We start from the raw sequence: 60,948 nt of genomic DNA, 5'->3' as shown, positions 1-60,948 counted from the left end.
CATTCATTGCAATGTACAGCACATACAAGAGCTAGATATTCTATATGTTGTACATTGATTGAGATATAAGATTCCAAGGTTGATTCACCTAGTTAATTTACTAGTGGCACTACATGATTGGGATCATATAAGGATGCATCAGTCTGATATGTGTTAGCTTGCTCTGTAACATTATGTATCAGACAACCTCAATGTGATTGCTCAATAAACCTTTTCTTTTCCAAAGAAACCTTTGGTTTCTCCATTACAATTGTAAATTGTATTTGGTAGGGAAAAAGAAGAGTTCAAGAAGACATTTTGAAACATCTGCCAATTTGGATTTTATATTTCTTCTTTTAACCAGTACCAAACAGATGACAAAATATGTATCTTACATTGCTTAATGCATGGCCGATAGCACAGCTAGCAGCACTGTACTACTGCAAAATCAGAAGTGTCAGCACATATAGTAGTATAGTTCATTGGGAATAAAATGGATAGTACTCAAAACATATCATCTCAATTTCACAAAGTATGCTATTCAATTCCAGCTAAAAGGAATAACGAAATTCAGTGCACCCCAGAAAATAGCATCCAAGCTCCTTACAAAGTTCAAAGAGGGAGATTCCAAAGAAGCAACCTGACTTTTTCCAATGTGGCACTTTGCCAAGGCATTTGCACTCTGATGAAAAACTAAATTTAAACCTATAAACTGAAATCCTGAATTATCTATGTATTGCCCTAAAAAAATCCTCTGCCAAACGGTCAACGCACCCAAAAGCAGGACATTTTCAAGGTGGAAAAAAACATGACAAGAGAGTAGAACTAGACCTCATTTCCCCTGTGTTCTCCTAATCCAATCCAAAACATGAGAACAGTTATCATCCCCACGGAACACCCTGTTCACTGAGCGATAGGTTTTGAGATCCTGGGTTTTGTGTATGCAACTTTCCCTTTTCATTTCAAGTGATTCAGGAACCACCCTTGCATCAGGGTCATGGTAAGCATTACAAATAAATTGAACAACTGGCTCGAAGGGTTGTGAAGCATCGACCCACTGGTAGATCCTCTCATTGCGGAACCAGGTTAGCTGCCTCTTTGCGAAGTTCCTAGATGTACTCTGAAACTTGGCAAGAAACTTGAGGAACTCTTGCGGGGTGCTTTCACCTCCATTCTGCCTACAGTGCAGCAAGTACTCCATGGCTTGCTTGTAACCAATGGCCCGAGTTGCAGAGTTCATATTCGGATGCAGACCGATATCAAGCAGCCATGATGCTTCTGAAAGCAAACCTCCTGTGTCAGCCAGCATTTCTTCACACCTCAAATCAAGTGCCCTGTACAGTTCAATGCGTGGACTCGCAAGGAATATACAAAAGAAGTCATAATCCAGCTTCGTGGCTTCACAGTTTCCGTCAGCGGAGGACTCAGTTAGCTCGGGGTCATGCTGCTCATGAAATGAATTGTATGGCAAGGCGAAGGCAGACGGAGGGGAGCCTGATGACCTGATAATCTCAAGCCTGCGGCTCAACCTTTTCCAGTTATTCACGGACAAGTCCAAAACTTTGGGATCACCAGCCCGGGCCACTAGCTCCACCGCTTCCTCCCACTGTCCGCTCTCCCGGAAACTGACGAGCTCAGAATACACAGCTGAAGTGATGCCCATGGACGATTGCGGGACATCTGGCTTGCCGTACATGTACCACCGCAGGTAGAGCCCAGTCCCTCCAGCAACAACAGGCACCCGGCCTCTGTCAAGAACATCCTGCGTCGCTCTGCGGGCATCCCGGAAGAAGGACCCAGCCGAGTAATCGTCGGTCGTGTCCAGTATGTCGATCAAGTGATGCGGCACCGCGTCCATCTCCGCCGCGGACGGCTTGGCGGAACCGATGTCGAGGCCGCGGTAGACTTGCACGGAGTCGGCGCTGATGATCTCCCCTCCGAGCCTCTTGGCCACCTCCAGCGCGAGCCTGCTCTTCCCGGCGCCGGTCGGGCCTGAGATGACAATGACCGTGTCCTTCTTCTTCGTCTTCTTCTTCTCGGCTGGCGGCAGAGAGGCGGTTGCCATGGAGACCTTCTTTGCGGAGTGGGAAGATGTGGGCAGCTTGTGGTGTGAGCATAGGACGGGCCAGGTTCTCCAGATGGCGCGCCGCGTAGTCCCGAGCTGCGGCCTCATTTCCCAGCACATGGTATATAGAAAAGAGTACCTGCCGAAGATGCAGAGAGGATTTCAGGCCACTGAACAGATAAATCGAATTAGTGGGTGCAGTACTGCATGTGATTGGGTCAAATCCGAATGCAAATAGCTTAGGGCAGGGTTTGGGGTGGTCGGTTTCGCGCAGCGGGAAGTGGAAGGGAAGGGAAGGGATTACCTGGTGGATGCTCGTCGGCGGCGAAGGGCGGCGCCGCTCGCCCAGCCGTCGCCGCCAGGAAGGGGAAGAGAGAGATAAACGCGAGGGTAGATGAATGGTGGGTGGTGGGGAGAGAGGACTGCTATGGGCCGCAGGCAACAGAATCTTTGCACGAAATCAAACAGCCCAAATGGCTGGCCAGCCCACCAACCGAAAGCCCCGAATGCAACACGGCCCATCCCGCTGTGAGCAACAAGGCCTTTTGCACAAGCAACTTTCCTGCTGAATGGCGTTGTTGCTCTTTGTAGTGGAAAATGCAAACACGTTCCGTGATCTGATTGCAAAAGATTTCTTGTAAAAACTAGCTATGCCACCTCGTCAATCCAATGAAAAATTTCTTGAAGCTTATGAAGTTGTGTTCATATTGGATAATCGTGAAAAATTCAGGTTTGTATCATCATATCCCGCTCGCAAAGAAATTTTGTATCTACTGTTGTAGACTTGCAGTTATCTTTGATATTTAGTTGGGATATCTCAACCAATGCACAATACAAAAAGAAAAGTGGCCATTTGCAGCACATTTTTCAAAATCTATTCAAATCATCACGGCAAGGTTGGTATGGCCGGTGTGATTAACCCTACTATTTTTAACAACTCTAATATGTTACTTGAATCCCATAGGTTCATAGATTATTAGGTAAAAAACTGTAATGTTATTCCCTTTTTCGATAATCTTTATCCCTAAGCGGATATGACAATACTATTATGACTGCAATAACTTTTGAATGTCTTGTTATTGGAGTTTTATTCGATGCATGGGATTTGGTTCTCATGTTTGTCACCATTTTATGCAGGTCTCATTCACAAATTGCTGATATCATTCGATCATAGATCCAGGTACCTGTCGAGGTTAGTAGGAATCAGAGTTGTACACAATCTTCATCATCATCCTACTTTATCTCTGCCATAGACATGAAAGTAGGGATATAGTTCTACTAATTAAGGATATCTCATATATGACATTAAACTGTTGTTTGCCACTACGTTGTCCTTCCCCTACATTTATTCATCTACTACATAGTTTGTTTCAAAAACATGCCATTGGAATCCTAGTTTCATCAGTTTCAATGATCTTTGACAATTAACAAAAACTCTGAAAAAAATAGAATTTGATTAAAATGAGAAATGAAAAAGGCAAATGGCATAAAATAAAGAAAAAAATTGTAGAAATAATAAGATGACTTGGTTCAGTTTTTGTCTGTCCCAATTGCTCTCATGCTTCAGCCTACGGCGTTTGTTCCTTGTGTCAATGTGGTAGGTGGCATCAGTGTCTAATGTCGCATCCTGGACAATTTTGCAACTCATTGGATTTTGATTTTGTTATGAATGTTGTATTTTTTTCCTTTTCCAACATAAAAAAGGTTGACGTGTAATGCTTGACTGATCTGTTTGTGTAATGTGCTAGAGAAAGTGTCGTTGATTTCTCAGTTTCAACCTTGTCATCTAGGTTAGAAAGTTACCTGTGGGAGATGATATTTGGATTGCTCGTCATAGGAAGGATCGCAAGAAGTATGTTCTTGCTTTCATTGTTGAAAGTAAAGAGATTTCGGATTTTGATGGCTCAATTGAAGACAATAGATACAGAGATCAGAAATTAAGGCTGAAGGTACCTTCCGAACTTTCCTACCTTCAGCTTGGACTGTTAAGTTTTTCCTTTTTGTTGGTGGCTCATGTTGGGTCTCATCTCTAGCCTACCCAAGTTGCTTGGGATTAAAAGGTGATGTTCTGTTTATCAATGAATTATTGAATTACATATGCTGCAATTATATTGTATGTTTAAATCATGTATGTGTTTGTTGTCATAATGTTGGAGGCAACTGTGGCAGTCATTCAACAACTATATGCATTTGGGCATGTTTGGTTTGAGTTGCTTATGCATAAGCAACTTAAAATAAGCAATTTATTTGCTTATGAAACCAATCATCCTTGCTTATGGGGCTGCTTATTTTTAGCACATAAGCAACACTCTTATGTTGCTTATGGGGACTAAAAGGTGCACTTTACACCTCCTGCCCTCATTTAATGCACTCTACTCCTCTCTCTCTCTCCCCTCCCCCGTCGCCAGATCCGCTTCCTCCGCGCCGGCCCGCCGCTCCCGCCCCGCCGCCGCCGCCGGCCTCCGTCCGCCGCTCCCGCCCCACCGCCGCTCCCGCCCCGGCCCGCCGCTCCCGCCTCACCGCCGCTCCCGCCTCCGTCCGCTGGTTAGGAAATCAGTTGTAACAGGCTATAAATAGCCATCTTTAGAAATTTGTAAACAACACATCAATCAATACAACAATCTACTTTTTCCTCGTACTTTACTTTCAAGTCGGCGACTTCGCCAATACTTCTTTTTCTTTCACGAGTTCGTACGAGTTGGCAGGGCTGCATCGACACGATCTCCGATCGATTCTGTAAGTTCCGTCTATCGAGTAATATCTAAGCTTTAACTTCAGGCGCATTGCTGTCGTTTCATTTAGATTTATTCACCAGTTATCGATATATACTAGAATTATAGGTTTCATCTATTGTTCTAGTTTTATCACCAGTTATCCAGCTTGAGATTTGAACTGTTGGCTTTATTGTCATTATTCTTGTTTATCATTATACAGCCGATTAGATCTATTTCAAGTGTTGCTTCATAGGGTTGTTTAGTCTGCTCTAGTAGTTTTTTTACAATCGCTGCGTGATTATCGGCTATTCTATAGCTGGTCATCTTTATAGCAAATCGACCGATTCGCTGATACGCTTTTCGAGACAGATCAGAATCTTAGCCGATCGAAACCCCTGAAATTTGACACGTTTCTCTCCTTGTCAATCAACAGATCAGATTGACTGGCACGCCACGCGAACCGCACCAGGGCGATCACCCGAACAGGAGCTAAGCAGATTCTCCCAGGTCGTGTGTCTGACGCTGAGGGTCAATCGGCTGACTTTTAGCGCCAACAGTTCTCATATGTGCAAGTTAATGTGTATATTTGCTAATTAATGTCTATGTTTATATGTGTTAGTGGAACTGTTATGTGATCCTCAAATATAAATTGTGTATGTCGTCTTGTTTATATGTGCTAATTAATGTCTATATTTATATGTGCCTTAAGTGGAACCATTAATCATGCTCTTGGTTTATGCTTTATAAATTTGGAATGTTATGGCAGAATTATAAAATGAAATAGGGGGATACCCTATGCTGCAATTACAAAAGCGGAGGTTTATATAGCAGAAGCAATACAATTAGTGGCTTAATTACATGTTGTGCCTAATCCTTAATTACAAAAGTACTCGTGTTATATGCATGAGTAGTGTTTTATACAACATTACCAATACAATTAGTTTCTTAAAGACTCCATCACATTTTCATATAGCTGGCGGTCAACACTAAGACTTTTAGGCAACGTTCCTAGTGCCTGGAGCCCATCTTTGTTCATGTGAGGAATCCTGTATCTGTTTTTGCCACCATCTTTCATCACCTCAACCAAATAGCCTTGTAGTGCTAGGAATACCCTATTCAAAGTAGATGGGTTGTATTAATCAATTTTTTTTTACATTCTCAATTAGCTCATCCATGTTCCTAGAGATTGTACCATAGGCTAATGATTGAAGAGAAGTAAAAAATTCTAGGTCTAGTGCATTCATATCTGGGGAATTTGGAGGTTGGTTGATGATCTGTATGTCCAGCCCTGTCTGTGCTACAGTAGTAGCAAATTGTTCATCATGCACTAGCACGTGAGAAGGGGCATTATCTTGCTGGATCCAAATGGTCTTTCTTGCATCTTCTTGATGCATTACCTTGATATAATTAAAATAACCCATTACCTTCATTTGGTTGTTGTAGCTCAAAAGCATCAACATTGAGATAGCTTCTTCGAGACGATGGACTTCATCTTCATGTCCTTCATCTTCTTGCTCATCTAGTGGTTCTTCATTTAGATCAGGTAAGACACTTGGTGGTTCTTCATTTAGATCAGGTAAGAGATGTCTATCTCCTTTATCTGGTACTGTGTTTAGATCAATGGCCATGGTTGATGATGAAGTGGATTGTAGGACGTGAGGATGGAGTGGATGTCTCTCATTTGGTTGCTGGAGCTTGTGATGTGCTTATATAGTGGGGTACTTCTACCATCACACGACAACTTCAATTTTGGATCTGACGCCACTTTCCATAGTATAACCGTTCTAGATGGTATGATTTTTTTCCCTCCTGGGACATTCCAGATTGTAAACGTGGCCCTTTCCAATTTGTTTTTCAAACTATATACTGCTGCAATGATTACTGCCATCCCTTACCTTGTAGTATTGTCATTTGCCATCAATGCTAGGACTTCAAATTCTAAAAGTACAGTGGGACGGAGGGAGTACTTCCGATAGGGGGCCCATCTGGCTGCGACAGTAAAGGAGCTACAGTAACATGAGGCTCTGAGAGCTCGCCGATTACAGGGACATTAGAACATAGTAGTAGATAAAGGACACTGCACGCACAACATTTGCAATTATTTAGGAGCATTATACTATATATTGATCGTCATACATGCCACAGATATATAGATCATCTAGCACTCCAGCAGCTATCTCCATCGTACGTACTACAATGCCTCTGCCCATCCATGATACGATCGATGAGGAAATCAGCAGGTGGCGGTGCACTTGTCCTTGCAGTCGACGGTGCAGGACCCTCCTCCGCCGCCGGCGCCGTATCCGTTGCCGGAGCGGCTGTAGGACCAGAAGCACCTCTTGGGGCACGCCACCTTCTTGCCGTAGCAGGGTCCCTTCTCCTGGCACACCACCGTCGGCACGTCCACGCCGCCGTGCGCGTACCCGCCGCCGGGGCCGCCGTACCCCGCGCCCCACCCTCCGCCGAACCCTCCACCGCCTGGGTAGCCTCCGTAGCCGCCGCCGTTGCCCGGGCCGCCACGGTAGATCCCGCCTCCGTTGCCCGGGCCTCCGCCGTAGTAGAAGGCTCCGGGCGGGATGCCGCCAGGGATGGCGCCGCCGTAATAAGGTGCAGGCTCGGGCTTGTTTCCGTCGGTCGGCGCCGGGAGCGGGTTGGCGCCGTCGAGGTCGCGCGCGGCGAAGACGGCGGCGGCCAGGAGCAGGAGGAGGACGGGGAGGAGCAGTGCGCGGGCGCTGCGGTGGTGCGCGGCCATGGCTGTCTGCTAGCTCTCTGTGGCGCGTATGCTAAGCTAGTAGTAGGAGTACTAGAACTTGTGATCTGTGGAGTGGCGATGGGTTTCTCCAGCTAAGCTAGCTATATATGCCGACGCGGCATGACGCGATGGCGACACTGTGGTTAGTTACGCAGAGCTGTCAGCTGGGTGTAGAAAGCTATAGCAGCAGCAGTGCAGTGCAAGGGCCATGCATGCCGGCGATGATCGGCAAGGGATGAGGATGAGGTGGCCCTTGCTCATGAGCTACAACGACTTTTCCTCCTTTATTCGTTGATTCCACCGGGCCGGCCCAATTGAATCGACGGGGGAGACTTTTGCAACTTTTGGCAATAGGATATATGCTGGATGAATGGATCGGTGGTCAGAGCTAGCTCCATCAGAGTTCTCACCTGAACGTGCTACTGCAACTGGCATGCACGCATACGGTGGTGGAAGCTCTGCGTTTCTCCATTTTCGACGGATGACAGTTGCTTGTTCTTGAGCAAAGTCAAAGTTACCGACAGCATATGCAGTCGAGTGTGCATGCCACAACGGAGGAATGAACAACAGTAGTAATAGTGTAAAGTAAACCAGGAATTATTGCTGCTGAGTCCTGCTGATGCTGCAAGCCAGCTTGGTTGCCAATTGGCCATCATGCATGCATCATAGTATTGGACGAACCACACAAGCCAACTAATTGGCAGCAATAGATCGACTGACTTGGCCACACACACGTACTAGTACAAACCACAGCATATTAGCCAGACATTGGCAGCCGTTTGATGTGACCTTTACCCGAAAATACCTGTTGCAATTTACACATCGTCGACTTCAAGGTTCATGTATTCATGTAAATGGGTGCTGCAATTGTCAGCTCACCTATCCATCGTATACACACACATTCAATTCAATGGTTTAAAGAAAAAGACATTTCCTTTCCTTTTCTTTTCTTTTCCTTTCTTCCTTTTTCCTTTTTGAGACCTCTCACGTTGGTTTGGGCTCCATCGGCCCAAATCGGACCACACCCATCTATCATCATCTCATCTATCTTCTTCAGAGCGGGGCAGGCCTTTTTTCCGGCTCCGACAGATTAACATGAAGCCCATTGCCCATAGGAGAAGGAGAGAGCGAGAGAGTAGTAGAGCGACAATTGCCCAAGGGCAGGATCGGAAACGACGCAGCGCCAGCAAAGAAAGAAAAAAAGGAATCGCGTCGACATTAATGTGTGCGTCCTCTTTGCCGATTCGTTCCGTTCCCTATCCTCTCTTTTTAAGCAGCAACCAGCAAGTGATCGTCTGATCGACAGCAAACTCCATTGATCGGCCAGTGCGTCCCTTTCGCCTCCTCCTCCTCACCTCCTCACGCAGCAGCAGACAACGATCATGGCAACCCTCACCTCCTCCTCCTCCTCCTCGCCGCGCTGCGTCCCTTTCGCCTTCCGCCGCGGCGGCGAGCGCCGCGCTCGCGGGCTCCCGGCGCCACCGGCAGGCGCCCACGCCACCGGGCCAGCAGCAGCAGCCGGGTGCGGCCGGCCGCTGTGCCGGGCAGCGGAGGTGGTGGGCGGCGGCATCCGGGGCGCCTTCTTCGCGTCCCTGGACCGGTGCTCCTGCGTGGAGGTCCGCACCAAGCACGACGACTCCTTCAGGATGGTCGACGCCGCGGAGGCCGCGCCCCTCATGCGCCACGGCCGCTACAGCGGCGGCGCCGCATCGGGAGACGACGACACGGCCGCCGCCGCCGCCGCCGCCGAGGTGCCGCGCGGCTGGAGGAGGGCGTCGTCGTCGGCCGGGAAAGGCGGCAACAAGCAGCGGCGCGGAGGACTCGGGTGCTGCGACGCCAACAGCACTAGGACTGTCAACTGATCATTAGCTCTTGTGTTCCATTTCTCCGTTGTTGAGATAGACACCGTACCAGTAGCGGCTATTTTGTTCTGTACCATCGTGCATGGATATTGTGTTAATGAGTCAGACATATTTATAGCATATATACATGCAGTTCGTTGCACAGGATCGATCATGCATCGACGTTTTGTACATTTGTTCTTGACCTTGACTCAAACAATACTGAATATTCGTTTCAGCTTATTCAGCTAGCTTATCAGCTACCAAATAGTGTTTTCCTCTCACAATAAATCAGCCGTTTCAGCTTTTCAGTCGACTTATAAGCTGAAACGAACAGGCCTATTCATCCGATCCATCCATCGTGACGTACGTAGGGAACAGAGTATGTACTGCCACCTCCACAGCTAACCCAAATGAAATGGTGGTCGACACAGAAACATCAAATTACAGTTCATTTTATTTTTTAATAAATTATTTTTTTTCTAACTTTGATTAAGTTTTTAGAAAAAGATATATAAGCACCTACTATACCAAATAGTTCACTATCGAGATACATATTAACATTAGTTTTATTTTAAAAAAATAGTTAAAGTTAGAGAAATTTGATTTAGGATAAATAAAAGTGAACAACGATTTAGAACAGAGAATTTATAAGTTGATGGTGTATATGTGCTCACTGATATTCGCCGCATGGTTAGATAAATCCAGACCGGTGGTGATCAGAAATATTCGCCACACGGCGACATTCCCATGTTTTGCTACTTTAATAAGCTTATGCTTTTCTGCATAATGCATGGTTCGATTCTCAGTGCATTAACAGATACGATAGCTTCCTTGGTAATGAATGCTTCGCCGCGACGTACGTATTCCCCGACAACTCCTTTTTTTTTTGTTTTTGTAGCAAATAGAAGGAACCAAAATAAAAGTAAGACTAATTCTTTTTGAGGGGAAAAAGCAAGACTAAATAAAATAGACTACATACCTCACATCTGGGCCGTAAATCCGTAATGCATGACGGCCCAAGCCACATCCAAGTAACTTAGCAAAGGAATAAGGCCACTTTTGTTCATCTCTCAGCGGCAAAAATGAAACGTTTTCTCAACAAGGAAACTAAAACCATGCAACGATTTTGTTGCCACAAGCATCTATATTAGCTACTAGGTACAATCTTTTTCTTTTTCTTTTTGCGAAAAAGGTACAATCTTTTTCTAGGACCAGAAGAAAACAAATAACGGCTAATATGTGGTGAAAATGGTACATGTTGAATTACCAAATGCAGTTTCGTGTCGCACCTAGTAAGGTGCCATACATGCTGGCCACATGCATGCATGATTGCATTATATATAAACATAGGGTTTGGTTCTGATGAAAGTACTCCCTTGCGATCGCTTAGCCCATCATTTAATTTGTACTGATTAATAAGGACTAGCTTAAGCTAGCTCCCTCCATGTGACTTGTGTCGTAGTTAATTTTTCACTGTTTCCTTTGACCCTTGCTTTTCCATCCTTACCATCTTCTTAATTAGCTTTGTGGTTGTGGAGAACCAGTAGGAAGCCGCCTACATGATCCCAATTAATCTCGCCACCAAAGCTCGATCATTGCCACTATGTATAGTCTTTCTGCATGCACTTTCGGACTTATTACAGTCCTAATAATAATATAAAGATGGCAAAAGCTACAGCCTCTGAACCTATATATTCAGGAAAGAATACAGTTACATGCATAGATTCATGCATCCATCCATTATCTCCTTCAATCAAACAGCAGCTACGACTCTATTATTTGTTTCTGTGTTGAAAAAAAAAATACTAAATGCGATGCGAGAGGAGCGAAAGAACAGATATGACAATACATAACAGTGCTCGCAACTGCAAGCTCCTGTCTGGACACCTGGCCCGGCGTCGTCCTCAGTTCATCCTCCCTGCCCAACAGAAGTGGGATTTTCCTTGCTAGATTCCCTGCAGCTGAAAAAAGGCTCCGCTTTATCCCCGATCGAAATCCTGAGGCACATGCACCATGTGGCCGCCCAGCTCGCTGGATCGCTAGATCTCATCTATCTATCACTGATAGATAGATGCGTCGTCGTGCACCCCATGATCCATTGATCCAATGCAGGCTTTGCAGCTAGCAGAGCAAGTAGCAGCCACAAGCCACGCATGCGTGCCATCTGTCCGACAGCCGCACGCTTAACTAACGACATAATACTCATTAATACGTACGTATTAAGCCAATGGCACGTAATACGGAGTATAGCTGATGGCACATGCCATTAATACTTTATTTATTTACACCGTATGATTACATTGAATAATCTGTCTATTGTGGTGTTTATTCCAAGAACACAGCCCATGAATTCGAAAGGCTTCGCTGACGATCGGCTCAGAAATTTAATGTTTACCTTGTCAATTTTCAGGTCAAATTGACTGGCACGCCTTGCACCACTCGCGAGCCGATTTGGAGCTTGCACTGGAGTTAATCAAATCTTCTAAATCCTTCGTTCAATGCAGAAGCCTGAAGTCTAGATTTTACGTAAACATAACAAACTAGCAATACAGGAGGTAGCGCCTGCCTACCGTATTACATCAGATGAAGATCAGGCAGTGCATGCTGGACGGCTAAATAATGCGCGGTTGGAAAAGAGTTTCCCCTCATTTGCACTGCAATCCTTCTTCCCAACATAGCATGCACGCTGTGGGCCGCTCGTCCTTCGTTCGCTCTCGTGACGAGCATGTCGGGTCAAAGCTGAAACCGCGCGCGCCCGCTCAATCCTCGTATCCCTTCGATCTCTTCGCCTAGCCTTCCCGTACGTCTCTGAGGCCAAGCCACACGTGACCGCGACACCCTCCTCGTCCTCGCCTCCCTCCTCTCCGCAACGCCGCGTATCGACGATGCCGAACGACGTGCCGCCGCAGCCCATCCACAGCGCAAAGGACGCCCTGGATGCCCTCGCGGGCATCCTTGGCGGCGCGCTCCCGGGCTCCATCGCCACGGCCGACGACCCCGCCGATGCGCTCCTCAACGACCCCGACGTCGCGAGCGCCGTGACGGGGCGCCTCCGCGGGGCTGGGTCGGGCGCCGGGAACGACACCCTCTGTCGCTGGCTCTACGACGCGTTTCGCGCCAACGTCCCCGAGCTCCAGCTCGCGGTGCTGCGCTTCGTGCCCACGCTGGCGGGGGTGTACATGTGCCGCGCCGTGTCCCGGAAGCCGCTGGCCGGGTTCGAGGCCGTGCTCCTCGCGCTATACGCGCACGCCGCAGCGCAGCGCGGCGGCGCTGGCGAGGCCGAGACCGTGTCGCTCCCGAACCTAGCGAACCCGAGCCCATACCACGACGCCAAGGTGCCGCCCAAGGCCAAGCCCGCCGAGCTTGACGTCGCGGTGCTCTCCCCGCCGCTCGAGCCGCACGGCACCATGCGCGCCACGCGGCGCGCCCGTATCGTCGGCGCCGTCCTCGAGCTTTACCACGGCAAGCTCTCACGCATGCCGCTCTCCTCCAAGATGGACTTCTGCGAGTTCTGCGTCGCCTGGGCGGGGACGCACAGCAAGGCAGACGACGATGACAAGCCGCGCCTCCCGCCGGCCACGGACGCCGTCGCCGGGGTGGAGAAATGGCGGCGCGTGCCGCTGCCATGGGAGCTCTTCCAGCCGGTGGTGCGGATCGTGGCGCACTGCCTGCTGGGCCCATCGCGCTCCGACGAGCTGAAGGCACAGGCCGCCCGCGCGGCGGAGTGCCTGTACTGGAGGGCCATTGAGACGATGGATGCGCCCGCGTTGCTGGCCACCAGGAGCCTTATGAGGCTGTCGCAGATGGTGGAGGAGCCAATCCCGGAGCCATCTTTCTCTGGCACCATCGAGAACATGGCGGAGCTGGAGGCCATGAGGGCCAACATCCTTAACACGAAGAACTAGTAATTGATCACCACAGGTCCTCAGCACGAAGAAGCGAAGAACTGATAGCCGATCGCACGCAGGGACTAGGTTGGATTGGTGATCAGGGATTCAGGTAATGCAACTGCAGTTTCTGGTGATATCGCAATAGATAATTTTCTAATGATTAGATAGGAGAACTTCCTTATGCTTCTTTGTTGTATTGTTCAACTTGGATTGAGTAAATAGAGTGTCCATTTGGAACAACCGTTGTCATCGAAAGATTGTCGTTGTCATCTTCTTATATAGGAACGTTCAGATCAAAACCAGGGAAAAAATTAGCCATTGCACCGTAGATGGAAAGAGAAGAGGTGGGAAGAGAAAAGGTGGAGCATGGTAGATGGAAAAACACCGCTTAAATAGACATGTTGTAACTCAAACAACGGAGACAAAAACGCACTAGAAACGATCGCAGCAGGGAAAAAAGCGCGCCATGCAGCCTCCGCTCCTCAAGACTCACGCCTCGCTGTACTAACCGATTGAGCTGGGGAATTTTCTTGCATGAAATGCGCCCGCAACCATATTTAATAGGGGTAGATGGGGAAAACTCTACCCTAATTAATCACTTCTTGGTATACTAAATGCTGTTCTAAACGACTTTCTTTCCAGGTATGGAGGGAGTATGTTTTAGAGCCAATTAATTCCTGCATCTAACAATAACCGATTAAACTACCGTTAATCATGCAGTATGTGGCTGCAATTATTGAGGAATCCTGGAGCTCTTTCAATTCTGCATGCCGGGTGTCCAGTTTGCCCACCACTTGCTGGAACGTTCAGACAGCGGATCTAGTGTGTAGCGTGTGGTGAACAGTGATTCGCCAGCGTTGCTTTTAGGACATGCATGCATTTGGTAGACTAGATTAGGGCTAGCTACCTTAGCTTGTTTCCAGATGCAGGGCAAGCAAGGCCGTTAGTTTCCTTCTGTCTCAAGGATTTGTTCTGCCTCATGCAAACAGCCGCAGCAGCTAGCTGCTTCACATTCAGAGCTGTTCACATAGTATGAAGTTATTATCTGTGGCCTATAGTTTTTCTCCGATAGATGTCGAGCATCAAATTAATGAATAACTAAATGGAAAGATTACTTACTTGCGATGCTAACTAAGCAACACACAGATGAGCATATTCCATTTCGATCGAGGGATCGAGTATGCATTGTTAATCCTCAGATCATGGATAGTGACTTAATTGATGACATTTGCTATATGCTATATGCTATATGCTCTTCTAGTGGCTGAGCACATTATTCCTGAGGGAGCAGATATTTCTACTGAATGTTAGTTGCGTGTCTAATGCAAGCAGAATATATACCGTCGTGTGTGTCTGCGTCTGCGTCTTTGAATAATATGTAACCTACTACCTGTAGCTTTCAGCGGCCTAATCTATACCTGAAACTAAAGGACTGGTCGATACACGCTAGGCTAGCTGCACTTGGCTTGCGTTGCTTAAATATCTAAAAAGGTTTGCAGCTCGATCTCCGTCACTAATCAATGTGCAAGCTTACTAGCTTTAATTTTTACTATCTTGCCAGGCTACATACTATATATTCCACAAATTAAACTGCATGCTTGCCTGTCTGCCTGTGGAAAAGACTAGAATATAAAACCGGCATATCGATATTAAGTGTGGTGATTAATTTGTATCTAGAATCATCTATACGTTACTTTTTAAGTTTTCTATTAGCAGTTCCTTTTTTTGCAAAAGAAAAACAAGGGAATAATTGGTCTAACCATGGCGAAACTGCATATTTAATAATTTTATAAAAAGAACACAATTTAGCAACTTTTTTTTTCACCATGGAACTATATATCTGTTTTGCTATCTTCAACTAAATCCTAGTTTCCAACAAAAGTTAGCTCCGAACAAAGTGTCAACCTTTTCTTTTAAAAAAATATATGGGCCAAGTAAATTGATGAGAAGTTCTCTTGATCTTCCTTAGTGACTAAGGTTTAGAGAGCCTTCTCCTCTCGATCGGGGTGAGCAAGGTAGCTGCTAGTTCTTCCTTGGGCATGCGAGATGCATCCAACCAACCCATGACATGCACGTCGCTCTCCATCACCACCACCTTGCCCGGCCCTCAAATGTTTTCCAAAGCTTTGCTTTACTTTGCCACCAAATCATTCGTCTCTCTTACGTACCTGTAGAGTACCAACCCAAGCTTTCACCTTCTTCTTCACCAACAAGGTTTGTTTATTTCTCGTCAGCTTTTAATTGTTTCGTAGCAAGATCTTGCTGCACCAAAAGTGAACTTTAATTTGGGGCTGGGGATAACCTCTGTGGAAAAAGCATATAGTGCGACATGCCGCTCTTCCTTTAGAATTCCGAAACCAAACCTCAATTCGAATTTGACCTGCAGGTGACTCAAAAACTTGTGAAATCTCTTCTTTCTTCACCATGAAATCCATCTCGTGCATGTCTTGAGTCTTGACTAGAAGTTTAGTGTTTTGGAAAAAAAAAAGCTAGCTGTTTTGTTTGACCCCAAATTTATTTTTATTCTTAACGAAAAAAGAACCTTAACTTCCCGCGGGTTTTGAGCACACTTATGCCGCAAAGTTATACTATGCCACGACAGTGAACCTGTCAATGCAAAACTTTTACAGGAAAAAAAAAGAAAAGAAAAGAAAAGAAGAAGAAAGCTGCCACGTCAGGACCACTAGGGAGATGGGCCCACCTAGCACTCGGGCACTCCCCCCCTGAATCTGCCTATAAATTGAGGCTTCCTACACTTGTTCCCTCCCTTTTCCCTCTCTCGCCACTCGAGCCCCTCTGATACGCTGCTAATTACCATTCTGTCCCTGCCCAATCAGTAGTCAGCAACAGCACTCTGCTGCCATGACCCCCCAGCTCCCTCCGCTCTCTGATCCCGCCCTCGAGGCCTTCCTCGCCGACATCGGCTTCGGCCTCGTACCCGACGAGCCCCTGGACGTGACGACGACGACGACGACGACGACGACGATGGCAGCCACGCGGCCGGAGGAGGAGACGTCGGCGTCGGCCGCGGCTGCCGGCGACGAGGCGGCCGAGCGCCGGCTCCGGCGCAAGATCTCGAACCGGGAGTCGGCGCGGCGGTCCCGCGCCCGCAAGCAGCGGCACCTGGAGGAGCTCCGCGCGCGCGCCGGCAGGCTCCGGGCCGGCAACAGCGAGCTCGCCGCGCGCCTCCGCGGCGTCCAGGCCCGCGCCGCGCTGGTCCGGCTCACCAACGCCCGGCTGCGCGCCGAGGCCGGCGCCCTGGGACGCCGCCTCGCCGCCGCGCAGCGCGCCATCGCGCTGCGGCAGATCTACGCCGGCGGCGGCTTCGAGCTGCAGGCGCTGGCCTCGCTGATCGTATAGCATGTGATGGATGGAGCATGCATATATGGCTGCACGCACACATATGAAGTGCGGATCTTTTTGACTGGGTGACCTGGAACGAAAGGGAAGCAACTGCTGATGGAGCAGAATATTCTTGTAGATACACCAGACCACTAGCATAAGCAAAGCAACTGCTGATGCAGAAAATGAATGAACGGGAAGCTAGAATGAATGAATTGGAACGCGATTTAAATTATATGCACGACGAACGTCCGATCCAGCTATCCGTTAAAATCAAGAATGGAAATCCGTTTAATTTGATCGAAATTAAGCCGAAATGCATGCATCTGAGACGATTGCAAACATATGAAATCCGTTTCCCTGCTTCAATTCTACGAGATTTACCTACTCTACTCGCATCTGATCTGTGCATGTTCATCACGAATTCAATTCTGTGGTTACTACTGGATTGTTCTTCTGATTCGTCCTTGAACGCTCGACTTGTGGGGGTAATTTGGTACTTGTCACGCTCAACTTGGAAGAATTTTCGCAGCCACTGACGTCGGAATTGTCCGGCGGGCAGGCAGAGACGCACGCTCGCTTGCTCTTGAGAGGAAAATGACATGCCATGGAGCATTCTGCAACGTCCCCAAGCTTGCTTTGGTTTGCTTTCTTAAAATAAACAAGGATTTGCTGATCATGGTGTCGTCGTCAAGCTTAAGGTGGAGCATCGATCGACACCGCCCATGGCGGCTCTTTGTTGTTATTTCCAATCACGTACAGCAGCTAGCTATAGTCAAGCAGTGTGTGGTGGCTGCAGGTGGCTCGTCGCCGTCGCCACGTTGAAAGCAAAGCACAAGCATCGATCAGCTGGTTACGTCTCCTAATTCAATTGCGGCTCTCTCGGTCGCCCTCGCTAATCGATCCATCGATCGCGTAGTACTGCTAGTCGTGTACTGTCTCGACGACGACGTATCACACCGCTGCTGCCGCCTGACGATCGACACCTTGCCAAGGTAGCTTTCTGCAAAGCTACGGCGGTCCTTGGTCGATCGATCGTCCTCCGGCCTTTGGTTGATTCCTTAAACCGCCGGTGAGCCTGACATGGGTGGCCCACGTGCGTGATGCAATATTGAACTGGTACTAGTGTTGGATTTGCAACTGTATTAGCTGACCGGTCGCGCCAGATTGCTAGCGCGCGACCACACGCGACCCGCAGCCTGTAGTTAAGGGGTTGGGCGGACCACACGCAGATCGCGGTATGCATGAGCGTGCGATTGACGCGGCTTACTGTGGCCTAGCATTATGTAACGTGGGCTACTATGGCTCGCAATCTTTTTCTTATTTAGGCTTAAAAAATACGATAACTTCTCTATGAAGCGCCCATTTTCAATTTTGTTTGCATTATTGTGTTCCTTATGTTGAGATCTGCAAAACAAGACTCATGATCGATATATTTTAAAATATTTTTTATATACTAGCAACTTATACTAAGTGTGGAATAGCTACCTATATATTAAGGCCTGGTTTGGTTCCTCTTGCTCTTTTTTAGCACGTGTCACATCGAATGTTTAGATACTAATTAGGAGTATTAAACGTAGACTATTTACAAAACCCATTACATAAGTGGAGGCTAAACGGTGAGACGAATCTATTAAGGGGCTGTTTGGCAATAAGGTGTTAAAATTTAACACCCATCCCATCGAATGTTTGTATGCTAATTAGAAGTATTAAATATAGGTTAATTACAAAACTAATTACATAGATGGAGTGTAATTCGCGAGATGAATCTATTAAGCCTAATAGATTTGATAATGTGGTGCTACAGTAATCATTTGCTAATGATGGATTAATTAGGATTAATAGATTCATCTTGCGAATTAGCACAAGGTTCTGCAATTAGTTTTATAATTAGCTCATGTTTAGTTCTCCTTATTAGCATCCAAACATCCGATGTGACACTGTTAAAGTTTAACACCTCATATCCAAACACCCCCTAAGCCTAATTAGTCCATGATTTGACAATGTGTTGCTACAGTAAACATTTGCTAATGATGGATTAATTAGGCTTAATAGATTTGTCTCGTTGTTTAGCCTCCACTTATGTAATGGGTTTCATAAATAGTCTACGTTTAATACTCCTAATTAGTATCCAAACATTCGATGTGACACGTGCTAAAAATAAGCAAATGGAACCAAACACCCCCTAAGTGTGTACCGAATTATATGCAAACTTCTTATACATAAGTTGCTACACAAATAAATTTTACCTTCATATCATTTACCTAAATTGGTCTCTACATAAGTTACTACCGGACATATTAGATAAGTTATTATACATAAGTTACTACCGGACATATTAGATAAGTTATTATACTGTATGCACACAAGTTGTTACATACACTTACATAGTTGATATAATTTATATGAGCAATGTGCATACTATGTAACGAATTTAGTATATTTCTGCTAATAGCAAGTTATGCGTATTTGGTACTATGTAAAAGGTTTATTATATAGTTTTTACGATCGCAACTTATGTGCATACCAGGTAACATATTTAATATAGTTTTGAGACAGCAACTAATATGCATACCATGTGATAACTTTAGTATATTTCTGTGATAAACATAGTAGCCACTTCTTTGATAACCCTTATCACATCTTTACACATAAGTTGCTACTAATATAAATATTCTCAAAACATATGCAAGTGGGGTCTAGTTTTGTTTGTCTCGCCATGTAGAATACAAAGGTATAAACAAAATTTGAAACAAAAATCTCATTCAAAAGTTACGAGAATTTTAAGATAAATGTAGTCTTTTTTTCCTGTACAGCCATGCATGCAGCTTCCACTGACCACAGTATTGCTGGACACGGGATGTTAGGAGAGCGACGCGCGGTTTTTTATAGCACGACGGGTCGCGGGTTATATGTTTTACCTGCAGAAACTACCGTCATCCATGTTGTAAGATGATGTCTGCGCATATATATTGAGACCACGGTAGATGCATTCATTAATTAACTACATGCTCTTGAGCAATAATGCGATATAATATAATAGCTACCGGTAACAAGCAGTTTCAGGTGGATCCTGAGATGCCATTAATTCTTGTTGCTTTCTTCTTGTAGTCTTCCTCTTGGTGGCTTCATCACAGGTAAAGGTTGCTCTCTCATTAATTAGTCCCACTGTCCCAGTAACATATGTGAAGCAGCTAATTAGTGGAGCTAACACTACGTTGTAACCTAGCAATAATCGTACATTGCTCTTGCATATGTCCGCATCCAAAAAAAAAAGGGAGGAACCATGCATATGGAATCTCCTGCAAATAAAAAAGGATTAGATTGAGATATTAATGGTGAGAAATCCGACGATCTGAACAAGGCTGAAAGCATCAATCAATATATATAGGTAAGCAGTTTGAGGAAACGAATTTCTCTCAGATTCATATGACAACTTCTCACTCAAGTTAGCTTCGTTCCATTCCTGTGTTCCAATGGGGCAGCCAAAAATCAGTACAAAATGTTTCTTTGTTGCAGAGGAAGGAATGAGTGTCGGTTCTTCCAGGCCCATATGGGTCTGCAACCGGTTATGTTATGCATGGGCTGCTAAATATCTTCGTAGCATTTACTTCCTGGGCCACAAGCCCATCTAACAGTAAAGCCTAGGCAGGCCTGGCCCGGATTGATCTCTCTCCTCGCGTGGCCACGCTTAAAATTCAATCAGAAAGGTGCAAAATTGAGCAGGGTCTAGTAGTTCTTGTTCCTGACTTCCTGGTAACTTTTCACAGGTGTCGCCACTTACACCACAAACCTCAATATGGCCCGTTTAGTTCCCTCCAAACTTCCAATTTTGACACTATGCAAAAAGAAGATTCCCCATCACATCAAACTTGCGGTACATGCATGGAGTACTAAATGTAGACGAAATAAAAAACTAATTGTACAGTTTTGTTGTACTTTGCGAGACGAATCTTTTGAGCCTGATTAGTCAATGTTTGGACAATAATTTACAAATACAATGAAATGCTACAGTTGCGCATTTATGGCAAAATGTCAATTTTGCCACTCCTAAATTAGAAAATAAACAAGGCCTATGTACTGGATTATTTTAATAATGCATTAGAACTGCACAGCTATTCTGCTATGGTTCTCCTCCGAGCCTGGCAGCTGGTTGCCAAGGTTGGTGCAGCTGCAAGGAAGGAAAGCTGCTTGCTTTCAGTTTCGTTCAGTGGACAGACAGGCAGACAGAATAGACATGAGAGTGGAGAAAAGATCTTGCACTGCAGCAAACCAGCTACTCGGAGTACAGCAGGATCGTTCAGAACCAGCAGCCCATTCAAATATTTGCTTCATTCTCTTCATTTCTGCAGCCAGGCTGCGAACCGTTCTCGTCATTCGACTAGACAAGTCGGCAGCCAACGTTGCTTGCCTTGCCTGCTTGGGGAAAAGATAGGATGAACGAAGCAAACACTAGCAAGTGCCGAGCAGCAGCAAACATCACCGCGCCTGCACAAGTTTGTGAAGAAAAAATTGAATGTGCACAACTCATTAACCGCAGCAGATTCGTTTATAGAGCTGCAAACTAAACTACTCCCTTCATTCCAAATTGTAAATCATTTTAATTTTTTTTCATAAATATTATTATACACACACTATATCTAAACAGAGCAGTGATAGGCTTGCTTCACTGATGGTAGCTGCAACTGCAAGTGACATGAAGCAAGCATGGTGCAGGCGTGGCCATTGGCCCCGATGGTCTGTGATCTGATCTGAGAAGCAGGCCATCTGTAAAAGCTGTCGTCCCCGCCGGGGTCTGCTCTGCCCCATCTGTCTCAGTAGTACTAGTTGCCTTTTGCTTCCCTTCCCTGATCAGATGCTGCTCGGATAGGCTACAGTCTACAGAGACGATCACTCGCTCGCTCGTAGTAGTACGGATGAATCCAGAATTCTGTTGAATCTCGTCTCCTGAACGCTGACTGTTCGTTGCATAAGCCTGTTTAATCACTTGCATTGTATATACAGCATAGGAGAACACAACACACACAAAAAAAAAGAAACAGAGGTCGCCACTCCACTCAAGGTGCCGGCCGGCTTGCTCTCTGTTGAGCATACACCATCAGCATCAGACCAAAGTTCATGAATCCTTTTGCTTTTCCTTTGCTGCTGCAACTACCACCACCAACCTAGGAGGGGGAACTCAATTCACGCCTCTGTCACGCACACACAGTGGAATATAGTTGCAGAAGCACCAGTCAGCGGAGAGACCCTTTTGCTTTGCTACCAAGCTTTACGTGTTGGTAGGCTGGGAGGAGGAGAAGACAGCAGTCGAGTCGAGTCGCCATCCAGAGGAGACGAGTCCATGCATGGCTCCAATGCTCCATGCACTTTTGTGTTCCCTGTGCCATGCGAGAGAGAGGGAGCAAGCATCATCGTCTCTGTCTCGTCGTGTCCTGCTACCCACTGATACAGGTGCCCCTGCAACAAAGGCAGGCGCGCTTCTCTCTGCTCTCTGCATCGCCTTCCTTCCTTCTCCGGCCCAGGCCAGAGCCAAGCCAATGGCCACAAACTGCTACGGCGCCAGGCGGCTCTCGGACCTGCTCCAGGAGCAGCAAGAGCCGTTCCTCCTCCAGGCGCCGCAGCGCCGCTCGCCCGTCCAGGCCTGCGGGCGCCGCCTGCGCGAGCTGTGCGCCGTCAGGAAGCGGCCAAGCGTCAGCGACGGCGGCGGCGGTGGCTACAAGACCGCGAGGAAGGCTCTGCTGCAGTGGGCGGACCTCGCCGGCTGTTTCAGGTGCGGCGCGCGCCAGAGGTTCCGCCGCCTGCCGCGCGCCGGAGACATTGCCGACCGCTGCGACGTCGTTAGTGAGCCTGGGCTCGACGGCGGCGATGACGCCCTGGAGGACTGCGGGAGGCAGCTCAGCCCGGTCTCCGTGCTGGACCTGCACTCCGACGACGAGGAGTCGCCCGTGCTTAGCCATTGTAAGCGCACTGATTCTTTACCACCAACAAATTTGTCACTGCAACACTGTAATTTTCTTGCCAGTTGCCGCCGTCTCCGGCCTGCTTCGTAACCCCACTTCTGTTTTCTTCCTTAACTGATACAGGGGATGATGACAGCGACGACAATGCGTCGACCTCAGCGAGCTCGCCGCCATCCGACCACGACCTTCCCGGCGCCGCCACCCCGCCGTGCTCCACCTTCTTCGCCACCAGCAACGGCAAGATTCGCGCACTGGAGGTGGAAGTGGAGGGCAACAGCAAGAAGAGGTTGCAGAGGAAGAGCGGCGAGCCCTCCTTGGAGGAGATGGAGCGGGCCACCGTCTCCGGCTGGGAGAGGATCGCGGCCGACATCTCCCGGATCCCGACTCTGGTGGCGCTCGACCTGTCCGCGTCAGCGCGGGAATGTAGACGACACGTCGCCGGCGACGAGGAGGCCCGGCAGGTGGGGCAGAGCATCGAGGCCATGATCTTCGAGGAGGTCAGGTGGGAGGCCGTGCGTGACATGTTGATCTGAGCTGTGGCATGGTTTCCTGCTGTTGTCCCGTGATGACTCATCTTCTCTTGTCTGTAGTAGAGGGAAAAGGTAACATCGTAGCAAGGTTTAGCTGATCACGGGAATTTGCAGCTAGCCTTCTCACTTACACTTGGAATTCGGGCTCATCTGTCCCTGGGGACAGAGGAGGTCGTCGGCAAGGTGTTCCGGCGCGGCCGCCGAGCGTGCCAAGCTCGAGGAGGAGGTGGCGGGCGACGGCGTCGCACGTAATAAGCGCCACCGCAAGCACAAGGGACCCAAGAAGGAGGGGTGGACGAAGAAGCCCAAGGGCGACGAGACGTTAAAGACCAAGGGCGACGAGGCGATGGAGATGCTGGTGGTGGACGCCGGATGGGAAGAGAAAGGCGGGAAAAGGAGGAAGACAAAGCAGGGTAGGGTACGCTGAGCTCCGATTGGATGAGGAGGAGGATCGAGCTCACATATATACGAGCTCGATGGGGAGGCGTAGAATCTATGTTGATTTGCAAGAACAATTCATGAGTGCCCTGTGTCAGCTGCCTAAGTTGTAGCTAGTACGTATATATCTTTGTCTGAACATGAAGCTATCCTAAGTTGTAGACATACATGTACGAGGCTTCTATCTGGACCATGAGTCCTATGCTTGTAATTCTCCTATACAGAGATCTCTTGTAACTCATCTAGGATAGGATCTCTTCCGTCCTGTATAATGAACATGACAGGCACCACATTCAGTGCTTGATGGGCACTTGAGGAAGATTGGGATGTTCTTTTTGTAACCCAGCATGCTATGGGTAACTTAAATTGATATGCCCTGATCGTTGCTCAAGACAGACATGTATTTGACTTTTACTGGTGTCCTGCTGCTTCCATACTAGATGTACCTTACCACTGCTTGCAGTTAGTGATTAATAGTTGCATTTGATGGTGTCTCCATCTTCTTTATTTTCCTGTTTGTTTTATTTTCCTTTTACATACATGGTCCTGCAAAACGGACAAGGCTTCAGAAAGTTCACCAGCGGTACATGGAAAGGGCAGCACCGAGGTAATTAAGGCGTTGACATGCTTTGTGATGCCAGTGACATGCCAGTGACAGTGGTCTCGATCTCTTTTACAGTTTCCATTTTGCTCTTATTTCCATATCATCTCTTAATGCATTAAAACTGAGCTGAAGGGATTCACCGGATTCATCTAGAGCACAGAGGCAGATTGATCCGATTAGGCCGGCTAATGGGGTGGGTTGTAACGCGGGTTATGTTTTAATGGGTGAAAATAGATTTTAGTATCCAATGGATTGGAGCGGGTTGGATATATCACAAATACGGGTTGGAAGTGGTTCTTCTTTTTCCTTTGGGTCTGCATGAGTTTAACTCACATGTTTAAGTTTCAGGGTTCAACTCTTGATGTGGGACCCATATGTAGATTTAGTCACACTACCCTACACAAAAGTAGCGGACTATCAAATTGAGTCATCTCTAACAAATTTCGATAAATTTCTCTCAAATTTTAAGGTGTAAATGCAAGGTTTTAGTTTTAGGTCCGACTCTTGACGCGGAGCCCACATATAAGTCCAACCGTGATACTTTGCACAAAGTAGGTGATCGTCATACTAAGTCATCTCCAACAAATTTTGATCAATTTATTTAAAATTTTAAAGTGTGAACACGAGGTTTTAGTTTTAAGGTTGGACTCTTGACGCGGAGTATAGTAAATCCATGGGTTATATCAATTGGTGCAGCGGGTTGGGTTAGGTTCAGATAATAAATATATGGGGTGGGTGCGGGGTAGGGGAATGAGTCGATTTAAAGCAGGTCGGAGCGGGTTTGAATCCGTTAACAAGGCTACCATCAGAGTGAGTTGTGGCCATCTTCGAGGCAGATGACAAGGCATGCAACGAGAGAGCTTTATTGAAGCGTCCCCATATAAGCAGAGACTAAATGTGATACAAATACCAGTCCCAGGATGCTGATAACACATTTATTCGACAGATGGTTTATAAACCGTACAACTCCCGAGGGAGTGGGCGCGAAAGCCACACCAAAATGATAAGTAAATAAACAATAGCCGCGAGCCAACCTACTGTCAAAAGATAACACTCAGGACTACACAGCAACGGAAGCATTCTGCAAAGGCCAACACCACAGGCAGCGTTGGGTGCGGAAGTGACCTACTGCTCGAAATCCTCAGCGACAAAGTACGAATCTTCCTCGGGAGCAACAAAGGGTTTGTACAAAAGTACTCAACAAGTCCAACTCAATCTACGGAGGGGGATACAATCAAGAATATGCACATGATATATCAATGATAAGGCTAAGGTTTATTTGCAATAAAGCTAGATTTTGAACACATGTAAGGGTTCATTTTCAAAAGAGTTTTCGCAAATCATTTCTCTAGTAACCGAATCATTAAGTGGGGTTGATCCTACATAAAGGATCCAAGTTTTAATGCTACCGGATTCCCCATCCGCGATAGCTCACGGCACAACTGCCGGACACTTTTCAAAATCCAACACACGCCATGAAAACCAACCATCTTCCAAACACTAGTTATGTGTCCAAGTCATAACTCGTCCAATGCTGTGGACACGGCTACCCAGATAGATTTTAACTCTGCAGAGGTGTACACTTTACCCACAAGTAGGGTACCACAGCACGATCACCTTAGTGTTGATGCAGATCCTATCAAAGTCATTACCCACCTTAGCCAAGACTGACTAGCCAACACGGAAGCAACCAAGGGGTTAACGACCTACCAACGAGGTCTTAACCGGGACATAAGTCACACAAATTGAATTCCTTCTCCATGGTCTCCCGTTGCTCACCAGCTCTCTTAATGGCTAAGAGACCAGCTAGTGGGATTTATGCTAAGCCGTTGCCGCATACAACGGTCGAGTGGTTGCACGGTAGTTAGGTTAGGCAAGATGGCACATCAACTCAGTCCTTAACTATGACAAGATGGATATCTCCCAACCTTTCTCAACCACAAAGGTACGAGCCCAACTTATTGGCATTTCACACAAGAAACACCAATCCATCTCATCTAAGCATTTCTTTCCTTTATTTTCAAAATTCCATTTTTCTCATTTGAAAACACTCACACATTTATCCTTTAACAAAGCACATTGTAGTCATGATTGAATTTGGTAACAAGGTCCTAAGCATTCTAACAGTAATTATCATCCAAATAGAGCAAATCATATTTAGAGATAATTATAGGACAATCAAGGAATAATCATAGCAATCAAGGGGTGGCTAACCAACCGTGTTTCAGCAGTAAAACAACATGCAATTTTATAAAAGCAGGCCAATAGGTTGTGTTTAAAAAATTGGGATAAATATGCATCAAAGGGTGAGATTGGACTTGCTGTCCTCAAAGTCAGCCGGAAGTTCTTGCTTGCGGTGCTGGTCTTCGGGCTCCAGCTCACGGTACTGGCCATCAAGCTCCTCTTCGGTCACTACGCGATCTACGGCACACACAATCGGGCACATAAACAAAAATAATGTTTTAGTCGTTGAGCTTGAAAAGATAAAGCGAATTAAAAATAGAAGGAAAGAGTATTTTTCATGGAATTGGTAGATGACTTGGCGAGTATATATTAGAGGATGACGTGGTCGAATTTGGGGTTAATTTGAGGAAGTTTGGCGCATGAAATGACGAGGCAAAGGTGTGTTTAGGGGTTAGTCACGGAATCAGGGGCTTATTTGCGAGGAATTAGGGACCTATTTGTGAGAAAACTTGGGAGTGGGGGGTTCCGGACGCAAAAGAGAATGAGAGAGGTAGGATGGCTTATTTGGAAAATGGGGGAAGGTAGGGGTTAAATCGAAAAGGGTGGTTTTGTCTTCTTCCTCCTTTGTATAGAGATAGAGTGATCGGGAGAAGGGGGAACAGCTGCGGGCTGGTCGTGGCTCGCCAGCGGCGAGGCTTGAGCGGTGGGGGAGGTGGAGGAGGGTGTGGGGACTCTATTTGGGTCCTCACCTTGGGCGAGCGACAGCGGGGAAGGGGGGTGCCGGTGGCGGATTGGAGGCGGCGGCGCACGGCTTGGCGGAGTTCTGGAGAGGGGGCAGCGAGCTGGGGAGATGAGTTGCGAGGGAGGCCGGGGTGTCGCCCCCTTTTATAGCTGGCAGGAGGAGTGGAGGAGCGGCCGGCGGTGGTGGGGACCGGGGCCAGGCGCGACGACGGGTGGCATCCTGGCACGGTGCCGGTGGTGAGGCAGTAGGGGCCAGCGTACGGCAGGGGCTAGTGGCGCGCTAGAAGTCGAGCGGCGCTGGTGTGGGGTTCGGGCGCGGCTAGGGGTGGGGTCAGCGTGGGCGGCGCGGCTCGCGCGGTGCTGCGCGGATGCAGGGGCCAGGGCCGTCGCAGGAGCGGTAGAGGGGCGGCAGGCGAGGCAGATGAGGGGGCCCGGGGCGCGTGTGGTAGGGGGGTGTCAAGCAGGCCACGGAGATGGGCCGGCGGTGCACGCCAGAGAGAGGGAAGGCAGCAGGCGCAGCCAGGAAGATAGAAGGAAGAAGAAAGGAGAAGGAAGAAGAAAGAGAAGAAGGATGAGAAAAGGAAAAAGAAAAGAGAAAAAGGAAGAGGGGGAAAAGGAGAAAAAGAAAATGGAGAGTCGACGGTAATTACGTAAATGGTCGGAGCACGCGCGGCGGTCTTCCGACCAGCACGCGGCGTGACTCGTGGAAAGGAAAAGAGAGAAAAAAAAGGATAGTTGTCGGCTTTGGGTGTCGGGATGGCGAAACACTGGGAAGTGAATTTTGGGAGCTCAAACGATAGAAAGATTTTGAAAATGATTTTTAGCTAGCGATTTAATTTGGTAAATTTTTGGGGATGTTACATGTATAGAGGAAGGAATATTTTAATCATGTATCCATTCATGGATCGACACGTGGAACAAGTTGTTGGGCGACGGTGCGGAGTCTGAACCAATGAGGAGAGCCGTAAATATCGGATCGGCGGTAAAAGTAAATTTCGCTAACGTGGATACTGCGATTACTCGAGTAGCTTTCCCGTTTCATATATCTAAAATCTTTTAACTAAAATTAATTGAGGCCACGTTGGATTGTGAATTACCAGCCCTGTATCCGCATCATCAAAAGGAAAGGGTATTTTGGTCCCTAAACTTTACACGGAGGGTCAACTTGATCCCTCAACTTTCAAATTGACCAATTTAATCCTTCAACTTTCATTTTTGAGTCAAACTCACCCTTGTATTGATGTGGTGCTCTATGTTGATATAAGACTAATGCAAAACATCCATTTTACCCTTGCCTCATCTATGTCAAACATATATGTGCTCATACTCCCTTAATACATACACATAACAATATATTTTTTAAACTAACACAAAATATGGTTTTTAAAAAGTATGGTTTCTAAAAAGTGTATCTACTCATACTATTTAAAGTCATTCATGTGTGCTTATACGAATTTGATAGGCAAAATATATGTACTCAAACAAGTATTTACTCATATTATTTTGGTATATATACAACTCAATGTGTGTAGGTATATTTTAAAATCAACATGTGCTCACATACTCGTGATACGTTTCATACTCCCTTGACGAACATACGTATCCTCATATTTATTTTGGATCATACGTATTATAATTCTAAAGGTTGAAATTGAACAGAGAAAAGAGTTAAAGGCCCCGTTTGGATCCTTCGAATTGAAATTCATTCTAATAATCATAATTTAGACACAAATTAATTAAACTAATATAGTTGTATGTGGAATATATTTGTATATTATTGTTGGTCATATGGGAGAGATATTTATGTGCTGCACTTCTGCGATAGGGAAGCAAGTTGAAGAGCGTGCTATAGGTTGCATATTAGAAACATAGTATGAGGATCTATAGAATCAATTTCCATCTTCCACCCCCATAAATTTAAGATAGGCTTATATCGAAACTTTGGAAATTTGTGGAATGCCACATTCTAAGACAAATAGCCTACTTCATTAAGTAGATTCCAATTCCTCAAAATGAAGGGATCCAAACGGGACCTAAGGGTAAAATGGACCTTTTGTATTAGTTTTATACTAATATGGAGCCACATATCAGTATAAGGATGAGTTTGATGAAAAATGAAAGTTGATCTGAAAGTTGAGGGACGAAGCTTACCCTCAGTGCAAAATTTAGGGATCAGTATGACTATTTTGCTGAAAAGAAATAACCACCACCCGCGCAAGAAGCCCAACGCAAGTGATGAGTTGGGCCTGTGTTAGGTCTGGCCCATTTAGCTACCGCCTCCCTCCCCTTCCTACCCCTCTTTTCCTCGCGATTCCCTGCCGCAACACATCTCTAGGGTTTCGAGAGGGTGAGGTTAGGGTGACGGCGAGATGGAGAGAGTTCAGGCCAAGCTAGTGGAGGAGGTGGCGGGCGACGGCGACAGGCGCGGCGTCGCACATAAGCGCCACCGTAAGCACAAGGGACCCAAGAAGGAGGAGAGGACGAAGAAGCACAAGGGACCCAAGGAGGAGGAGAGGACGAAGAAGCCCAAGGGACACAAGAAGGAGGAGAGGACGAAGCAGCACAAGGGCGACGAGGCGATGAAGCTCAAGGGCGACGAGGTGATGGCGAAAGGTGGGAAGAGGAGGAAGACGAAGCTGGTGACGTTGAGGTCACCCCTTCCCTTGGAGGATGTTCTGATCGATGAGCTCATCGAGTACATGGTATGTGAACCCCTAAAAGCGCACACGGAAGGCGACTTCAGTGATGTGGTCTTCGACGAGTACTTCGATCCCAGTATCTCTGAACTTTATAAGGTGAAGAGAGAATTCGATGCCAATGTGATCCAGCAATACCGCATCAATGGATACGCGGACATCCAATTCACGGTCAATGACGAGGAGGAGGTCAATGATGACGAGGAGCTCACATACAAGCAGGTCAATGACGAGGAGGAGCTCACATACGAGCTGGAGGTTGTGTAGAATCTGTCTTAGTTTGCAAGAAGCTGGCCGGAGGGTTGTGGTAGCCAGTCTATGCTAGCTTAATAATTTATGAGTGACCTGTGTCAGCTGCCTAAATTTTAGTAGTATCTTGTCTGATGAAGCTATCCTAAGTTCTGGTCATTATTATGGTGTAATCAGCATCCTAGTGTTGTTTCCATACCTTGCTACCGGTGATTCAAATGTATCAAGTACAAATGGATGTAGCCACCCACATCTGCTACAAATATCTATATATCTATATTACCATCTTGCCATTTACATTTCTTTTTTCCCCTGCACAGTCAGTGTTTGATGGGCACTTGTGAAAGACTGGATATTCTTTTTGTAATGCAGCATTCTATGAGCAACTGAAATTGCTATAGCTGATCATTGATCAACACAGACATGTATTTGGTTTGCTGGTCTTGCTTCCATACTGTACCTTGTGCCACCTCTTGCAGTTAAATATAGTGAGGTTCATTCAGTACTTTTCCCTGTTTTTTTTTTTGGCATTGGTCTGCAAGAGGACAAGGCTTCAGAAGTTTACCAGCTGTACATGGAAGGGCAACACCAAGGCAAGGCATTGACATGCTTTGAGATACCAGTGACAGTGGTCAGACCCCACTCCACCTATTCATGTCATTAGCAGATTTCAGGTGACTAGCCTTCCCCCATTGTTTTTTGCATGATGAATGATTCTTAGCAAATAAAAAATACCTGATTGATGTTCAGATTTTACTGTAACACACTAGTAGAAACAAAAAACCTTCACTTTAATTTGATTATATTTCCTTCTGTCTTGGATTTTCATGTTTCGAATTGAAGTAGGTTGGTCGGTGTCAGGAAGAGGGACTTGAGGTTTTAGTTAAGATGATAAAGGGGCTGATGGTTTATTTAGGTACTTCGTAATTTAATTGATTTTTATCTGATTATTTGATATAGCTTTAGAAGTAAACAGTAAAGAAACTTCAGGAACCATGATGTCAGTATTGCCTTATTGCATCTAGTCTTTCTATTTAGTGTAACAACTGATGGAACTGAGATCTGTTGTGCACTGTCATGGGAAGTAATGAGGTAGGAGTATAGATTAATTAGTGCTTACCCTTGTTGTCCACATGTGTTGTCATAATTGCATGGGAAAGCTGGCAAACCAAAATGTATTTTTTTATGGACCTATAGTAGCTTGCCCTCATGTGGTTCATTCCTATTTGCAAGGTTTCATATAACTGGTTTGTGGTTTCCACCCTGCCATGTATTATTCTTCTTTTAAATGCTTCACACTGATAGTGCTATTGTGGTAGAACAAGGGAATATTCAGGCTTGATATTTAAGAGAATAGTAGGCTGCAAAGTTTTGAGTAAAACAATGAGAGTGGGGATATATAACTAGAAACTTTGGCTGCGCACCCTGCCAGCCAACATCGTGATACAGATAGCTGCACTAATAAAATAGAAATGGAAAAGGAATATCAAATGAAATAATGAACAAGCATTATACAGATGACAAATTTCTGAACTTCGTTTGGATTTGGTATGCGTAGTTGTTCATTTTGATTTTAGTTTGCGTTTGTCATTTGTTCTCACAGGTCTCACTTAGAGAAACAAGCAGAAACTACATGTGCAAGAGAGTATCCATATGGCGATTTCTTTTCCTGGACTTAATAGTTTTTTTTTCACGGTATGCACTATTTTTCTGAGTTTAAGTTGCCATATGTTTTGAACACCTTATTATGATAGCTCTAGCTATGCTTTGATTGTTTGCTATTATCAGTGGGTGTGTGATTCCGGCAAGGCCTTTCTCTAATGGTGCAGGAACTTTATGTTCAAACATTTAATTCCTTTTAGACGAGTCCTTCTGTTGCAACATTACTTGTAACTTGAGCTCGAATATGATGGACAAGCTGAGATCTTCTTTTAGCTGTCTTAACATCCCATTTATCACTGCTTCAGATTTGTCACCTAGTAGGGATGCCTTCGCTCTCCCCTACAATGACTGAGGTATACAGGTTGGAAACTTGGAATCAAGTAAAAACTAAAAAGTAATGATAGCCCATGTGTGTTGTCAAAACACTTGTTTGTTTACTATTTTTGTTTAGTTATAAGCTGCACAGCTATGTAATTTTGAGGTTCATGTACGTCGACTAGGATAAGGCTACCATCGAGATGGGGATCCATGGAAGAGGACTAAGATTATCCATAGAGAGGGTCCAGAGGAGATTAAAGTTGGCAAGGTACACATTTCTTTGTGTGAAGGAGCCAAGGAGGCATTTGCTCTGTGCTGATATGATCTTGATTTATACTTAACTCGTGTTTTCTTTAATTAGATTATTGCTGTAACTGTGGAAGAAGAGGGGGGCATCAAGAAATTTAAGGATCACAAGCGTCCATTTACTTCTGCATCTACAGCTTGAAAGGGGCATCCAAGGCTCCTGAGCCAAATGTGACAAAAGCTGAAGAAGCTATTCATTCAGGGGATCACATAATCTCCAGTCCAGCTGCCAACAAATTAGCAGAACACAACAATGTATTCATCTAGCTCTTCAGCTCCACAAGGAATGCACTTCTTGAACTTTGTGTGCACATACAGGTCCCTTTGTCTAGAATAAAAGGTACTGGTCCAGATAAGCGTATTTTGAAGGCAGATATTGAGGATTATTTGGGTATGTTTTTTTTATTTTCATATGTACCAAAAAAAAAGAATCCTCACCTAATGATTAGTCATGAATGATATGTTTGTTTATGCAAGCAAAAGGAGTGATCTTCATTAATGATGTTCCGTTTATGTTTAATGAAGCTTCTGTAACCAAGGGTGCCAAGAAGGAAGTTGCAGCAGCTCCTTGCCTTGGCTATGTTGATCTTCCAAATACACAAATAAAGAAGGTATAACCAATGGCATAGAATTGTTCCATGGTATTTTCTTGTTCTGGTTCGTACTGCTCTTAACAATTTGTAATTTCCCTAGGTCACCACTAACTTGCCTGCTCCAGTCAAAGCAAACCATTCCACACCACTATCTGAGAGTTGATAATTGTGTCAACAACTTATTAAGTACATTTTGAGGCTAAACTTTGTGCAAATATTTTCATGTTTTATCTACAGATGAATATAACGTGTTATGAGTCATTTTCTCAACTAATTACTAAAGTCTCATGTTTTCAGTCTTTTTTGGCAAAACTAGCCTCATTATTTTCTAGAAAGATTCTTTCATGGAACATTCTTTATTTAATTGTCATTCAAAGTTGAGGAGTCTGTTGAATCCTCTTCAGAATTGTTTGGTTTCGGTATCTGGTCCTTAATAAAAGGTGGGAACATTCTACATCTATTCAAGGGTGGGAAGAAGATATCTACAAATGATCATCTTAATAATTAAGGTGTTTCGGTTTTATGGTACCCGTTTATCGTAGCGTACACTTGGCTTGTGCATTTCGATTTTTTCCTTCCCAAATAAATTGTTGTTTGGGAAGGGACTATGTTCATGGTTTGGTTGAGTGCTAGGAAAGCAATTCTCATGTAATTCTCTGTGTCCAGTGCAATTTTGAATTGATTGCTGTGCAATTCGCAGGCTGTAGCTGCTGTTCGCAAGGTTCCCGAGTGTAACAGCTCTTGGATGAATGATTTTATCCACCGGTAAGAAGTGGATAACAGATTAAACTTTGGGGCTCATTTTTCTGCTTACGTTGCGATGCACTTAAATCTATTTTTCATCAGGTATCATAATGTGAATATCTGATATGTTGCTGTACAAACAGAGCATGGCTTCTTTGTCCCAGTAATTAGAGTAGGCTGTGTTAATTAGGGTAGGCTGTGTTGTTACTATCAAATCGAGTCATTGTTTATCATCCTATGTTCTTGTTGTCCTTTAACTTGTGTTTGTTTTATAGGATGCAGACAAGAAGGACCTAGGTACTATTTGCTGACGATGGAAGCAGTTGGCTCAAAATGCACGGGATAAACAGCCTGAAACCAGAATATTACAAGGTATGAACTGGAATCTATCCGGGGATGTATTGAATAGTATCTTTCCTTATCAATGGACACACTATGCTTTGCAGGGTGTCAAATTTGGGAGGTCATTTCTGAATTAAGCAGTTCTGCATCATTGTGAGTTCCACATTCAGCCATTTTGGCTAATGGCTCGGGACCTCGGGTAACATGTTTCCTGAACTTTTGTGCTGGCCCTACTCTTTTACTGCCTTGTAGTTGCAATATAGATATATAAGGCAGTTTGTGCAATACACTAAAATCCTGTGCGCAGTCTGGATCCTTAGACCACAGTCACATGCTAGGGAATGGTAGGTCTTAGCTACTAGTACGCTAATAGTAACCGAATAATCTTGCATAGTTTTCATTTTTGTTTGAGGCATAGATGTCCATGTCCTTCAAGGAAGAAACTATACTCTGTTACGCTGTTGATTGTATTGGAAATTTACTGGTGCAGCGGGGAAGAGTGGTTCCTGGACCTGCAAGCATGAGGTTGGTTCATGGCCACCACTTTGAGCTGCTATCACCGTGTCACTGCTAGCATCTTATATATCTAAAAGTCTCCTACTCTCCTGCAGCAACCATCTCCGAGTCCGAGTGCAGGGCTAGTGAGCAATTTTTTTTCCTTTTTTTTATATATTACGTGGCACCCACAGCCAATGAGCCCATTGGAGCAAAACTAAAAATCCAGCGTCATATGTGACATCATCGTTGAGCACGCATCACACTCTGGATGCCCTAAGTGGTTTGCACCTTTTATTAAACTGCTGACTGATTATAATTGTCCATTCGATTCTACGCAGGGGCCATCAACCATGAAGAACCCAACCCCCATACTGCCTTAGACATGATCCCATTCTTTTTGTAGGATTTCTTTTTCATAAGTAATAAACAAGGTCTAGCACAGGTCCACAACCATGTCCCATTCCTGGTGTTGTCTTCTTTCTCTGTTTGTGCTATTGTGAAACAAGATTTTGATACCATTGGATAATTTATAATAAATATGGATTAGGCGTTCTCGTACTATGCTGAAGCAAGATTTTGACATAACCGGCTAATTTATACAAATAAATAAGGCTTACCACAAATCATGTCCCCTGCTCTTCTTTCTCTCTGTTTGTAATATGCCTGGGGCAAGATTTTGACATCACCGGATAATTTGGGTGCAAGAAGGGATTGCTACTTGTGGTCCTATCATTATCTTTCCGATTTGATATCAACCGAATACTTCCATAATATTGAGTTCAAATTTTGCAATTGCTGCTTTTATCTTTCCAGTGTCTATTTGTTGTCCTTACTTTCACCCTAGATGGTCACGATGTCGGTAGTCATTTATGCATGTGTCGTCTTCAGGTAAAAGAAAGAGGAAAAGGTTCTTTTAGCCCCGTAATTACCGTCTGAGTTTTGGTTTTGCTCCTCTAACCAAAATACAAGGAATTGGTCCTCCCTCAATCAACCTTTTAAATTGTTTATTGAGCAAAGGAGTTGTGTTGCTATTTTCGTCAAAATATGTCTAGTTTGGAAATGGAATAAGAGTAAAAAATAGCATCAAGTTTTTTGTTACAATTGTTGTTAACATTTTTCAAAATGTATGATTTTTTATTGCCCATAACAACACAAATGGCATGATCCAAAGGAAAAGAGCCCAACGTGAGTGATGAGTTGGGCCTGTGTTAGGTCTGGCCCATTTAGCTACCGCCTCCCTCCCCTTCCTTCCCTTCTTTTACTCGCGATTCCCTGCCGCCGCCGCCGCAACACATCTAGGGCTTCGAGAGGGTGAGGTTAGGGTCACGGCGAGATGGAGAGAGTTCAGGTCAAGCTAGTGGAGGAGGTGGCGGGCGACGGCGACATGCGCGGCGTCGCACATAAGCGCCACCGCAAGCACGAGGTACCCAAGAAGGAGGAGAGGACGAAGAAGCACAAGGGACCCAAGAAGGAGGAGGAGAGGACGAAGAAGCCCAAGGGACACAAGAAGGAGGAGAGGACGAAGCAGCACAAGGGACCCAAGGAGGAGGAGGAGGAGGAGGAGAGGACGAAGAAGCCCAAGGGGCCCAAGAAGGAGGAGAGGACGAAGCAGCACAAGCGCAACTTGGCGATGAAGCTCAACGGCGACGAGGCGTTGAAGCTCAAGGGCGACGAGGTGATGGCGAAGCTGATGGGCGCCGGATCCGAGCAGGAAGGTGGGAAGAGGAGGAAGACGTTGCGGTTGAGCCAGGAGCTCCTGGAGTACCTACGGACCAAGGAAGTGATGGGCTTCATAGCGACCGAGATGCCTCGCCCCGTCTGGCCAAACATCTCAGGAGAATTGTTCGACCAGAAGCTCAAAGAAGAAATAGCCGCTCAATTTAAGGAGAACAGAGAATTCGACGCCTACGTCCTCTACCAGTACCGCACCAAGGGCTACGCGGAGATCGATCTCACCGACGACGACGAGGAGGAGGAGGAGGTGTAGGATCGTCTGCTTGTGGTAGCAGGGATGGCTTGTGGTAAAGAGTTAATAATTTATTTGCGACCTGTGTCTCCTTAAGTTGTAATAGTATCTTGTGCTCTTTATTATGATGTAATCATGCATCGCATCCTGGTGTCATTCTTCTGATATTATCACATCTTGCTACTTGTGATTCTATCAGATGTAACTGAGCGTGAGCTTGCTTCTGTTGGAATGAATGGGATTGCAGTTGTGACTGGAATACTAGTCTTAGCTCAGATACTGAACCTGAATGCACTTTGCTACTCTGGATTTCCCAGTTTGTGCTCCTGCTAATCAATAAGGAATGTTAACTGTTTTATGTCATTATCCTTTCAATTATGAGTTTGTGTGATCCAATTATACAATGGGAAACATTTCACTTAGATCACCTCATGTGTGTCTCCATGCTGAGTAGCTTCTTCTACAACGCTGCTTTTCACCTGCTCTTCAATTTTTGTCCGTCAATTGTTGTATTCATCTATTATTCACTTTTATTCTAATAATAAAATACCCCTAAGTGTGAATCTTCAGCTATGTTGTCTTTTAGTACGTCAAGGTACAAGTACATTGCCATTGCAGAGAACCTCAAATTCTGCTATTTCCATTTTCCTGGCTGAATTATTGTTCCTTTTTCAGGTCGTCTGGTTCCTGTCTTATGAATTGTGCCTTCAATATGAAAGTCAATAAGGTAGTGATATATGTCAGAAGAACTAAAGTCAGAATTGTGAGATTATTTTCAGGCAGACGCACGCCCTTATACTAACTTCCTACTTTGCAATTTTTACAGGGTTGTAATTTTGGTTAGCAAGAAATGCTCTAAGAATACTATATAATTCATACCTGCCCATGGTAAAGTCATAACGATCAATGATGCAAGAACCTTCTAATATTGAGATTACTAAAGAGAATTGTAATTCAATGGTGACTGAAGATAGGTTCCTTTGGTTTTATGTTATTCTTATAGCACCATGACACAAATTTCAGCTATATTTTACTGAACCTGTGAGGGCTAATCAGAATAACCAATAGTGAAGTTCAAGCACCAAGTGAAAATAGGAGGGTGTTCTAGCTTTGACCGTTGGTAGACGTGTATTTCTCACATATTCATTAGTTTATACTGCACAAATGGACTTGCAGTTGCAGGCACTGTTCTTGGCTTGCATTAATTGGTTATCCGTTTGCTACTCCTTCCATGTTCGGCTAAAACATATCATTTGGAGTATTTTCCCTATTGTGTACTCAGAGCAGCATGGATTCTATGCTTAAAAAAGATTTACAGACTTTTGTATTATTTGAGATTGACTTCTTTAACACGAAAAATGTGGATGTTTGGAACAATATTTTCTTTTCGGACGATGCCATGATCTCATTCTGCATGCTTATGATTTTTAAGCAGAGCTGTTTAGTGTATGAGTGAATTAATAATACTTTCATATTAGTTTGATGAATTAGCAACAGCTATTCTGATAAAGTGAGATATACAAGTATGGTTTTCTTTTCCTTCCTCCTGTTTGTGTTTTCCGGAGCATTTCAGCATCTCCGCCTCCGGATATCATGAAGCCTTTCTCATGGCATATCTACTAGTGATTGGCGCGCGTCCACAAGTGCATCTACATAATTACATGTTGATGCATCGTGTAAACGGATGGAAAATTGATGAAAACGTATTAGATACGAACAAGGTGGTACATACAATACATATGGTATTGTTCTAGATAATTTGGGGCTACTAAGTTAAATAGTAATTGATTGTGAATAGCACAGATAATTAACAAGATTACAAAGTTTGATGGTAGTTGATTCTGAACAGGCTAACAAGGAGAGAGGTAGTTCACAACGTAATTAGCTAGGAGGTAGCTTTCAGGTTCATTATTGTCGGATTTAGGGGCTAACAGTCCACCAGGAGTTATCCAAGTGGTTGGTTTGTAGGTAAAGGAGATCGTGAGACTAAGAACTCAAAGGTAATCACGAGAACACAAGGATTTAGATAGATTCGGGCCTCCGGAGAGTAATACCCTACGTCCTGTGTTTTGGTAGATTGTATTGACGACATAGGGTTACAATCGGATAGGATCTAATCCTAGTTAGTTGTTACAAGGAAATCTATCTGAATCGGTTTACAACATATATCTTGCAATATCCGGGATGATTTGGTTTGCTCGACCTCCTTAACTTGCACTCCAAAACTTGCACTCCAAGTATCTTCATATCCTTAGCCCGCACACCCTAATCGGACGAGCCTACTTGTCAGGCCGGCCAATATCCTGGTCGGTGGGGATCCGTGGATACTCGTATCCCTCAATTATTGAAATGATAGTGTTGATAACATGGAGGATATCAGTGTAGGCATCGTATCATAGATGCATTTTTCTTGTAACTTACTAAAACATCTCGAGTCAACAAACCTGCCTTGAAACATACCATCGATGTATTTTGTTGCATCTTATTGCTTCCGCAAAACCAGAAATGACCAATGCATAAAAGGCGCTAGCTGCAAACCGCACTCATAGGCAATGTTCAATTATGGAACTAAAATTGATTGTGGAAGCATTATGAATCCAAAACTAATATAATCCTCTTGTAGAAATGTAAAATAACATCAGCCCTAAGAAGCTATTTTTCTTTGGAAAGGGGTATACATTGGTTAGCACGACTTGTATGGTACTATATCATTCTAATACAATTCATAGCAAGAGCTGAATCAGAGGAACTTGCACATTTGGTTTTAGACAGAGCTTTGCCTAACCTCGGTTTGCCAGGCAAGGGGAGGAGAGCCGTTCCAGCTCGCTTGCTTCAACAAACATAAACTTGCTTGCACCGGCCCCTAGTAGTACGTCAAGCAAACCAAACTTATTTGCTGCTCCGACTTCTGTACGAGCAAGGCGAGGCGAGGCTTGCCATTGGATCCAAACGCGCCCAAAATAGGCATACTGAAATAAGCAGGGATGATGTGGAAAAAGACATATGAAGAAAACAAATGATCACTTTACTGAATGTAGAAGAGCTTCAGTTGAGAGGATCTTTTCAGCTATGTCTATTATAAAGACAGATTTGCGTAACAAAATGGATGATGAATGGCTAAGTGATTTGATGATATGCTACACCGAGAAGGAGATATTTAGAAGCATTAGTAATGAAAAAAAATCATAAAACGGTTTGAAGAGATGAAAAAACGTCGCATGGTAGTGCCTAAAACAATATAGCGGTATGCTTTATTCTCTTCTTACTTTGAGAGTTTAGAATATTTAAGTTAGTGTTTGCCTGGTCACTAATTCATTTATTCATTTATTGTGTGTAGATTGCTCCTCAAGAAGAATAAGGTGCATCACAATGGGTGTCGCATGTCATCTACTTCATTCCATATGGACTAATTCAAATTGCATATTTTACTTGTCCTTGTGATGTACTTTGAGTTATCATCTATATTTCTCTTTAAAACTGCTTTAAATTACAATGTTGGTCTTGTATCGGATATGATGAAACTTAGATTATCATGTTGTCATGTTGATCTAGCGCTCTTATATGTTCAGCCCCCCCCCCCCCCCAATTTTTTTCTCTAGATTCGACACTGGGCCTATGTTTGGTTCTAAATTTTTGTTAGGTCTCCTGACCACCAAACAATATTGCTCTTGCGGTTGTATCAAATATATTTTTATCAAGAAAAAGCAACATGGAAGCCATGGTAGAGAAACAATAACATGAATAGAAATTTTTCGACAACCAGGGGGCCATGCCACATATACCTCACTAGGATGAGTGGCGCGCTTCGCTGCACCCATGAAGTTATGAAGCCTGAATTGATGATTAGGCTTGTGCTGATTCTGTCTAGCATGTGCGGCCGTAGCACAAGCTAACAGTAGCAAATATACACATGGATTCAGCTAAGGTTGTAGAATAGACCGACGAATTATTTCATACAAAAATAATGTGGATTTCTTTGCTATGTCCGATGATCTTTTGATAGGGTCCTGCCTTGGACTTTGGTACACATGTAGTTTACGGAAAAAGAAGAATAGAAATAAACATGATGAACTACTAATCTACTATTTTAGAGTCCACGGCATTGTAGTTTGGAGTTCATCCGCATTACTGTTGAACTCCATGCACCGTGTAAACACTATGGAATGAATGATTGTTCCCCCTATGCCCCAACCTAAAATGACTACTCCATGCATTATTAAGGAATGATAGAGTTCCCCGCAAGCTACTCAGTTGTTTACCATGCCATATGCATTGCGCGACCTTGTCATGTCAGACAATGCAATCATGGATCTGTTTCTATCGGCTGACCTATCATGCCTTTATTCTGGAGGGCACTACTCCTCTGGTTGCAAGGAGATTTACTTGTTCTATGAGTCAGCATCAGGTTACGCACTCTTCCGCGTGTATGACCGTGTTGCTGCCCTTGCTTCCATTGACTGGGAGAGTTTCAAGATGTGTGTTAGCCTCTACTACCCATTCCCCTCTCCTACTGATGCACTTGACTAGTACAGTGCGATTACTAAAGTTCCTCCTCCTCCCAGCCTAAAAAAACCTCCTCCCTGCCTTTCGATATACATTGTTTTGACATGGGTATTGCATATTTCTTTTGGTAGGGATTATGACTAAGGAGCTTAAGAGCTTTTTAGATATGTACTTGCCCCACCCTGAGGATGCAAGCAGTTTCGCCTTGGTGTCGCTTCTTCTCGGTAAGTTCATCAAGAGAGAAATAGGCATCCGCTGCTGGTGCAAGAATTTCGTCTAGGAGCTGCTCCATGGTGTTCGTCTATACTTCCACTTCACCAGGGTCAAGGTAACATCTTTTTCAGGTTGAAATTCTGCATGGTCAATGTGTTTGTGACTTATATGCTAAAGCTGGTTGTGCTGTGGTTTGTAGGAGTTAGTTTTGAAGAAGACCTAGACCCACCCGGCGTATAGCTATATCATGCAACATCTAAATTTTGAGCTAACAATTGGCACTTGTTGAATCAGCTGCATCATCATTTTAATTTGGGTCACATTTAAGTTTTACAACATACAAAGTATACGTATTCAATTTTATAAGGTTCTAAGTAATGCCGTGGTTTGTAGGAGTCAATTTTGGAGAAGACCTAGACCCACCCGGTCTATAGCTACATCATGCAACATCTAAATTCTGAGCTAACAATTGACACTTGTTGCATGGTTTCTGACTCACTGACTTAGTAATCATCATTTTAATTTGGGTCACATTTTAACTTTTTGCAACATACAAAGTATACGTATCCAATTTCATAAGGTTGTAAGTAAAATAGCGACAGATGGAGATGTTTCCCATTTATTCTTCAAGAACCATAACTTTTGACACATATATATACTAGTTGAAAAGGTGGGTTGTGCAATCGTTGGTCACATGTTAAGAGACTTCTTCGGACTGCTGATTTTTTGCTCCGGACTGCTGATTTTTTAATTATCAAGAGATATTTGTTAATCAAGAGATATTTGTTAGAGCGGATGTTTCTGCTCTGGACTGCTGATTTTTTTAATTAATCAAGTGATATTTGTTAGAGCGTCCGGAGCGGCAGCAGCGTGTCCGGCTCCGGCAGGCGCCGCTGGAGCGGTGGACGCGGGCGCCGCCGACCGCGTGGCACGACATGACGGACGAGGAGCTTCTCTGGGTGGCGTCGTGGCGGCCGACGAGGACCGGTCGGTACCCGTACCGTCGGGTGCCCAAGGTGGCCTTCCTGTTCCTCACGCGCGGCCTGCTGCCGCTCGCGCCGCTCTGGGAGAGGTTCTTCAATTCGCCGGCGCCGGCAGGGAGCTCTACTCCATCTACGTGCACGCGATGCCCGGGTACCACCGCCCCGACGACTTCCCGCCGTCGTCACCCTTCCACCGCCGCCAGGTGCCCAGCCAGGTGGTCGAGTGGGGCGAGGCGAGCATGGTCGACGCGAAAGCGGCGGCTGCTGGCGAACGCACTGCTGGACCCTGCCAACGAGCGCTTCGTGCAAATTTAGATGTAAATTTAAGGGATTATTATAATTTATTTTTTAAGTATTAGTGGTGGGCAATTTAGTTGCAAATTTAGAATATTATTTTAAAATATATTTATAATAGCAGAAGTGGGTAATTTTGATAAAGATCAGGAGTTACTTTAGTTTATTTTATACAATGGCAGAGGTGGGTAATTTAGGGGGTGTTTGGGAGCACTCCACTCCAAAAAAAATTGCTCCACTCCACCAACTCCGAAAATTTTGTAGCCAAACGCGTCTAGCTCCAACAACTCCGGCAACAGGAAAAAGGTGGAGCAGGGGGGTAGATCCATATTTTTTGTGGAGTACCTCAAGAGGTGCTCCAAAAACCCCTCGTTGCACAGTACCGGTTCGCGAAACAAAAACTCCCGTCGCTCCGTCCTACCCGCGCGTCGCCCGCCGCCCGCCGCGCCGCCCGCCGCCCGCCACCCGCCGCGCCGCCCGATGCGCCGCCCGCCCGACGCGCCGCCCGGGGTGAGCTCCCCCGCGGTGGCGCGGCCGGGGCGTAGGCCGGCCGGCGCGACTGGGGCGAGCTCCCCCGTGGCGGCGCGTCCCCGCTGCCGTGCTCTCCGTCTTCGACACCCTCAGCGTCATGCTCTGGGTTCCCCTCTATGACCGCGTCGTCGTCCCGCTCGCCCGCCGCGCCACGGGCCACGACCGCAGGTTCACGCAGTTGGCGCGCATGGGCGTCGGCCTCGTCGTGCTCACCGCCGCCATGCTCGCCGCCGGGACACTCGAGGTCGAGCGCCGCCGCATCATCGCGCGCCACGGCATGTACGACACCAACACGGGCGCCGACGGGGCGTACCTGCCCATGTCCATCTTCCGGCAGGTGCCGCAGTACATAGAAGAGAAGAGGAGAGGAGAGAGAGGAAGAAGAGATGAGAAAATAGAAGAGTATGACATGTGGGTCCGTTCACAAAGGGTAAAATAGACCATTCACAACAAGTGCTCATGCTTTTGGAGCTGGAGCACTGCCATTAGCCAAACACGTGCAGCAGCTCCATATTTTTTTGGAGTTGGTGGAGTGGAGCTAGGAAAGTGTGGAGCTGGTGGAGTGGAGCTGATTTTTCTGGAGTGGAGTGCTCCTAAACAGGCCCTTAGATATATATTTAGGGGGTTACTTTAGGTATCTTCATAATAGCATAGGTGGATAATTTTTTAGAAAATATAATAGATCCAATAGATATGATGATTCGAATCTTGATTGATGGCCAGATGTTTTGTTTTTTTTAAATTTTTAGAATTTTCCTCTTTTTCTAGAGTGTCCACCTAGGATTCTAGGTGGCTCTACCTGGAGGTTTCAAAAGGAGTCTCCAATTAGTAATAGTAGTAAGATGCCACCATCCCTCACTTCCTTTGGCTCATCCACAAGGATCGTCTCCCCTCGGCAGCTCATCTCCATCACCGCCACATAGTTGAGTCCCCGATGTGTGCATACTGTGGGCATCTTGAGACCCAGCACCACATCCTCCTGGGCTGCCCGACAAGTTTGGCGTGCGGTTGGGTGGTTTACTGCCCCTCACTGCCATACGTCCAAGAGTTATGGGAATTGCCTGAGCTGCCCGATCAAGCATCGCCACGGCCATCATCACCGCCATTCTCTGGAACATTTGGTAGGCCAGGAACTCTTGGGTCTTCGACACTGCCTTCTACTCCACCGAGCAAACCTTGCGGAACATTGTTGCTGATCTTCAACTCTGGGAACGCCGCCGGTTGATTCTGACCTTCTACGAATGTGACTGCAACAGTTTCATGTAGCGTAGTGCTTGTGCTTTGTACTCTCTTCCACCCTACAATCACAAATCCTGTATACAAAACCTAGTATATCAATGAAAATGTTCAGGCCAGCTTCTTGCCTGCCGTAGCCCCCTTCAAAAAAAAAAAAAACTGGCACTCAGCGATAGCACACACGGATGCATTCATTCGCTGTCAAGAGCTATGGTAACCGATCCGTGACAAAAGAAAAGGAGACATCTTCTCACATAACAGGCATGATCCAACTCGTATAATCTGAAACTAACAGGAAGAGATCAGATTGCAAATATGTATCTTTTTCACAAATGATTCTTCCCTCACTCACACACATAAAAGCCTCGCTAATTCAAGCTTCACACTTGACCAACAAAAGTAGCAAGTGACTACGAAGAAGAGGCGATGGATGAACTGGCCGGTCGATGGATTAAGAATCTCTAGTAGGATCCGGCTCCGGCCGTTTGGCCACCTTCACCATGCTCTGCTCCACGGCTCCGGTGGAGCTCTTGCAGGAGAGCCCGAGGCCGGACCACGTGAACCGCCGCCGGCCCTTGGCCTCCCCCCTCGCCGCGCCGCCGCCGCCGCCGTCCTTCCCGCCCCTCCTGCCGCTGCTCTTGGTGCACGCCAGGTACGCGGCCAGGAACGGGTCGTCCTCCGGCCGGACGGCGCGCGCTCTCGACGACAAGCTCCTCGTCGCCAGCGCCGGCGCCCGCCCCGGCGGCGGCGGCACGGAGAGCAGCCGCGCTGGTGGTTGCTGTGGCGCCTTCTTCGGGCTCCCCGGCGGCACGTCGCGGCGCGCTCCCGCTTCCGCGGCCGCCGTCGCCTTGACCACCGGCTCCCATGAGAAGACCACGGCTGCCGCCGGCACCAGCACGGCTTCCTCCTCCTGCCCCATGCCGGTCGAACTCCTTGGCGCGCACGCAAAGACACTGGCCGCGACCAATCGATATGGATCGGCTTCGCTTTCTGCCTGTGTGTTTCTTGGCGTGATGAGAAGACGAAGACGAAGACGAAGAATAGACGGTGGTTGGCGCTCAAGTAGGGGAGGTTAGCAGTGTCATTTAGCGCTAGCGCTAGTGGTGGTGGTCATGGCAGGCGTCGTCTGCGTTCTCTTCTCCCTGCACGCACGACAAGCGTGTGACCAAATGGTGTTTATCCTCGAGCGGTTACGGGTTAGGAGTCAATTAGTAGCTCTCTATGTTGCGTGGAAGGCTAATAATGGTCATGTCATGGACATGGAGAATTGGAGATGGTTTGCACAAGTGTTTCTTCTTCAATTCCCCTTGGGAATATATAGCTATAGCTAGGGACCGTATTCGTATGGAGACGGATACGGTATAATAGTATAGGGGAGTAGCTGGAAATGGAAAAAGAAATACAAGAGGGCAAGGAATAATGGTTGCAGGGAATTGAAGTTTGTTAGGGTGGATGGGCTTTCAACAGTGATGGCTTGACCACTCTCTCCTCCTTTTCTTAATAATAATGTCCGTTTGTATCTTCTGCATATATATAATTTTTTTTTGGCTCTGGGATGCAACAAACATATGCAAATTGTGGAGAAGAACATACTGGCGGCTGCAGGGATTTAATCTGTTTTCTATGCCTGATAAAAGAATGCGGGTTGGCATATGTGATCACCCACACATCAATCCTAGGAAAATGGAAATGGAATTGGTTCCCAAAATTTTGACTTTGTCCTATTGAATACTGACTTGGATAGGGGCAAATGCAAAGGTTATACATACGAAAGGGCAAAGGAAGAATGCAAGAGTCAAAGCACAAACCATGACTTTCTACGCATGCAAATCGACAAAAATAGATTTTCAGTGCGAAATGGGGAGTGAGATCACAGAGAGAATGTTGAAAAACGTAATTGTCTAACGGAATATGCACGCCAAACCTGACAAACAGAGCATCTGGAAGACCAACTAGTTACCTACCAGTTACTGCCATGTGGATTGTAGAACCTACTACCTCCATTGTATTTCCTCTTAGCACAATAACCAAGGAAAACAATCTTAGAGCCTGTTTGTTTCCGCCCTCCTAAAACTTTAGCTCCTAAAAAGTGACTAAAATGTGACTAAAGTGCCAAACATTCCTCCTAAAAAGTGACTAAAATCTTTTAGGAGCCTCAAAAATTTTAGTCCCCCACCCCCTCCTAAAGCCTCCCAAAACCAGATCTGGACTCCCACTACCCCTCATTTATTACCCTCTCACTCCCGCCGCCCGCCGCCGCCGCCCATCTCCCGCCACCCGCCGCCGCCGCGCATCTCCCGCCGCCCAGCACCCTCAACACACCCACGCACACAGGCACGAGCCGGCAACGCCTGGCCGGCCGTAGCCTTGGCTGGCGGCGGGGAATGGCAAGGCGCAGCCGGTGATGGACGCAGGAGCACCGGGGCTTCACCACGACCCCGTTTTGGCTGCTTGTTGGGACGAGGAGGTCGGGGAGGTGGTGTTCGGCTGCGGCGCCTGAGCTTGGGCCGACGGCAATGGTGGCCGCGGGATCTGACATCCCCGGGGCCAGGAGCTACGGCGGCGGACAAGGAGTGGTCGAGGGGGAAGAGGAGGGGGTGAGGAAGCCGTGGGAGGCGGCGATTTGAAGATGGTGGAGCGGAGGCTGGGGATTTGGCCGGCAGACGGGCTCTACTCAGCTCGGTGTTTCCTCGGCTGGAGGAGGAAGAAGAGATGAGTGACAGGGTAGCGGGTTGGTGGGGAGAGGTGCATCTTGGGTATTTTAGCACTTTATTATTGCCTTTAGTCACTTTTAGGAGGTGGAACCAAACATACTTTTAGGAGGTGCCTAAAAACTGCCTAAAAACTTTTAGGAGCTAAAATTTAAGGAGGGTGGAAACAAACAGGCCCTTACATATCATCATACTTATCATCCATTTAATCATGCCATTAATCAGTCCTCGTAAACAATCAATTCATTAAGGCCTAGATTTTTTGATGCTCATGTAGCCAATCTCAATTGAACACGCATCAGACTCAAGACAGCCATTAAGCATGGTGTCTTCAACAATCTAGCTCTAAGCTAGTAGAACTAATTTTTTATTAATTGAACAGTGCAAAAGACAAGAGATTAGTTAGGAAAGAAGAGATAACCTTGCTCATTTCCCAATGCAACTTTCCCTCACTGCACAATATTCAAGATTGGCTGAATTCATGTGCTTAGAGCTAGTGCTAGCTCATATCATTGGAGACGCTCTAAGTGGATGGATAGTTGGACTGAAATAAGATTATCAAAAGAGAATTTTTCAGATTTGAAAATATACCTATCAAAATAGAACGGAGTGAGTGGTATTGTTCGAAATGTCTGAACGAGAAGATTGTAGATGTATATTGCCACGCTAACTGCACTGGATTTTACGTTCTTTCGATATAAGGTGGTAGAGGTTGCTAGATGTTATTGGTGAAAAGGAATAAGGGTAACACTATTTTACATTCATTAGTTTTTTGGATGGAGGAACAAACACACACATGTATTAGGGGAAATAATCATATGGGCGCAGGCAGCTAGTTCAGACAGTAGCCATCAAGGAGTTAGGAAATCCTTCTCATGTACTGTGATAGGACATTAAGATATGCCAAACCGGCTACGTTGACCGCTAGTGGCATCCATCCAAAAGGATCATCATCACCAATTGGGCAGACTACAAATACGGATTAGAATAGCTGCACCTGATTACAAATTGAACAATCCTACCTACAATTCTTTAGCAATTTGGCGTATTAATAAACATGTAAAAAAAGACAATGTTATCTTATCGCGCGGAGGAATTTAGCCGCCATAAATCTGAATGGTATAGACTTGAATAATCTGACCATGATACAGAGGACAGGGATGTCTTGCTGTGACGATGAATTCCAGTTTGTTATTAGTCTTAAAACTAGTCGTACATGACTGTTCCAATGACGTGATAAAATGAGCTTCTGCTGTGTTGCAAAATTCTAGTCTCTGACGAGATGTAGCGTCGTACAATAATACATGTGGTATTTGAAGATCAATTGTGTCGTCGGAATGTTTGACTGGACTTGTTCAGCAAAAATTTACAATGAAGCTTCTTTCTAATTTCCGATGATTTGTAGTACAGGTAGGTTTTACCAGAAAATGACTGAAACGATGAACAAGACGTTTGGTTTCTGCTTTTATCCATCTTTGTCTGATCCTTAGCAATCTCTGTCGTCGTTGTGCTAGTCCTGAATTATTGGGCTGCCTGCACATCAAGGAACAGTGATGGTCCAAGCAGCATGTCCATCTCTGGCTGCTTAGTACTGTTCTCTCTCTCTTTCTTTCTTTCTTTGTTTTTTTTTTAGAAAAAGAGACTGCTTTGCTAGCAAGTACTGGTTGCTGAACACTGATCCGACCGAGCAACAGTGGCAGGATCAAAGCACTTGTGCATGTGGGCATGCTCAATCTTGGACGGATGCCGCGTGCCGATTAGGTCACCAGCTCGATAGCCGACACCATGATTGCTTAAGCACCTCCGGTCCAACGTTGGGCTAGCTTGAGGTAGCTTTGCAGCCTTGGAAGGTCGCCGGATCCCAACGGCCGGCCGGCGCGGAAGATCGCCGGAGCAACAAGAAAAAAAAGGGTAACCACCAGGGACACCGGCCGGAGCCCACAAGACGACGGCGACATCAACACGATCACCAGTTAATCCGTAGTAGTGCTTAGTATATGCAGGCCTCCAAGGGAAAGGCGCCAAGAGTGATCGCATATCCCTCGTGCATATTCCCCGTCTGAATCCTCCTGACGGACATCCCAAACACAACATAAACAATGCACCAATCGTCTCTCGTTCACGCGTATATATTGGATGAACGCTCGATTCGACGATGCATGTAGATGCCGCAGCAGGCCATGGCCGTGGCGAACGACGACGCTGGTCCTACTGCTATCAATGATAAAGTCGTCGCCGGCGACGGCGAGGAGGCAAAGGAGCAGCAACCGGTGGTGCTGATCACGGGGTGCGCCAAGGGCGGCATCGGGTACGAGTACTGCCACGCCTTCTCCGCGCTGGGCTGCCGCGTGGTCGCCACCGACATCCCCGACCGCGTCCCCGACCTCGCGGGCGCGGCGGCGGCCACGGTGCTCCCCCTCGACGTGACCTCGGACGCGAGCGTGGCCAACGCCGTGCGGCGCGTGCTGTCCGAGCACGGGCGCATCGACGTGCTGGTGAACAACGCCGGGGTCGGGTGCACGGGCCCGCTGGCGGAGCTCCCCGCGGAGTCCGTCCGGCGCGCCATGGACGTGAACTTCCTTGGCCAGGTCCGGATGGTGTGCGCCGTGGCGCCGCACATGGTCGCCCGCCGCTCGGGGCGCGTGGTGAACGTGGGCAGCGTGGTGGGCACCGCCGCCACGCCGTGGGCGGCGCCCTACTGCGCGTCCAAGGCGGCCGTGCACGCGGCGACGGACGCGCTCCGCCTCGAGCTCCGGCCGTTCGGGGTCCACGTGGTGAAGGTGGTCCCCGGCGCCGTGCGGTCGTCGCTGGGCCACGCCAACGCGGTGGGGCTGGCCCGGCAGGGGCATTGGAGGATGTACGGGGAGTTCGCGGCGGCGATCGAGGAGCGAGCGGCGGCGTCGCAGGCGGGGAGGGCGACGGACGCGGGGGTGTTCGCGAGGCACGTGGCGAGGAGGGTGATGGGCGCGCGGCCGCCGAGGGAGATCGTGTACGGTCACATGACGATGCTGTTCGCCGCGCTGGCGGTGGCGCCCGGGTGGGCGCGCGACGCCTTCTTCACCAGGCGCTTCGGACTCAACAGGAAGATACACTGAGTGAGTGAGCAATGGCGGGTGGTGTTGTTTTTGGTTGGACTGGACGAGGACGACGACGAAGCGAATAAATTGGTCCGTGACGGCCCAAGTTTACTACTGTATCCTTGTCTTGGGGCCCATTCAGATTGAGTGGGCTGACAGAGATATATATACTACTGAACAAATCATCAAATTGGGCTCCAGCGCGTGCGGCCCACGACGAGCTCTGTGTACGGGCCTCCTAAAAACGAAACAAATTTTTGGGCAGCCTAGACACCTCGCATTTTCAGGGCCCAATAAATGGCGTACCACGATACATTTTCCTTGCTTAAACACCCTGTGCTGTGTCCTGCTGGGATTGGAGGAGTTCCGTTTTGAGCATTGTTCATGACGTTTGGAACAAAGAATGGAGCAAATTCTTTGCCTACCATTTGCATGCATGTGTCCTGGCCGGCCGGTGAGTCATGCAAATGGGTTCGACCATACACGCATGGATCATCAGTGCAAATGCATTGCAAGCTGGTCAGACTTGTTAATTGACGATCGCCTGTGCAGATGGCGACGTCTAACCACTCCATCATGCTGTATCACAGACACATAATTCACAGGTTACGCATGCTTGATTTGCAGGGAGCCGCCATATTATTTTCCAGGATTTAACAATTTTGTATATCATGAGTAAGTACTAGCAGGTCGTTTTAGCTTTTCTAAATATATTAATATATAGGAAATCTAAAATCTAAATGAAGCGAGCACGTGGTGTATACCGGAACGAGTCGCAGTGCGTGCTATCTAGACAGCAATCGCACGTGTCCACTGATATATTCTTGTTTTTTTCCTCATCCCGGCTGCAAATACATGCGGTGTACGTACAGTAGGAGTACAAATAAAGAAACGAGTGAATGGATAGCAGCGGAGAAGCGGTCGCTGCCTTTGCATTCCCAGAACTGCAAGACAAAATGTTCAGGTCGGCAATTTTACCTGCCGTAGATCCTTTTAAAAAAAAAAAGTCGCTGTCTAGTTTGGCCTGGTCGGTGCTGCATCTGCAAATTGCAAGACACACTAGTCAAAAAAGGAGATGATTGTTCTTTGCCAAGAATTAAAACGACGAGTGCCGGGGCTATCCGGCATGTTTTATTCCCAGAACTGCAAACACAAAATGTTCAGGAAACGACAAGCGTCGCGGATCACAAACCTTAAATCGGGGGATGTGAACCCAAAATTTGTCCATATCAAGATTAACGGCAGGCGACGAAAGAATCATATTCAACGCCTAAAAATTGGAAATGGCTGGGCTATAAAACATGAGGAAAAGGCTAGCACCATACAAGAACATTTCAAAAATGTGATGGGCCGACCAAATGACCGGCATCGGGATATTGATTGGGACAAGCTGCAGCTACCCATCCCTGATCTTAGCATGCTGGCCGAGCCGTTTTCGGAGGATGAGATAAAGAGGGCGGTATTTGAAGTTGCAAACACACAAAGCTCCTGGACCCGATAGGTTCACAGGGCAATTCTAATAATGCTAGCAACGTTGATAATATGGAAAGAGCGCAATTCCAGAATTTTTGAGCGACAAGAATCAACCAGCGACTTAGTTTTATCTTGCATTCAGGTAAATGAGTGGATAATGGTAGGAGCAAAACATCTGGCTACCTTGTTATGTAGAGCTTAGTTATGCTGTGGTATGTGCATAGATACATAGAGGCCCCTACAGTCACAGAGTGCGTGTAATCTTTGTACAGTTGTTTGTTTGTTTTTCCCCGTTGGGACCTCTCCTTTTTAATATAATCGCAGCTCTTCCGTTTCAAAGAAAAAGGGATGATCGATCGGTAGCTGCCAGTAATTACGTGCCATCTGCGGTACTTCTTCTTGGGCACGTACTACGCAAGGTAGATAATGACTGCCATTAGCTTCATGCGTAGTAAGCCTCGGGCTATTGTTTTCGTTCACACCTTGCCTTTACCAGCCGGCCAGGCCATTTCTCCTGGTTCATGATGACGTGCCCGAAAACAGCAAGGCAATCATCCAAATTCCAAAGCGAACAGAGTACTAATACTTATCTCTTACTCTAAATTCTTTTTTTTAACACTATCTTCTCTTACGCTAATTCAGACCGATTCTGTTGGCAAGATACCGGAGTACAACGGTATTCCAATCGCAACCGTTGGGGATGTTGAATCCAACGGTTGGTCCAGCGGTCGTCGCTGACCACACGAACGGACAACTGAACGAACAAAAGCCAAGCAAGAAGCCGCTGGACGCCTACGTGTCGGCAGCGTGGCGACCCGCGGGCGCTGCGCGTGGGGCCCGCGAACCAACCCGCGCCCACCACGTGCCCCGCCGCCGTCCTGCGCGACCCAGCCTCGTCATTTGCGTAAGCAGCAGAGCTCATTACCTACCTGTATCTAATTAATTAATTAATTAATTAATTAATCCCCGTTTCTTTTTTTTTTCTTAGAGGAGGAAAAGGGGAGAAAAAACAGCAGAGGGGGTGTTCAAACCAAACTGATTAACGCCTGCTGTCTGGCAGGAGGAGGAAGACGAAAAGCGAAGCCGCCCCCCGCCAGAACCCAGGGAGAGAGGCCAGGTTGGTTTGCTTCGGATTCCTCCTCCCAACTCCCCCACCACAAAGAACTCCCTCCCTCCCTCCCCGATTCCTCTATCTCTCTCCAATCCAGCCGCCTCCTCGCCATTGCCGCGCTCGCGCTCGCTCCTCAAGGTAGGAGGAGGCGTTTCTTCGCTTCAGATTGTTCTTTTTTTTTTCCTCTTCCGCCCCCCTTTCTCCGTCTGATTCTCGTGGATGCTTAATGCTGTGCTAGGCCTTTTCCCGGAATCGCCGCGGCGGTTGCTGCAACGGACACGGACGGCACGGACTTCGCCTTGGATAGGTAACTGAATTTTCTCCTTCTCCTTTACTACTACTACTACTCCGGGGCATTCGCTTGCCTCGCCGAATCCATCCTAGTAGCCCTTCCCCAGCGATAGGTGTTGCTAGTTCGCGCATTTGCTCGCCGCCGGTTGCCCCGACCCCTGCAACTTCTTTCCCCCTCTTCCTCTACTCTAGTTCAGTTCGTCGGAGGTAGGCCGCGCTTCCTGTTCTGTTTTTAATCTGTTGTTATGTTATTATTATTTCAAGCAGTCAGTATTTTTTCTTCTGGAAAAAAAATGTCTTGCGTAAATTGGGGCAATCAATGATTCTGCATCGCGTGCTTGCCTGCCCGGTATCGCTCATGCTCGCACGCAAGATTGTTCCACCAATCAATCGAATCCAATCCAATCCAATCCAATCGAATCGAATCTACCACTTGAGTAAAGTATAATCGTCTTGCCCCTCACCCATACATACATCCATCCATCTTACGACGTTGACGTTTCTCTCACATCATATAGTCCATCCTTCATGCCAGTACAAATCCACAACACCAAAAGGCCTGATTTTGGACACGTGAGCTTGGTCTAAACACACAGACCTAACCAACTTCAAGTTGAAATCTTAGCTTCTCAACTTGTACTCCACGAGTATAGTTTTTTTTTTAAAAAAAGAAGGACTATAGGTTTTCCGTTTTCCACAACAAGACATTGGCACTGCTTATGTTCTGCAGGCAGAGTATTATACTATTCTAGACCAAGAGTGCTCTGTTGGTGATGTACAATTGGATTTGTAAATTAGATGTCTTGATAACAATCTCTTCCTGCAGGAACTGCAGCTACCAAGGACTATGCTTCTCTACAGATGACATAAACCGTGTCAGCGTGTGACACGTTTGACACTGGGAGATGAAAATCAGCGCGCTTCTGACCTCCGCGGGCATCAACATCGGCCTCTGTGTGCTCTTCCTGTCGCTCTACTCTGTCCTCAGAAAACAGCCAGCAAATGTCAGGGTCTACTTTGGCCGCAGGATCGCTGAGGAGAATGAACGGCTCCGAGGGGCTTTTATCTTGGAGAGATTTGTCCCGTCGACCGGCTGGATTGTGAAAGCCCTGCAGTGCACTGAGGAAGAGATCTTGGCTGCTGCTGGGTTGGATGCTGTTGTTTTCAATAGAATTCTTGTATTCAGGTACGGTACGCAAAGCTTCCGTTTCACCTCCTCCTTGTTTCCTTTCTCCTCAAACATGCATGATCCTGCATGTGTTTAACCTCAGCAACCAAACTGGCAGACTGATATATTTATTTACGTGTTCTACAGCATACGCATCTTCTCCCTTGCTGCCGTTCTGTGCGTCTTTGGAATTCTTCCGCTCAACTATTTTGGACAAGATATCAAGCATGTTCGAATTCCTTCGGAATCACTGGATATATTTACAATTGGGAATGTGGAAGTGAGATCAAGATGGTAAGCCGAACAAAGTATTTTCAATTTTATTTTAACAAGTGATATCACCAATTGCTGAAATGTTGTGTTTTTGTATTATATGCTGTATTAAATCTTACTGGCATTTCAATAGTGTTTTCTGCCCTTGGCAATATTCTGTGTTGATTAATCTACCATGATTCTTCACTTCTTTAGACCTTGAGGAATGAGCATTGTACAATAGAGCAAAGTGCATGATTTGACTGATGTTCACTTTATATTCTGGTTTCATTGCAGGCTCTGGGTCCATTGTGTAGCCCTGTACATAATTTCTGGAGTAGCTTGTATTCTTCTATACATTGTAAGTTCGTTGCCCATTTGAATGGATGGGATGCTTTATCTCCTAGTAGCTGGAACGCTTCTTGATTATTTGTTTTTTTTCCCTAATTCAGGAGTACAAGCACATTGCCAGGTTGAGGCTCCTTCACCTTACAAGCGCAACACCAAATCCAAGCCACTTTACAGTCCTTGTTCGTGGAATACCAAAGACAGCTAAAGAGTCATGCAGTGATGTTGTTGACGATTTCTTCACAAAGTATCACTCATCTAGTTATCTCTTCCATCAAGTTGTTTACAAAGTTGGGAAAGTTCAGAAGATAATGGTACTTGATACTCAAACTCATTTCTCTTTTCCTAATGAAGAGCATTTACTATTCTGGGTGAAGTATAACATTGCAGTGTCTGTTGATTAAATTTTCTCATAGATGGATAATGATTATGGCAGATAATGTCAAATTCTACCTGTTGTAGGGCTTATGGCCATATTCCTTGTTATCTCTATTCTTTTATCTTTTGGAATGAATCTGTGAAAAAATGTCCTATTCCTTGAGTTGAATGTTTTTTAGTTATACATATTTGTATTTCACTTTGTGTGTTTGGTGTAACTTTAATCTTTAACTCTGACAGACTGGCGCAAAGAAGGCATATAAGAAGTTCAAACATTTCACCGATGAAACTGTCGATCAGGGATGCAGGTCCATTACTTATCGCTGTTGTCTCTGTGGAGCCTCTTCAAATTCTTTCAAGTTGTTGAACACTGAATGCGAGCAGAATAGGCGGAAACCTGACAATGAATCCAGCTTGAACTTAGATGATGAGGTTAAGCTTGCATACATTTGTTGTTTTGCTCAATTTATCAGTACTTTTGAATTTTAAATTAGTAATTACTATGTGTAACTGGATGCAGGAATGCACAGCTGCTTTTGTATTTTTCAAAACTCGGTATGCCGCACTTGTTGCATCAGAAATACTTCAAACAACTAACCCTATGAAATGGGTTGCTAATCTAGCTCCAGAACCAGAAGATGTCTATTGGTCCAATCTTTGGCTACCCTATAAGCAGCTCTGGGTTCGTCGTATAGCTACACTGCTAGGCTCTATTGTTTTCATGTTCTTATTTCTGGTACCGGTGACATTTATACAAGGATTATCTCAGCTAGAGCAGCTGCAGCAGAGGCTTCCTTTCCTAAGAGGAATATTAAAGAAGTGAGTTGGGCACACCTATTTACTGTGTAAAGGTCATCTTGATAGTGTTTGATGTATACTGTGATCTCATGTCGCTAGATGCTATTCATTTATCTGTCTCCAAACTGCACCTATTGACTGTTACCTATGTGCAGGAAATACTACATGACGCAGCTGGTAACTGGATACCTTCCCAGTGTCATACTGCAAATATTTCTGTACACTGTTGCACCAATTATGATGCTATTTTCTACATTGGAGGGTCCTACATCGCACAGTGAAAGGAAGAGGAGTGCATGCTGTAAAGTGCTGTACTTCACAATTTGGAACATATTCTTTGTTACTGTGTTATCTGGTACTGTCATAAGTCAACTGAGTGTGTTATCAAGCCCGAAGGATATTCCTATCCAGCTTGCTAGAGCTGTACCTGGACAGGTAATTCATATATAAGATTTTTATTAAGATACAGAAATTTTCTTGCATGTGGAAAGATACTATATTTGTTCTGTATTTAGTTTTCATCTAACACTTGCTCTGCTTTTCTGTGAATATAACTTTATTCCAGGCTACCTTCTTCATCACCTATGTCCTGACCTCAGGATGGGCGAGTTTATCATCTGAACTTATGCAGCTCTTTGGTCTGATATGGAACTTTATAAGGAAATATGTTCTGAGAATGAGAGAAGACACAGAATTTGTTCCCTCGTTTCCCTACCACACAGAAGTACCAAAAGTTCTGTTGTTTGGTCTATTGGGCTTCACATGCTCTGTGCTGGCTCCTCTGATATTACCTTTTCTGTTGGTATACTTTTTCCTTGGTTATGTTGTATACCGCAATCAGGTGAGATGCTTGAAAATTTATTTTCTTATTTACCTCAAATTTGTCCATATAGCATGCTAACGTACTGTTCGTGTTCATTTTCAGTTGCTCAATGTGTATCGAACAAGGTACGACACAGGTGGTTTGTATTGGCCAATTGCACACAACACAGTCATATTCTCTCTTGTGCTCACCCAGGTCATCGGCCTTGGTGTATTTGGTCTTAAAGAATCACCAGTAGCGGCAGGCTTCACCATACCTCTCATCATCCTTACTCTTTTATTTAACCAGTACTGCAGAAACCGGCTTCTTCCATTATTCAGGACTTTCCCTGCACAGGTAATATTAGTTCCTTAATATCATGTGGAGATGTATTTGGGTTTACTAGAGCATAGAAAATAATTGAGGGGCCAGAGTTCTTGTGATATTGACTGCTGCATTATGATTGTGCAGGATCTAATTGACATGGACAGGGAGGATGAACGGTCTGGAAGAATAGATGAAATTCACCACCGACTTCATTCTGCTTACTGCCAGTTCCCTGATACTGAAGATGTACCCTTGGAGAAAATTAAAATTATTGGTGGGGATGAAGAGCAAGGTTGTAGCTCAGGCGAGTCCACTGGCAAAGATACCTGCGTGGATCCCAAAATGGACCTGTCTCACCCAACATTAAAAGGACTCCCAGTTAGCCGTCTCCGGCATGCTGTGAGGTCGATTACTTTCCTCATCAGATTGCAGAAAAGAGGTTTATCTGAATAGAAAATTGGATAATAGTTAGCCGCTAACCCCTTCGCCTGTCCGTTCATATAAATGTACATACTACAGAGGCATACATAGTACAACATCAATCCCTGAGAAAAGAGGGTCAACATAGGAATCTATGAGAGCATCGTTATGGTGCTGAGCAATTTTGGTCTTTTTTAGTTAATGGATGAGCTGTGGCCCTGCATGTTAGTTGTTAGCTGGCAGATCCAGCTGTTGAAACCGTAGCCTTGCACATCGATGTAATGCTCAATGGTTTTCTTGTATGAGATTCATGATGCCAAAATGATCTAGAAATGGTACTGTTCCTCCTCTTCATTGGCCTCTTTGATTGAGCCTGGCTACTTTAGCAACTCTGTTAGCCTTCCAAGTTTCCATGCACCAATTATTTTGAAGTATCGAAGAACTACACTAATTGGTCTTTTGAGCTGTCGTAGCTGTAAACATCTTAGATTGGGACTGCTGTCAAATTTATGGTTGTCAAGAAGCATGTGCCATCATTTTTGTACTTTGTGGAGATTGCTAACGTTTAGCATTGAGCTGGTATCTGCATATCTGCAGCTGTTCGGAATCATATTCATGTACCAAACTTCACAGCCACCATCAGCCTAGTCATCAAGATCTCTCAGGGGATCATCTTTTGTTTGTCCTTCACAGAGATGTAGGGCTCACCGATTTGAGTGAATATTTGCTTTGTCTCTGCTGGTGTTCCTGTCCTTTTTATTCACAGTAAACTGCAATCTTTTTTACTGTTCCTTCCTTGAAAGGAAATAATCTTGCTGCTTCTGCCAGTGCATAGGACAAGCAAGGACCTGCCATACCGGGGAACTTACCGGCAGCAACTTGTTTGCTGCTGTCTCCCTCAAATCAATCATGCTATTGATGGAGAGTGGATCTCCATGACTTAGTAACCACCTAATTCTAGATGTTTATGAGGTTAATGACAGTGTGCATCTCTAGTTGGTGCAGAAGCCGGAAGTTAAACTTCATCTAAAAAGAGTATCTTTTTAAAAGTGGATTCACACTGTGTGGTTGGTGTTTTTGTTCCCCAGCTTATAGTCAATTGACGCGTGATTTTGTCTTGTGTCTATGGCCTTCTCTTCCACAGTTCCACAGGCTATGTTTGGACCTAGCTTGGTTCGGCAGCAGCCTGTTTGAACCCGGTTTTGTGTTTTTTCAGGCAGCTGCCGCTTGTATTGAAGCACTTGACTGAGGTGCTGTGTGTTTAAATTTGACAAAAGTGCATCTTCCTGATAGTTTGTAACCACACATAGAAAGATAAAAGAGACGTGTAGCATGCTGTTGTGCTTGTGACCATGAAAATTCTACACCAGCTATCAAGCTTGATGAGGAGTGGAGTAGTTGCTGAAGTCAGTGATGACTCATGCATTTCGTGTTTTCTGGATTTCTTGCTCGAGTCTTGGTTCCACCAGGTCCTCCATGGTACGTCATCAGTTCCTGAAGTTTCAATGGGCTACCAGGTCATCGATGGCAACCCTCCATGATTTTGCAGGAGTTCAGACATGTGACTCAATCGTTAGAGACAGACATACAGTGAACCAGTCGGGAGATTCTCTTGTTAAGAACCTGACGAGCGCGACTAACCGTGCACCTTCAGTGCAAACGAAAACCCAAAATTTTACTGCTGACGCGGATATATATATGATGTACATATCTGTAGCTCATCTTTTTGTGATTTTCTTTTCAACAACATAAACATAATCTTTTGGGGTTTGTTTGCATGGTGTCTCATAGCTTGTCACGCGCGCCATGGTAAGTTCGCAAAAAAAAAAATGTTAGTAGAGCATAGTTTTTTAGGCGAGTCCTTGTTCCCTACTATATAGTTGTTGATGTTTTACCGTAATTTTTCAGCTCTATGTCCTAGTGTCATAGTTTTTCAGCTACATTAGGCAAAGTTTGGCAACAGTAAATCAGCGAAGACTCCGAGTTCTTCACTGTGAATAGGAATTAAACAATGAAAAATAATGCAGTATCATTGATTGTTAATTCGACAACAAATCACAGTGCGCCAGTTGACAGAGATTTTTGGGTCAACGACCCAGTAGCTGCTAGTTGGATAAACCAGAAGAACACAACAACAAAAACCTCCTCATTCGTTCGTTCCAAAAGCCTCCAAATACGCTTATTTCGCTTACATGGATCACCAGTACAAGTACGGCATTTCTAGATGCTGCTGTAGCACGCTTTCACCAGCATGCTGACGGTATTGATACCAACTCGTCTCAGTCTCCGTGCTGCTCTGAGACAGATCAGAGTGCTCGCCGCCGGTAGTGCCCATGGACCGGAAGATCTCGTCGAGCTCTGTCGCCGCCGCCATTGGTTCACTTGAGTAGCTTGCATCTGCCGGTTGGCTCACGACGGCGGCGCTATTCGTGCTGGCGATCACGTTGTCTGTTGTGCCGCCTCCGGCACCAACGACGCGCATCTGATCAACGCCACCGCCGCCGCCGTAACATGTATATGGCAGGGCAGTCCAAGGCGCCATAGGAGACGCTACTGGAGGTGCCGCATTCCGGCCGACGGCGTTGCACGGCTCGCCTTCGAATGAGACGGAGAGCAGCTTCTTCTTGAGGCGCGTGTTCCAGTAGTTCTTGACGGCGTTGTCGGTCCTGCCCGGCAGGTAGGCGGCGATGAGGGACCACCTGCTGCCGACGGCGGCGTAGAGCGCGCAGATGGCGCGGTCCTCCTCCGGGGAGAAGCCGCCGTGGCGGACGCCCGGGCGGAGGTAGTTGAGCCACCGCAGGCGGCAGCTCTTGCCGCAGCGCCGCAGCCCGGCCTTGCGCGGCAGCGCCATCCAGCCGCCGGCGACGGCGCCGCCGTGCTGCTCGATGTAGGACCGCAGCCGCGCGTCCTCCTCCTCCGACCAGGGACCGCGCTTCACCGCCGCCTTGTCGCAGCACGGCGATCGCCCCATGGATAGGCAGGCTAGCATCAAACTGGTCTGAGGAATGGGAGCGAGTTTCAAGGGCGGCGATCGGTGTGTATATATAGGCTAAGCTAGAGTGGGCATGTGTGTGTACGTTTTGTCGTGTGGAATACCTGCGGCTGGAGTTGGACTGCACCATCGCTTTCGTGTATGCCGAATAATTATTCTCTTTTTTTTTTAAAAAAATAATCGCTAGTGTGTGCTAATGCATACCAAGGCATTGACACGGCTACTGGCCGGACGTTCGACCTGAGCATTGTTTGCTCGTTGTCGGACGGTTACCCTTACTTACAATAGTAATCATTTGTTCTTTTATGGCAACATCTAAAAATGTCTTACATGACACAGAAATTTTTTTTGGATGTATGTATATACGAATGTAACAAGGTTTGGAATTTTGGATGAAATTTGGTCCTACCATTTCAGATGAAATTATTCATTCTAATTTTCTTACCGGCCCCTCTGATTTTTCTTATAAAAAAAGGATATATTTGGTATGTAATATATACTCCTATGTGACAGAGATGACGCGGCACAAGGTAGCGGAACCACGCGCGCGTTGCACACAGGTTTGAGTGAGTGAGTCATCATTGTTCCTTGTGGATGGAGGGTTGTTAGGCAGCCGGCCAGCC

General features: G+C 46.1%; 10 protein-coding genes and 1 pseudogene across 15 annotated transcripts; 7 read left to right on the top strand and 4 right to left on the bottom strand.

The window, feature by feature from the left end:
• Positions 1–305: 305 nt before the first annotated feature.
• LOC117849433 (tRNA dimethylallyltransferase 9) lies at positions 306–2,581 on the bottom strand. The gene is made up of 2 exons (XM_034730985.2): positions 2,349–2,581; positions 306–2,183 (listed from the first exon to the last, which is right to left on the bottom strand). The coding sequence occupies exons 1-2, from the start codon at positions 2,564–2,566 to the stop codon at positions 812–814; spliced, it is 1,590 nt and encodes a 529-aa protein (XP_034586876.1). The 5' UTR covers positions 2,567–2,581; the 3' UTR covers positions 306–811.
• Positions 2,582–6,849: 4,268 nt separating this feature from the next.
• On the bottom strand, positions 6,850–7,608 carry LOC117847630 (uncharacterized). The gene has a single exon (XM_034728870.2). The coding sequence runs from the start codon at positions 7,508–7,510 to the stop codon at positions 6,992–6,994; it is 519 nt and encodes a 172-aa protein (XP_034584761.1). The 5' UTR covers positions 7,511–7,608; the 3' UTR covers positions 6,850–6,991.
• A 946-nt stretch (positions 7,609–8,554) lies between these two features.
• LOC117850178 (uncharacterized) lies at positions 8,555–9,594 on the top strand. Its single transcript, XM_034731985.2, has one exon. It carries the CDS (start codon positions 8,893–8,895, stop codon positions 9,370–9,372), a length of 480 nt encoding a protein of 159 aa, XP_034587876.1. The 5' UTR covers positions 8,555–8,892; the 3' UTR covers positions 9,373–9,594.
• Positions 9,595–12,239: 2,645 nt separating this feature from the next.
• On the top strand, positions 12,240–13,259 carry LOC117848167 (uncharacterized). The gene has a single exon (XM_034729497.1). The coding sequence runs from the start codon at positions 12,240–12,242 to the stop codon at positions 13,257–13,259; it is 1,020 nt and encodes a 339-aa protein (XP_034585388.1).
• Positions 13,260–15,492: 2,233 nt separating this feature from the next.
• LOC140222134 (uncharacterized) lies at positions 15,493–16,827 on the top strand. Its single transcript, XM_072292334.1, has one exon. It carries the CDS (start codon positions 16,107–16,109, stop codon positions 16,602–16,604), a length of 498 nt encoding a protein of 165 aa, XP_072148435.1. The 5' UTR covers positions 15,493–16,106; the 3' UTR covers positions 16,605–16,827.
• A 4,438-nt stretch (positions 16,828–21,265) lies between these two features.
• On the top strand, positions 21,266–23,928 carry LOC117847717 (uncharacterized). Its single transcript, XM_034728987.2, has 2 exons — positions 21,266–22,544; positions 22,670–23,928. The coding sequence occupies exons 1-2, from the start codon at positions 21,932–21,934 to the stop codon at positions 23,077–23,079; spliced, it is 1,023 nt and encodes a 340-aa protein (XP_034584878.1). The 5' UTR covers positions 21,266–21,931; the 3' UTR covers positions 23,080–23,928.
• An 8,045-nt stretch (positions 23,929–31,973) lies between these two features.
• Positions 31,974–33,636, top strand: LOC117849416 (dihydrolipoyllysine-residue acetyltransferase component 3 of pyruvate dehydrogenase complex, mitochondrial-like; annotated as a pseudogene).
• Positions 33,637–44,402: 10,766 nt separating this feature from the next.
• On the bottom strand, positions 44,403–45,483 carry LOC117847726 (uncharacterized). Its single transcript, XM_034728998.2, has one exon. The coding sequence runs from the start codon at positions 45,094–45,096 to the stop codon at positions 44,629–44,631; it is 468 nt and encodes a 155-aa protein (XP_034584889.1). The 5' UTR covers positions 45,097–45,483; the 3' UTR covers positions 44,403–44,628.
• A 3,184-nt stretch (positions 45,484–48,667) lies between these two features.
• Positions 48,668–50,155, top strand: LOC117850363 (short-chain dehydrogenase ptmH). Its single transcript, XM_034732190.1, has one exon. It carries the CDS (start codon positions 49,054–49,056, stop codon positions 49,981–49,983), a length of 930 nt encoding a protein of 309 aa, XP_034588081.1. The 5' UTR covers positions 48,668–49,053; the 3' UTR covers positions 49,984–50,155.
• A 2,308-nt stretch (positions 50,156–52,463) lies between these two features.
• Positions 52,464–57,687, top strand: LOC117849725 (CSC1-like protein RXW8). Of its 6 annotated transcripts, none has more exons than XM_034731380.2 (12): positions 52,464–52,555; positions 52,788–52,856; positions 53,676–54,026; positions 54,156–54,302; positions 54,558–54,621; positions 54,713–54,922; positions 55,227–55,418; positions 55,507–55,805; positions 55,940–56,219; positions 56,350–56,625; positions 56,710–56,943; positions 57,058–57,687. In XM_034731380.2, exons 3-12 carry the CDS (start codon positions 53,746–53,748, stop codon positions 57,364–57,366), a joined length of 2,292 nt encoding a protein of 763 aa, XP_034587271.1. In that variant the 5' UTR covers positions 52,464–52,555; positions 52,788–52,856; positions 53,676–53,745; the 3' UTR covers positions 57,367–57,687. The 6 variants fall into 6 exon arrangements, with proteins under 6 accessions (XP_034587271.1, XP_034587266.1, XP_034587270.1 ...); XM_034731375.2 differs by having other exon boundaries at positions 52,465–52,555; positions 53,667–54,026; XM_034731379.2 differs by having other exon boundaries at positions 52,481–52,687.
• A 1,770-nt stretch (positions 57,688–59,457) lies between these two features.
• Positions 59,458–60,331, bottom strand: LOC117849726 (myb transcription factor 42). Its single transcript, XM_034731381.2, has one exon. The coding sequence runs from the start codon at positions 60,320–60,322 to the stop codon at positions 59,531–59,533; it is 792 nt and encodes a 263-aa protein (XP_034587272.2). The 5' UTR covers positions 60,323–60,331; the 3' UTR covers positions 59,458–59,530.
• Between the last annotated feature and the right edge of the window lie 617 nt (positions 60,332–60,948).

This window comes from Setaria viridis, chromosome 3 (genome assembly GCF_005286985.2).
Source record: "Setaria viridis chromosome 3, Setaria_viridis_v4.0, whole genome shotgun sequence".
Lineage (NCBI taxonomy): Eukaryota > Viridiplantae > Streptophyta > Magnoliopsida > Poales > Poaceae > Setaria > Setaria viridis.
Note: the sequence above shows the minus strand (reverse complement) of the source record. Positions and strands in the feature narration are given on the sequence as shown.

Bases quoted from the DNA above. Each gene is read 5' to 3' on its own strand.
- LOC117849433 (XM_034730985.2), bottom strand. From the start codon at position 2,566: ATGGGCCGTGTTGCATTCGGGGCTTTCGGTTGGTGGGCTGGCCAGCCA. The intron at 2,184-2,348 runs GTAATCCCTTCC...CATCTTCGGCAG, and splicing joins CGCCGACGAGCATCCACCAG to GTACTCTTTTCTATATACCA.
- LOC117847630 (XM_034728870.2), bottom strand. From the start codon at position 7,510: ATGGCCGCGCACCACCGCAGCGCCCGCGCACTGCTCCTCCCCGTCCTC.
- LOC117850178 (XM_034731985.2), top strand. From the start codon at position 8,893: ATGGCAACCCTCACCTCCTCCTCCTCCTCCTCGCCGCGCTGCGTCCCT.
- LOC117848167 (XM_034729497.1), top strand. From the start codon at position 12,240: ATGCCGAACGACGTGCCGCCGCAGCCCATCCACAGCGCAAAGGACGCC.
- LOC140222134 (XM_072292334.1), top strand. From the start codon at position 16,107: ATGACCCCCCAGCTCCCTCCGCTCTCTGATCCCGCCCTCGAGGCCTTC.
- LOC117847717 (XM_034728987.2), top strand. From the start codon at position 21,932: ATGGCTCCAATGCTCCATGCACTTTTGTGTTCCCTGTGCCATGCGAGA. The intron at 22,545-22,669 runs GTAAGCGCACTG...TAACTGATACAG, and splicing joins GTCGCCCGTGCTTAGCCATT to GGGATGATGACAGCGACGAC.
- LOC117847726 (XM_034728998.2), bottom strand. From the start codon at position 45,096: ATGGGGCAGGAGGAGGAAGCCGTGCTGGTGCCGGCGGCAGCCGTGGTC.
- LOC117850363 (XM_034732190.1), top strand. From the start codon at position 49,054: ATGCCGCAGCAGGCCATGGCCGTGGCGAACGACGACGCTGGTCCTACT.
- LOC117849725 (XM_034731380.2), top strand. From the start codon at position 53,746: ATGAAAATCAGCGCGCTTCTGACCTCCGCGGGCATCAACATCGGCCTC. The intron at 54,027-54,155 runs GTACGGTACGCA...CGTGTTCTACAG, and splicing joins AATAGAATTCTTGTATTCAG to CATACGCATCTTCTCCCTTG. The intron at 56,944-57,057 runs GTAATATTAGTT...ATGATTGTGCAG, and splicing joins TCAGGACTTTCCCTGCACAG to GATCTAATTGACATGGACAG.
- LOC117849726 (XM_034731381.2), bottom strand. From the start codon at position 60,322: ATGCTAGCCTGCCTATCCATGGGGCGATCGCCGTGCTGCGACAAGGCG.